At 32.7% G+C, this 72,089-nt stretch overlaps 6 protein-coding genes across 8 annotated transcripts; 2 read left to right on the top strand and 4 right to left on the bottom strand.

Moving 5' to 3' along the window:
* Nucleotides 1-10,391: 10,391 nt before the first annotated feature.
* On the bottom strand, nt 10,392-11,252 carry LOC148563324 (uncharacterized). The gene is made up of 2 exons (XM_088486737.1): nt 11,229-11,252; nt 10,392-10,838 (listed from the first exon to the last, which is right to left on the bottom strand). The coding sequence occupies exons 1-2, from the start codon at nt 11,250-11,252 to the stop codon at nt 10,392-10,394; spliced, it is 471 nt and encodes a 156-aa protein (XP_088342863.1).
* Nucleotides 11,253-11,364: 112 nt separating this feature from the next.
* Nucleotides 11,365-11,967, bottom strand: LOC107640075 (uncharacterized). Its single transcript, XM_016343631.1, has one exon. It carries the CDS (start codon nt 11,965-11,967, stop codon nt 11,365-11,367), a length of 603 nt encoding a protein of 200 aa, XP_016199117.1.
* Nucleotides 11,968-17,286: 5,319 nt separating this feature from the next.
* LOC107642788 (uncharacterized) lies at nt 17,287-20,503 on the bottom strand. Its single transcript, XM_016346262.3, has 6 exons — nt 19,927-20,503; nt 19,224-19,456; nt 18,881-19,139; nt 18,228-18,407; nt 18,003-18,158; nt 17,287-17,735 (listed from the first exon to the last, which is right to left on the bottom strand). The coding sequence occupies exons 1-6, from the start codon at nt 20,002-20,004 to the stop codon at nt 17,568-17,570; spliced, it is 1,074 nt and encodes a 357-aa protein (XP_016201748.1). The 5' UTR covers nt 20,005-20,503; the 3' UTR covers nt 17,287-17,567.
* A 9,849-nt stretch (nt 20,504-30,352) lies between these two features.
* Nucleotides 30,353-33,389, top strand: LOC107641673 (patatin-like protein 1). Of its 2 annotated transcripts, XM_016345148.3 has the most exons (7): nt 30,353-30,816; nt 31,196-31,383; nt 31,480-31,669; nt 31,748-31,912; nt 32,011-32,310; nt 32,686-32,858; nt 33,173-33,389. In XM_016345148.3, exons 1-7 carry the CDS (start codon nt 30,670-30,672, stop codon nt 33,237-33,239), a joined length of 1,230 nt encoding a protein of 409 aa, XP_016200634.1. In that variant the 5' UTR covers nt 30,353-30,669; the 3' UTR covers nt 33,240-33,389. The 2 variants fall into 2 exon arrangements, with proteins under 2 accessions (XP_016200634.1, XP_088343933.1); XM_088487807.1 differs by having other exon boundaries at nt 30,507-30,816; nt 31,480-31,912.
* A 126-nt stretch (nt 33,390-33,515) lies between these two features.
* MAP1D (methionine aminopeptidase 1D) lies at nt 33,516-38,265 on the bottom strand. 2 transcript variants are annotated; one of them, XM_088487809.1, is made up of 11 exons: nt 37,778-38,265; nt 36,801-37,060; nt 36,657-36,726; nt 36,127-36,352; nt 35,727-35,888; nt 35,589-35,630; nt 35,174-35,245; nt 34,806-34,885; nt 34,328-34,425; nt 34,175-34,222; nt 33,516-34,009 (listed from the first exon to the last, which is right to left on the bottom strand). In XM_088487809.1, exons 2-11 carry the CDS (start codon nt 37,045-37,047, stop codon nt 33,864-33,866), a joined length of 1,191 nt encoding a protein of 396 aa, XP_088343935.1. In that variant the 5' UTR covers nt 37,048-37,060; nt 37,778-38,265; the 3' UTR covers nt 33,516-33,863. The 2 variants fall into 2 exon arrangements, with proteins under 2 accessions (XP_088343935.1, XP_088343934.1); XM_088487808.1 differs by lacking the exon at nt 37,778-38,265 and having other exon boundaries at nt 36,801-36,986.
* A 14,050-nt stretch (nt 38,266-52,315) lies between these two features.
* On the top strand, nt 52,316-54,732 carry LOC107642787 (cyclin-dependent kinase inhibitor 7). Its single transcript, XM_016346261.3, has 4 exons — nt 52,316-53,380; nt 53,626-53,681; nt 53,989-54,156; nt 54,281-54,732. The coding sequence occupies exons 1-4, from the start codon at nt 53,045-53,047 to the stop codon at nt 54,348-54,350; spliced, it is 630 nt and encodes a 209-aa protein (XP_016201747.1). The 5' UTR covers nt 52,316-53,044; the 3' UTR covers nt 54,351-54,732.
* The last annotated feature ends 17,357 nt before the right edge of the window (nt 54,733-72,089 follow it).

Raw genomic sequence — 72,089 nt, 5'->3', positions numbered from 1 at the left:
AAAAGCAGTTCTTGTATATTAAAGTGATTCTTTCTTAATAAAGCTAAAGGAGGTTCTTGAAATCATTACAATACAGAGTGATTTATATTTTATAATTCATATTATAAGGAAACAAAATGAAGAAATTAATTGACCAAGTATATTCTTTTTTACTTTTATTAAAAAAAGTAAATTATTAATTATACGTTAGTTCAAACATTATTAACTAATATATATTATATATATGAAAATTTTTCAAATATACCAAAATACCTATGTTTCAATAATCTTAGCAGTCAATTTTAATGACGATTAAAATTATTAAAACACTAATATATCTATTAAATTTGAAATTCTTCCTATAAGTTTATAACATAGAGAGTGTAGGTATGTTGTCAGCTTTACTACAATAGTAGAATAGCAAGTATTTGCTATATTTAACAAAGGAAAAGGGGAAGTGAATTGGAATACAACTGGATTCTAGAACTCATATATATTTTCGTGAAACAAACGAATGTGGACAGCAACATCATGGGTTTAGTATTTAATTTTAAGTTCAAATGCATTTTGTCAGCCTTTGTTATATGGTTTCGGTTTATGAACTGAGTATATTCTCTTCAAAATCTTCTTTTTTTTTTTTTTTTTAAATTAATAGCAGACTTATAAAAAGAAACCTCAGTATATTATTCTTGATGGTTGAAAAGGGTTAACTGATCTTTATATTTTATAGACATTGAAAAGTTAACTGACCTTTAGACTTGGTTTAGAAAAAAATTGAGATTGAGGCTGAGATTGAAATATTAAAATTAAATTAAGTTTTTGTATTATATTTAATATAAAATATATAGAATTTAGTTATGTTTTAGTATCTTATTTGATTCAAGATAAATATAAATATAAATATAAAAAAATATTTATTAAAATATTTTTAATTATTAAAAAAAATATTATTAAATAAAATTTTAGTTTCTATCTTAAATTCTGAATATCGGTCGAAATAATTAATAATCCACATCATTTCAGAGGATTTTATTTTTACATATTTGATAATTGATGATAGAGAAAAAAATAATTTGATTAATGAAAAAACAATCTCTGCAAATTATTTCACTAACAAAACTATAATATCAAAAAATTAAAACCTATTTGACTATATATATATATATATATATATATATATAGTAAACATTAGTTAGTGAGTAGTGACTTAATTAAAAATAACTTAAAAAAAGTTAAATGCTATTATAAACACACACGCAGACACAACACACACACACCCCACACACAGAACACACACGAATACACACACATATATGGATTCAAAACTTACTTTTGCAAGTCTCTTATTATATATAAATTTGTGTGTTAGTATAACCTTTTTGTGGAGGGAGCATGGTTAGTTTAGGATTTTGCTATGGGTCTCGTGAGGATTTTCACTCAGACAGAGTCAACTTTCCAGCTAGATTGCAACTCAGAATTGAAATGCTTAAATACATTTATTTTAACCATAAATTGTGTTTGTTGTACTTGCAGTAACCACATGCAATGCTAAGCAAAATAGAGACTGGAGTGTTTAGGGGCTACAAATTTTAGGTCATACTCAGTAAATTAAATATATCAATCTGCACTTTTAGTCTTACCGTCTTAGCACAAAGTCTAATTAACTTTATCAGTCATATAAATAGTTTCATAAATGTTTTCGTTTCTTTGTTTTAAAAGCATTTTTCAATGAATTGTCAATAGTTTTGTTAGGATGGGTAACTGGAGATTAATAGGTTGGACTTGTAAGGTTAGTCCAAACGTCAGAAAAAAGTGGTATCCGACTTGTTTGCGTCTGGGAGCCACCGTCCGACTTACGTGTATGAAGGAATGGGGGTGGTACCTGCAAAGACATTTCGATGCCTAAGTCAGCAAGGGATTAAGCAGGTTTGGAGAGTATTAGAACTTAGAGATACCTGAGGAGTGTCAGTGTATTTATAGTGGTGAACCAATAACCACCGTTGGAGTAGTTCCATCTTTTAAGGTGGATAACCGTCCCTTTATCTTAGGGAAGTTGAGATATGGCTCCTAAAAGTGGGTTGAGAGATTTTATGGGCAGTTACTTATTTAAATAAGTGTTATCTGCCAGCTATCCTTCGACCCCGACTTCTTTGGAGTAGAGTCTGCATTCAGTCCGACCTCTTTATAAGGAGGTCGGTTGATAGCGAAGGCCAATCTTTGGATTGGGCCTTTTTGGTTTATTTGGACTTGGGCCTTAGTGTTGGGCCAGGGTATGAACAGTGCCCCTACTCGAGTCCAATCTTTTGTTTTATGAGTTGGATTTGAGTATATAAACTCGGGCTTGTAGCCGACGTGTTATAGGAACCGACGTGATTTTTGTAACCGACGTTATTCAAATTCTTCAACAGTCGCATCTAATCAAACGTCACGTCTGTTATGAGTTTTACATTTATACGTGGGAGCAGTTACATTGGTAACGGCGCGTCTCTTTAACGATTGCGCCGATTTTACCATTTTGCCCCTGGAGTGTTTATAAATACTTTTCCCTTTCTTTTCTCTATCTTCTTTCGTTTTCTAAAATCTCTTACCTTCAATCCTTATTTTTTCAAAGAGAAAAGCCTTTTAGCCTTCTTTTTTAAAATACTGCGTTCGCTGTTGCCTGCTTGTCCTTGCTTTAAAGGTTAGTCCTTTCTTTCTCTTCTTTATTCGAATGCTTTATTTTGTGCATTTAGAGGAGTTTGTGTGCATTCGTAGTGAGTCTGTTGATAGGTTTAGTGACTCTATTCTTTTGAGGGACTGCTTTGGCCTTTTAGAGACCCTGTTTTTTATCCTTTTCCGTTTTTCTCTGTAGGTTTTTCGCCTTTTTTCCTATTTCTTTTTTACTGGAAAAGATGACTTCTCACGTTTCTGAGTGGGTAGATGATACTGTTCTTGGGGAGGAACCCTTAGTAGACACAGGCTATATCACCGACCTCCGCACCCACCATAGGATCTGTGGCTCTGATGATGATGAGCCCAAATATGAGTTGATTGCCCCGGGTCTTCAAGACCGAGTCTGTTTTGGGAAGGCTGCCGATGCTGAGCCTCATTTTTTTATGTATGACTGTCTTTTTACCCGTCTGGGGGTTCTTCTGCCTTTTTTAGATTTTGAGATAAGTGTGTTGCACCACTGCCAAGTTGCTCCCACCCAACTTCACCCTAATTCTTGAAGTTTTTTTTATGAGAATTTACCAGCTTATCAGTCAAGAGCTAGATTTCCCGATCTCTTTGAAGATCTTCGTCTATCTTTTTCATATGACCAAGCTCTTTAGTGCGCAGAATAATAAGCAACAGTGAATTTCTTTCTGGGCATTTAAGGTTGGAAAATTTTTTCTATATTTGATGATTCTTTCCACGATTCAAAAATTTATTTTTCAAAGTCCAAGCTGTAGAGGGACACCATCCTTTTTTTTCTTGAGAAGACTCCAGCCTCCGATTTTCTCTCTATTGGTTAGAGGCCTCTCATATAGAGAAATATGGCCTAGAGAATTTGGATGAGGTAGAAGAGGCTGTCGTGGGGTTTTTTCGAGATGCTTGGGGGAGAGCCCCCAATTTGGATACCAAAAAGTTTCTCTTAGGCTCTCCGAGTTTCGTGCGGACCCAACTAGGTAGTTTTGTTGTTGGATTCTGTAGTTTCCGAGTTGCTTGTGATGCTTCTCCGACCTGTAGATTGATTTGTTTGTTTATTCTTTTCAGAGATGGTGAAGAGTGGATCTTCCTACCAAAAAGTTCAGGATGCCAAGAGAAGGTCTCGGGCTCGTGTTGACGCTGCGAGGGCCGCTGGCGCTCCTCCTCCTCCTCCTCCTCCTCCTCCTCCTCCTCCTGATATGGGACCTCCTCTCGTCCTATTATGGTAACCTCCTCTTCCGCTCCTCTTCCTCCCCCTATCCCCCCGGTCCGACCTTCTCTCGAACCCGAGAAGAAGAAGTGTAAGACTTCAGCGTCTGGCTCTTCTTCTTCTGGGGAATCTGATTTTGATGGCCCCAGATTTGTTAGGAATCACCTCTATCCCTATACTCATATTAGTATGGATGATGCTTCCGTCCGAAACCATCTTCAAGTTTTGGTTTGGGGGAATGTTCGGGCCGCTAGGGTATGCACGAAACTTCTTGATATTTTGGAGAAGACTCCCCTTAGCTCTTTGAGTTCCACCTAAAAGGTTGAAGAGTTGGAAGGGAGGATTTTCCTTTATCAAGAGGAAGAGAAGAGGCTCCAGGAGGAAGTTGCCAGGTTGAATGAGGAGAGGTCCCGACTTCAGGAGAGGGAGAAGAAGTTGATGGCCCAGTGTACCATGGCAGAGGGCCTAAAGGAGAAGGTGGAGCAGAATTATGTCAGGGTCTTTTTCGAGAACATTGATATCCAGCGGGAGCTGGAGAAAGGTCGGGAGGCTTATCAGGATTTGGAGGACTCCGTGGTGGAGAGCTCGGAGGAAACCTGGAGAATTTTCAAAGAGCAGATCAGAGTTATTGCTCCTGGCCTGGATCTTTCCCCTCTTGATCCTGATAAGATTGTTGTGGATGGGGCTATTGTTTCTCCTCCCTGACCTGAGATGGATTCTGAGCTGAAGACTCGTGGGCAAAGACTTGTAGAATCTCCTCCTTGTGAGGATCAATTGGAGGGATCTCAGCCGACGTCTTCAGATGTTTCGACCCCTGCTGCCGAAGAGGCTGCTTCGTCCTCCCCTGCCGCTGATCCGACCTATCTTCCTTCTGGTGACTCTTAATTTTTCTTCTTCTAATTGATTTGAGCTATTTGGGGTCCAGCTTGTGGGCCCTTTTTGAACAATTTTATTATTTTTGTTGCTTGAGGTGATGTTTCTTGACTCTTCTAGCCTCTTTAGGTCGTTAACAACAAATGCGCTTTAACTTTTTGCCCTTTTTTAGATAAGGGCTTTATAATATATTTGGTGCGTGCATGCTTTCTACAATTTTTTCTTTTGCTAGATTTCTCGTAGAAAAAACCTCTTTGATCTTTTTACTTTGAAAAAACCTTTCATCTTGGCAGGCTGTGCTTTATCTAAGTTACTTGATTTTTCAAAGACTTGAGACAGCTTCTGCCTTTGATTTTTGATGGGTTTTCTTGTCTTTTTTTGTATTCCTTGTACTCAATTTTTGCTTATTGAGTTTCTGTAACTTAGGTTATTTTTGCGATGCATTTCTATTTTCTCGGTTCCTTCGACTAAGTAGTCATTTTAAGTTTTGGAATTCTGAGTTACTATGATCGACCGTGTAACGTCTTTACACCGACTTGTTCCTCGTCGTTTCATCCTGCCGACCACGTAGATCGGGTACGGGATTTTCACGTTTTATCGAGTTTAAGTCGGTGCGTTTCGTAGAATAATGATAACAACTAATGGAATTTATAAAGAGATGTGGTAAAAATATCTTTATTCATTTGATGAAGGTACTCTTTTGCTACTAGGGGAGTCTTCAAGACTCTTCCCTAGCCTCCACTTTGATTCCTCGTTAAAACCCCCTTCAGGAAAATCCTTTTTTGGAAAAAAAATCATGAAGTCGGGAAAAAGAGTACACCAAGGAGTGGAGTTCGCTTTTAACTATAGTACCTTTTCATATTACAAGCATGCCACGACCTTGGTAGCTCGGTACCGTTCAAGTAGGTTACCTTGTAGTATTCCTTTCCTAAGACTTCACTTATCTTATATGGCCCTTTCTAATTAGCAGCGAGCTTTCCTCCCGACTTGTTGACTCCAATGTCATTTCTAATCAAGACCAAGTCTTCTGGGGTGAAGCTTCTTCGAATGACTTTCTTGTTGTATCTGTTTGTTATTCTTTGTTTTAATGCTGCTTCTCTTATCTGGGCTCGTTCTCGGACATCAGGGAGTAGCTCGAGCTCCTCTTTGTGCCCCTGTATGTTGCCAACCTCATCGTAGAAGCTCACTGATGAGCGGATAATTTATACACTTTTTGGCATTGTTTTTACATAGTTTTCAGTATGATTTAGTTAGTTTTTAATATATTTTTATTAGTTTTTAAATAAAAATTGCATTTCTGGACTTTACTATGAGTTTGTATATTTTTCTGTGATTTCAGGTAATTTTTTGCTGAAATTGAGGGACTTGAGCAAAAATCTGATTCAGAGGCTGAAGAAGGACTGCAGATGCTGTTGGATTCTGACCTCCCTGCACTCGAAGTGGATTTACTGGAGCTACAGAAACCCAAATGACGCGCTCTCAATTGCGTTGGAAAGTAGACATTCAGGGCTTTCCAACAATATATAATAGTTCATACTTTACCCGAGTTTTGATGACACAAACTGGCGTTCAAACGCCAACTTCCTGCCCTATTCTGAAGTTAAACGCCAGAAACAGGTTACAAACCAGAGTTAAACGCCACAAACAGGATGCAACCTGGCGTTTAACTCCAAGAGAAGTCTCTACACGTGTAAAGCTCAATGCTTAGACCAAGCACACGCCAAGTGGGTCCCGGAAGTGGATTTCTGCATCATTTACTTATCTTTGTAAACCCTAGTAGCTAGTTTAGTATAAATAGCACTTGTTACTATTGTATTCGTATGCTAGGAGGCTGGCCACACAGCTATGCCTAGGTCTTGGTTATTCTGGTTCCCCCTCTGGGGCCGAAGCCAATGAACACTATCATCACTTATGTATTTTCAACGGTAGAGTTTCTACACACCATAGATTAAGGTGTGGAGCTCTGCTGTTCCTCATGAATTAATGCAAAGTACTATTGTTTCTTATTCGATTCAAGCTTATTTCTATTCTAAGATATCCGCTAGCACTTCAACATGATGAATATGATGATCCATGACACTCATCACTATTCTCAACCTATGAACGCGTGCCTGACAACCTTAAGTAGTCATTTTATTGGTGGCCATTCCTGAGATCCGGAAAGTCTAAACCTTGTCTGTGGTATTCCGAGTAGGATCTGGGAAGGGATGACTGTGACGAGCTTCAAACTCGCGAGTGTTGGGCGTGTGACAGACGCAAAAGGATCAATGGATCCTATTCCAACATGATCGAGAACTGACAGATGATTAGCCATGCGGTGACAGCGCATTTTGACCATTTTCACTAAGAGGACGGGAAGTAGCCATTGACAACGGTGATGCCCAACATACAGCTTGCCATGGAAATGAATATGAATGATTGGATGAAAGCAGTAGGAAAGCAGAGGTTCAGAAGGAACAAAAGCAACTCCATACGCTTATCTGAAATTCTCACCAATGAATTACATAAGTATTTCTATCCTATTTTATATTTTAGTTATATTTTAATTATCAAATCTCCATAACCATTTGAATCCGCCTGACTGAGATTTACAAGGTGACCATAGCTTGCTTCAAGCTGACAATCTCCGTGGGATCGACCCTTACTCACGTAAGGTTTATTACTTGGATGACCCAGTGCACTTGTTGGTTAGTTGTATCGGAATTGTGAAAAATAATTAAGAGTCAGAATGTGCGTACTGAGTTTTTGGCGCCATTGCTGGGAATGAACAATCACGATTTCGTGCACCACTCACCCTTGGGCTTTGCTCATTGACTTCAACTGGTATCATGGCTTCTATGCCATAAGCAAGTCGGAAGGGTGTTTCTCCTGTGGCAGACTGAGGTATAGTCCGATAAGCCCATAGTACTTGAGGGAGTTCTTCAGCCCATGCTCACTTTGCATCTTGCAACCTTTTCTTCAACCCAGCCAGTATGACTTTGTTAGCTGCTTCAGCTTTCCCGTTTGCTTGCGGGTGCTCTACTGAGGTGAACTGATGCTTGATCTTTATACTGGCTACTAGGTTTCTGAAGGTGGAATCGGTGAACTGAGTCACATTATCAGTAGTAATGGAGTGAGGGAATCCATACCTTGTGATAATGTTCTTATAGAGGAACCTCCGACTTCTTTGGGCTGTGATGGTAACTAATGGCTCTGCTTCGATCCACTTCGTGAAGTAGTCTACTCCCACTATTAGATATTTTACCTATCCAGGCACTTGAAGAAAGGGTCCCAATAGGTCCAATCCCCATTTTGCAAAAGGCCATGGAGAAGTTATGCTAATGAGCTCCTTGGGGGGAGCGACGTGGAAGTTTGCATGCATTTGGCATGGCTGACACTTCTTTACGAATTCGGTGGCATCTTTCTGCAAGTTCGGCTAGTAGAACTCGGCTCGTATGACTTTCCTAGCCAAGGACCTTGCTTTGAGATGGTTCCCACAGATACCATTATGGATCTCTTCTAAGACTTCTGTTGTCATTGAGGTCGGGACGCACTTTAACAATAGTGTGGATATCCCTCTTTTATAGAGGATATTTTTTACCAAAGTGTAGTTTTGTGCTTCCTTCTGGATTTTCTTGGCTTCTTTTTCCTCTTTGGGTAGGATGTCGAATTTCATGTATTTGATTAGTGCGTTCATCCATCCGAGGTCCAATTTGGATACTTCAAGGATGTCTTGTCTGCCCTTTGTTTTTGTAATTGAGGGTTCTTGGAGAGTTTCTTGGATCAGGCTTCTATTATTCTCTCCTGGCTTGGTACTTGCTAGTTTGGAGAGGGCGTCTGCTCAGCTGTTGAGATCCCGAGTTATGTGTTTGACCTCGGTCTCTGCAAAATGCCTAAGATGCTCCAAGGCTTTGTCTAAGTACCTCTTCATATTGGGGTCTTTAGCCTAATACTCTCCATTTATTTGGGAGGTCACCACCTGAGAGTCGCTGAGCATAACTACTTTGGTCGCTCTGACTTCCTCGGCCAGTTTTAACCCTGCGATCAAGGCTTCATATTCTGCCTGATTGTTAGAAGCTGAAAATTCAAACTTGAGGGAGGCTTCCACTTGGGTTCCCTCTTAGTTGACTAATATTATGCCTGCACCGCTTCCGACTTTGTTGGAGGATCCATCCACATATAGCTCCCATGCAGTGGAGGTTTCCCCTTGATCTCCTGCATATTCTGCCACGAAGTCGGTGAGGCATTAGGCTTTAGTTGCTGTCCGAGTTTCGTACTTAAGGTCGAACTTGGATAGCTCCATGGCCCATTGAACCATTCTACCCACAATATCTGTTTTCTGAAGGATTTGCTTCATGGGCTGGTTCGTTCAAACTCTTATTGTGTGGGCTTAAAAATAAGGCCGTAGCCTTCGAGAGGCTACTACTAAGGCATATGAAAACTTCTCTAGTTTTTGATACCTTAACTCAGGGCCTTGTAGGACTTTGCTGGTGAAGTACACAGGATGCTGTCCGACCTCATCTTCCCGTATTAGAGCTGATGCTACAACTTTGTCGGCTACTAACAAGTATAGGACGAGTTCCTCCCCGACTTGTGGTTGGGTAAGAATCGGAGGTTAGCTTAGAAACCTTTTGAACTCCTGAAATGCTTCTTTGCACTCAGAGCCCATTCGAACTGGCATCCTTTTCAAAGTAGGGAGAAGAGCGGTAGGGATCTTAATGCTGATCCTGCCAAGAACCTAGAGAGAGCTGCAAGTCGGCCATTTAGTTGCTGGACCTCCCTAAAGCAAGTTGGGCTTCTCATTTCTAGGACTGCTTTATAGTTGTTGGGGTTGGCTTCAATCCCCCTTTGTGTAAGCATAAATCCCAAAAATTTTTCTGCCTCTACCGCGAAGGTGCATTTTGCAGGATTTAACCTCATCCCATGCATCCTAATGGTGTTGAAGACTTGCGAAAAGTCAGTCATGAGGTCTGTCTCATCCTTGGTTTTTACTAGCATATCATCCACATAGACTTCCATTAGACTCCCAAGGTGAGGTGCAAATACCTTTTTTTCATCAGTCTTTGATATACGACTCCTACATTTTTTAACCCAAAAGGCATGACCACATAGCAATAATTTGCTTTTGGCGTGATGGAAGATGTCTTTTCTTGATCCGGCTTATACATCAAAATTTGATTATATCCCGAGTATGCGTCCATAAACGACAAGTATTGATACCCCGAGCTGGAGTCTACTAAGGTATCAATATTTGGAAGTGGATATGGGTCTTTTAGAACACGCCTTGTTCAGGTCGGTGTAATCGACGCACATCCTCCACTTTCCGTTTTGCTTTTTGACCAGCACCACATTTGCTAGCCATGCCGGATATTTAACCTCTTTGACGAAGCCGGCTTCTAGGAGGGCTTGCACTTGCTCTTCCACCACTTGGGCCCGTTCAGGTCCAAGCTTCCGTCTTCTTTACTGAACAGGTCGCGATCCGGGGTACACTGATAGTTTATGCAATGAGTTTGGGATTTATCCCTGGCATGTCGGAGGCTTTCCAAGTGAAGAGGTCGGAATTCTCTTGTAGGAGCCTTGTAAGCTTCTGTTTCAAATCTTCTTTCAGGTTGGCTCCTATGTTGGTATTTTTTCCTTTCTCTTCTCCAACCTGTACCTCCTCAGCTTTTCCCCCAGGTTGTGGTCACAACTCTTCTTTAGCTCTGGCTCCTCCGAGCTCAATTGTGTGCACCTCCTTGCCCTTTCCTCTCAGGTTCATGCTTTTATTGTAACACTTTCTTGCCAATTTCTGGTCTCCCCTAATGGTTACAATTCCCTCTGGTGTTGGGAATTTCATGCAAAGGTGGAGGGTGGACACCACCGCTCCAAGCCGATTTAGGGTGGTTCTACCTATTAAAGCATTATAGGCTGAGCCCACATCGACGACTATGAAGTCGATGCTCATAGTTTTGGATTTTATCCCCTTTCCAAATGTTCTGTGTAGGGGTATGAACCCTAGTGGTTTTATTGGTGCATTCCCTAGTCCATATAAGGTATCGGGGTAAGTTCTTAACTCCGTTTCATCCAGTCCCAGTTTATCAAATGCTGGTTTGAACAAGATATCGACCGAGCTTCCCTGTCCACCAGGGTTCTGTGTAGATGGGCATTGACAAGGATCATGGTTATCACAACTGGATCGTCATGTCCAGGAATGATGCCTTGCTCATCTTCTTTAGTGAAAGAGATGGTTGGAAGGTCGGGAGCTTCACCCCCGACCTAATAGATTTCTTTCAGGTGTCTTTTGCGAGATGACTTTGTGAGACCACATCCAGCAAACCCTCATGAGATCATGTGTATATGTCTTTCCGGGGTTTGAGGTGGTGGGTCTCTTCGGTCCTCGTCATCTCACTTTCTCTTGCCATGATGGTCTGGCCTTTCCATGAGATATTTGTCAAGCCGGCCTTCTCTGCCAGCTTTTCTATCACATTTTTTAGGTTGTAACAATCATTTTTTGAGTGACCATATAGTTTATGGTACTCACAGTAGTCGCTACGACTTCCCCCATTTTTGTTTTTGATGGGTCTAGGGGGAGGTAGTCTTTTGGTATGACAAATTTTCCTGTAGACATTAACTAGGGAAACTCGTAGAGGAGTATAGGAGTGATATCTCCTGGGCCTTTAGGGGACGATTTCCTCCTTTTTCTTGGGCTCTCTCTCTTTCTCTTTTGATAAGTGAGAGTGCCCAGGTCGCCAGTTCGGCTCTCGCAGTCTAGCATTTTCCACCATGTTGATGTACTTTTCAGCTCTCTCCTGTACATCACTCAGGGAGGTCGGGTGCCTTTTCGAGATGGACTGGGAGAAGGGACCTTCTCGGAGTCCATTTACTAGGCCCATAATCACTGCCTCCGTGGGCAGGTCTTGGATTTCTAAACACGCTTTGTTGAACCTCTCCATGTAGTCCCTCAGAGGTTCTCCGACCTCCTGTTTTACACCTAGGAGGCTCGGCGCGTGCTTTACTTTATCCTTTTGGATAGAGAATCGCATCAGGATCTTCCGCAAGAGGTCATCGAAGCTGGTGACCGACCTTGGGGGGAGGCTATCGAACCACTTCATCACTGCTTTCGTCAGGGTCGTCAGGAAAGCCTTGCAACGAGTAGCATCAGAAGCCTCGGCTAGATACGTCCGACTTTTAAAATTGCTTAAGTGATGCTTTGGGTCAGTAGTTCTATCATAGAGGTCCATATCAGGACTTTTGAAATTCCTTGGAACTTTTGCCTTCATTATGTCCTCACTGAACGAATCCTCTCCTCCCAAGGGAAAATCTTCTCGGTCACTGCGAGAGTTTCGACCTCAGAGAGGGGACTCAAGTCTTAGAGCTTTTCTTCAAGCTCCTTTCATCACTTGATCTCGTTCCTCAAATTTCTCTCTGCCTCTTGCTATCGTTCTAGCTCTTGCTCTAACTGCTCCAGCCGGCCTTGGTGGCCATAGAACAATCCGATGAAATCAGTGGCTTGGAGTTGTCCTCCTTTTCTGGATTTGTGTCCCTCAGAGGAGTTTCTCTTTGGGTCTTTCAACCCTGAGGTGCATTCTATGTGTTGGTTAGTCACCCCTTGGTGAGTGACTATGGCTCTGTCGTCGTTACCAGCATCCTGATTCTCTTGCTCGGAATCAGATGCTGTGTTTCCATCCTCGTTTAGATCGTCCGCCATCATTGGTCGATCTCCAGGTCCCCGCCAACGGTGTCAATGTTACGATGGGTAACCGGAGATTAATGGGCTGGGCTTGTAAGGTTAGCCCAAACGTCAGAAGGAAGTGGTCTCCGACTTATTTGCGTTTGGGAGCCGCCGTCCGACTTACGTGTATGAAGGAATGGGGGGTGGTACCTGCAAAGACACTCCAATGCCTAAGTCAGCAAGGGGTTAAGCAGGTTTTGAGAGTATTGGAACTTAGAGATACCTAAGAGGTGTCAGTGTATTTATAGTGGTGAACCAATAACCACCATTGGAGTAGTTCCACCTTTTAAGGTGGATAATCGTCCCTTTATCTTAGGGAAGTTGACATATGGCTCGTGAAAGTGGGTTCAGAGATTTTAGGGGCAGTTACTTATTTGAATAAGTTCTATCTGCCAACTATCCTTCGTCCCCGACTTCTTTGGAGTGGAGTCTGCATTCAGTTCGACCTCTTTATAAGGAGGTCGGTTGATAGCAAAGGCTAATATTTGAATTGGACTTTTTTGGTTTATTTGGACCTGGGTCTTAGTATTGGATCACAGTATGAACAGTTTTATAATAAGAAAAAGTCTAAGCTATAGATACCAAAAAATATCCACACATATAGATATGAGGTGGCTTGTACAGTAAATTAACATGTGGAATTAGTATCTTTTGAATTTTTTTTCAGAATGTGCACAAACCAAGTCGATATTAAGAGGAGAGGTATATGTAGGTTTTATTTCTCTCTCTTTTAAAAGAGATTATAACAAAGTTAAAATATCTTTTTTTTTCTATGGTATCTTCTAATCCAGTAAACTAAGTACTAATCTGTCGCAAATTTGAACTTTATTTAAAGGTTTGTCGCTGGTCAATAGGTTGTTGCATGCATAAAATGGGATTCAAACTCCCGACATTTACTTAAGCGGACTAATAAGCTAATTACTATACCAATCCAACTTGATTAAAGTTAAAATATTAATGACATTATTTTGGTTTCCTTGGCCCATAAAATAAAATCAGATGATGGAGGTTGTTAAAGTAGTAATTTTTTTATGAATTGGGCCGGTGTTTAGCATATGAAAGCACATAATGGCTTTCTTGTTTTCTTTCTTTTTTTTTTACCTACACCGTTTTTTTCCTTGATGTTCATAGTTTTTTTCATAAACTTACACTAATTGCGAGGCTAAAAAGACGTTATATTAATTTAATTTGCTTTACATAATTTATTTGTACGTGACACATTTTCTTTAATAAAAAAAACAAATTAACCATGCGAGTATAGATTAAAATATTAAATGTGTTGTGATAAGGATCAACGTAGATATCTATTAGAGAGAATAAATTTAATGAGAGTTAAAAACAAAAAATTTTTGCATATATAAATAGAGGATAAATTCTCAGGCAATATACATCAATAACAATAACAAATATTCTCTTCTCTTTCTCTACGATATAAAATTTTCTCCTTTTTCTATTTCTTTCCGTGGGTTTCTAAGTGGCAATATACTAGTATATATATAAATTACTTCTATTATAGTGAGATAATTATATTGGCGAATATTAATACTAGAGTCTTCTATTTATACTTATTTATTTGATATTTATTATATATTTTTTATTTATTTTACAACACGTTATCAGCACAAGACTCTGATCAAATTTTAGGAAGACTCAGGTAATAAATTTTCAGAGTAAACACCTAACGCGGTCCTTTTCCATTTTCACGAAGGACAAAGCGATCCCAATCCAAGAAAAGGGATAATTCGACCATCAACTTTTTTTATTTTGGGACAATATGATCATTCTGTTAAAAAATCCATTAAATAATAACAAAAATTAGTTTTGTGGGGATTTTATTTGTATTTTGTGGGGGTTTTAAACCTCCACAAAATTCTTTTCAACAATTTAACCAAATACTACCACTACTTTTCTCATCCTCATTATTATCACTCCTACCTCTATTATTTTTATTGCTTTATCATCATCATTATCTCCTCTACGGTCATCATCACCAATACCAATATTATCAATATTAAAGGTCTCTTCTTTCATTTCTTATTCGATGTTATTTTTTATCTCTAAAAATTATTTGTACTACAATTACTTTTCTTTTGCGGCATCATTTTTATCAATGGTTTTTCTTTACTTAACCACAATTGGTGAAGGAATTTTTTAAAAACAAACTTATTAATAGTTTGTGGAGGTTTAAAACCCTACAAAATATAAATAAAACCCTCACAAAACTAATTTTTGTTATTATTTAACGGATTTTTTAATAAAGGGATCATATTGTCCCAAAATAAAAAGGTTTAGGGTTGAAGTGTCCCTTTTTTTTGGACAGGGATCGCTTTGTCCTTCGTGAAAATGGACAAGGACCGGATTGGGTGTTTACTCTAAATTTTTATTATGTCGAAACTCTCTCATCTTGAATTTAATGCTCTTGATATATCTGGAAACAACTATTTATCATGGATACTAGATGCTGAAATACATCTTGATTTAATGGATTTTTGAGATACCATTAAAGCTGAAAATAATGTATCCCAGAAGGATAAAGTCGAAGCCATGATATTCCTTCACTGTCATCTTGACGAAGGATTGAAAAATGAATATTTCACATTAAAAGATCTTGCAGATCTGTAGAAAGACCTTGAAGAAAGGTATAATCATCAAAAGACGATGATACTTTCTCAAGCCCGATATGAATGGACGCACTTGCGTCTACAGAATTTTAAATCCATAAATGAATATAATTCAACAATGTTTCAAATCATCTCACGAATGAAATTATGTGGGGGAAAAGATAACTGATAATAACATATTAGAGAAAACTTTCTCGACCTTCCATGCCTTGAATGTGCTCCTGCAGCAGCAGTATCAAGAAAAATAATTTAAAAAATATTATGAGGTAATTTCTTGTCTTCTTGTTGCTGAACGCAATAATAAGTTGCTTTTGAAAAATCATGAAGCGGCTCAACTGGTGTCGCCCCATTTCTTGAAGCAAATGCGGCAAACTATTACCTCCGAAGAGGTAAATGGCAAGGTTTTAGTATTAAGAAAAATTATGAAAGGAAGAAGAATTATGTTCACAAGAAAGGATCTCATCAGAAGTGGGATAAAGAAATAAATAATGGGCAAAATAAATCAACAGAGGATAAGTGTTTCCATTGTGGTGGAAAGGGCCATTGATCGCGTACCTATCGTACCTCAAGACACCTAGTCGATCTTTATCAAGTATTTTTAAAAAATGACGACAAAAAAAAAAAACAAATTTTATTTTAAATGATGTTAAAAATTACACCACTCATTATACTGAAAATACGTCAATATGCACTTTTAGTTTTACTGTCTTAGCACAAAGTCTAATTAACTTTATCAGTCATGTAAATAGTTTCATAAATGTTTTCATTCTTTGTTTTAAACCAAAAGCATTTCTCAATGAATTGTCAATGATTTTATAATAACAAAAGTATAGATACCAAAAAATATCCACACGTATAGATATGAGGTGGCTTATATAGTAAATTAACATGTGAAATTAGGATCTTTTGAACTTTTTTTTCAGAATGTGCACAAACCAAGTCGACATTAAAAGGAAGTAAATGTAGGTTTTATTTTTCTCTCTTTTAAAAGAGATTATTACAAAGTTAAAATATCTTCTTTTTTGTTTATCACGGTATCTTCTAACTCGGTAAACTAAGGACTAATCTGTCGCAAATCTGAATTTTATTTAAGAATTTGTCTTTGGCCAATGAATTGTTGTATGCACAAGATGAGATTCAAACTTTCGACACTTGCTTAAGCGGACTAATAAGCTAACTACTAAAGCAATCTAACTTGATTAAAGTTAAAATATTAATGACATGATTTTCGTTTCCTTGGCCCATAAAATAAAATCAGATGATGGAGGTTGTTAAGTAATATGTTTTTTATGAATTGGGCCTTGCTTTACATAATTTATTTGTACGTGACACATTTTCTTAAAAAAAAAAAATAACCACGCGAGTATGGATTAAATGGTCCCAAAACCATTGAGGTTTTTTTTAGTTGCTTTCGAAAAACTTTAAAAACTCAATAAATTAATACTTGAAATAATTTTTAAAAAAGGTGTTGTAATTTAGAAAATTGAGAGTATTAAATAATTTTTTAAAAGAAAATTTGTTTAATTGTATACAAAATTTTAAAATTTAAATTTAACTGTAAACTCTAAACTCTTACTCTATTTGGTGGAATTGTATTGTATTAGGCACCATTTTCTGTTTATGTGCACTGAGTTTAATGAATTGAAGTGCTTCTAAACTCACTTCCATGTTGTTTTCATATGCATAGTTTCTACGGCAGTCAAACAGATTAGTTCGGCTTATTTAAATCCAGAAGTTAATCAGGTTGAACTAATTATATACCAAATTTTTATAGACCAATAAATAAAAATTTGGCTTAATGGACTATGCTGTTTATTATAATTTTTTACCCTCTTAAACTGTTGAATAAAAATATCTTAAATTTATGGTTCATTTTATTAGAATTCATCATAACCTGATAAAATTCGATTCAACTAGTTATCGAATCAATTGTCAATCAATTTTGATAGCTTTCTTTATATATTATAATCTCTTATGTTTGATCGTGTGCTAAGTTCTATTATAGCAATTAATATTGGATTAATAGTCAAAGTAATCTCATAAAAATTATGTGCGTCAAATTGATCTTGATCTTTCCGTATGTTAAATAATGTGTCACAAAATAATTAAGCCATCTATCATCTTCTAACTGAGAAAAAATCAATTTGATTCATGGTTGTATCAGGATTAATTTGAAGCGTAGGATTCAATGATAAATTGATGCACAAATGATCATTTAAAGATTATTTTCACTATTAGCCCAAAAGTGAGAAAGCAAAGCTCATAAAAGCTGATATTGAGTAAAAGCAAATGCTCTTGTTTAGTTAAAATAATTAAGTGGTAATGGCATATACATTTTTCACTCAGCAACGGGGTTATGAACAATCAACAGTGTTGACTTGATCAGGAGGTAGTGACACAGAAGGCAACAGAACACAGTGGAGTGTTCTAAGCCAAAATCAAAACTCTAGAACAGGATTTTTCTTGGGGGCAAAAAGATCAGTGAAGTTGGTATTTACACCTTTGGAGCAGTTAGAGGAGATTACCACTAGTAGTCAGCTTCGAGGAAACTCTCGTATGCGGTTCCTCGCAGTGTCTTGTTAACCTCATCCCAGTTTTTAATGTGGTCTGACAATGGCCCCTTGTGTATCTTAACCTGACGGCTCGATAACTCCATCGGCGGCAATCCTAGAAACTCTTGCACATCTTTTAGCTTCTGCTAGAAACAGAACCAGTAAATCCTATGTAAGGCATTGTAAAGTAATATCGAAGAAGGAATAAGACAGTTACTCTCTAACTTTACCCTTAACATAGAGACCAGGAAGACTCTGAGAACTTGTTAAAACAATGTGGTACAAAAAGTTCATATTCTTCATGTTTATATTTGACACATTTGCAGCTAAACTCAATTCTAGTAACAGCGATAAATTAATTTACAGTTTTGATAAGCAAAAGTATTAGGAGTTTGTGGTGAGATCCTTACAGTGCGATTTCTCATGAGATCCTCATAGTACAATATCATATGCCGAGTGCTGTTGAAGTATTCTAAAGCGTTTGTGGCTCTCTTCTCCATGTCCTTTAAGTCATCCAGCAATGATGTAGAGTTTATGGTAGGCTTGTACTTTGAAAGAATATCAGCCTAAAATAAATGCGGATATGAGTGTCATTTCATTTATGTAACAGAAATCATGGGAAAGGAAGGAGATACCTCTTCTGGAGAGTGTACATGAGATTTATGAGTTCCATTCAAAAGCTTAGCATAACGGTCATATGAATTGGCATGCATCGATACCATCCTTCGTAGTAAGTTTCTCCGGAAAAGAAATATGACCGAAACACTTCTTCTATTGAAGTATTCCACTACTTCCTTATGGTGCTCCATTACTCCCTGCACAGAACCAGAACGTGTCATGCCGTCAATGGTTTAACTCAAGTCCTCCTCATCCAAATTCCAAAATAAAAGAAAGGGTGATAAATTACAGTGCAGCCTAAGCCTATTGCAGGACTACAGTAAGGTGTAATTTTTTCTTCTTGTTAGATCATATATAATAAGAACGCAATTCTTGCTTGTAATTTAGTTTGCAGCCAATTAGTCAATGATGCAGAATATATTTAATGATTGATATGTCATGTCAGAACAGAATCCAGGCGGCAGTAATGAGTGACTATTGAAATGTTTCGTGAGAAGTATATAGAATCTTCCAGGCCAATATATCTAAGAACCTCACAGTTTACACGACAGCACAAAATTGAAGCAAAGTCTTATAACAGTTGGTTCAGCAAACAAGCCAGAAATTCCATAAGCCATTGACCAACATTAACAACAATCAATGTGTGACTATTTTGGGAACAAACATGTACCTGATTAAGCATCCACTTTAAGCCGGTTGCAGCAGAACATTCATTCTTGGAAGCACTATTGAACCAGTCTAAATTGTAAAGTCTATCCAACGTCTTTATAATAGAAGAAGCATTTTGCCTTCTCTCTTTAGCAGAAAAGATTTCCCCATTTGAGCTTACATTAATGTGACTATTCAAAAGGGTCTCAAACCACCCGCTGCCTGATCTCTGATTCGACAATATGGCAAAGAATAGTACAGGATTATGAGAACACTCATTCCTGGAAACGAACTAGGTGATTAATAAACCATACTCAAAAATCAACTGACAACGATTTAACAGTTTAACAGAAAGTTCCTATTACCTGTTAAATGATACAGGTTTGGGATAATGTAAGTACGAAATGTTGATTAGCCTCATTCTGCTCTGATAAGGCTTCTCAACGACATTGAACTCCACAAAGTTGGTCCTTGCTTGGGAGCTTATCTGCTTTAGACATACCGAGAAGATAAAAATGCCACAAACCATGGAAAACACCAAGACTGCCATCCTTAATAGCGTTGGTGATTTCATTGGAGGCTTTATAACAAGAATGTCCTGCAATGGGGACAAGTTCCACTCCTAGTAAGGGCATCAAATAGGTAAAACGGTGGAACCTTCCCTTTCCCAATCCCCAATCCCCACTCTCCAAATCCCAGAATAAGAAAAAATATAAACATTGGAGATTATCAAATCGGAACTGAATCTAGTACTAAATATCCAGATTTCAAAGGCTTCAGCAGAATATATACAAACTTCCTATATAAACATACATAATGAAGAATTAGGAAGCCCACAATATTCAGATAGAAACACGCAAAGGATTCAACTTTAATCCAATAAAAGTATGACTTAATTCTTCCCCGAACTGAAAAAGGAACCCGCTTTCACTATCTCTTCCCCAAGTTCATGGAGTCGAAAAAGCACCCAAATTTAAGCATAAAGATTCGAAGTTAAATAGCAAAGAAAAAGAGCAGCACATTGTTAGTGAGAGTAAAAATAGAAGGTGGAATTAGTGAAGATTGTACCTTGTGGAAGAAACACACGTCTTCTACCATTTCTGTAGCTGAAGAAGAGAGAAGAGTGAAAGGGTTCAGCTTTGGCATTCAAGGCCCTCAAGCCAAACCCCAATCCAATCCCAATCTTAATCCAATCCTCACCGCCAAGTACCAACACAGCTACAATCCAACACCAACAACAACCACCACCAAGGTACTCTTTTCCCTATGCTGCGCTCTCTCTCTCTCTCAGATTATTATTACTAAGCAAAATGATGATACGAGTGTTATTATTGTTAGTGTTGTTTTAAGTTTTAAAAATGGAAACAAAATTGCCGCGTGTAACGGCGGTGGAGTAATGCAATTAAATGGAGAGAGAAAGTGAACGTGAAGACCCACCAAGCTAAAAAGACCGGAGAGAGAGAGAGAGAGAGAGAGAGAGAGGAAAAAAAGGAGCAAACTTTGGAATTCGTTTCTTTCTTCACTTTGGTTTCATCATCAATAACCATCATGTTGTTGTTCTAAGTAATATTCATTAAACAAAGTTCAATTTGAATTAATTACCAATAAAAGAAAAAAAAAAAAAAAGAAAGAAAAAATCAGAAATGACTAAGGATTAACGAGTCAAACAAGAAATAAGGGATTCGTCTCCGAGTAATGGTACGCAACTAAGAAATTACAAATACTAAATAAAAATATATATTTAATAATATTTTTATTTATAAGAGAATATAAATTACTCTTCTTAATTAATTGATACAATTAATTTTCTTCTGTAACTATCTTTTACAAAAGTCTTTAATCCTTATATAATTAATCCTAAAAAGTTTTTAAATCATCACAGCACATATTTTATATATATAAAAAAAATCAAAATCTCAAATTCAATTAATCTTAATTTATTGATGAAAATCATAAACATAAAAAAATTATTGGTTTATGACCTACAAAATAAAAAATTAAATAATAAATAAAAAATTACAATTTGTTAATTATGGATGTTATCCGTATCAAATTATAAATGTTAAAATAAAAATATTTTAACAATTTCTATTATAAAACTATATTTTTACGTATAGATTATATATTATAAATTAAAAAAATAAAAATAAAATATAAAAAAAAATCATGAAATAAATTTTTAAATATAAATTATTAACTAAATAAATTAAAATCAATAAATAATCATATATATGAATATCAAATAAAAAATATTAAAATAAATTTAAAATTATGATCCATTAATATACATGTAAGATAATTTAAAACATATATATTTTAAAAATAGATAATATTAATTATAAAAATTTGTTAATTATAGACCTTATATAAATAAAATTATGGATATTATTTATGTGAAATTATAGATATTATGTGTGTAAAATTATAGATATTAAATTAATGATATTTTTACAAATTTTATTATATAACTTATATTTTTATATATTAACTGTTATAAAACAAAAAATAAAATATAAAATATAAAAATTTATGAAACAAAATTTTAAATAATACAAAAAAAATGCTAAACTGATTGATACTTGACAAGAGTTGGAATACAAAGTATAAAAATTAAGAATATAAACTAATCAATTGAAAAATTATAACACAAAAAAAGAATAAGTGTTTCTTATCTTTGATAAAAAAAAAATTATTCATGGCTATTATATGATATATGTTAGGGTAAAAAACGTAAATAAGCCAAGGGAGCTCAGAAATTACACAAATCTGCCAAATTAAAAATTGCTTCACGAATGAGCCAAAGTACTTCTCTATGCAATTCTAACCAGCTTAGTTCGATTTGCACTTGTATATAATTCGAACCGAATCAGCTCGAATTGTTTAGCGAAATTAAGAGTAATTCGAACCAGCTTGGTTCGAACTAAAAACATACATAATTCGAACTAGATGAGTTCGAATTATATAGGAGGAAGCTTCCCAAAGTAATTCGAACCAGGTTAGTTCGAATTACACACAGTACGCGTTTTCAAGTAATTTGAATTTGACTGTTAAAAAATTAATAATTTATTAAAAAATTTTATTAAAAAATCTATTAAAAAAATTAATAATTTAAAAATTAAAAAATATATATTTTATTTCATACATAAAAAAAAGCTAACAAAATATTTAATTACGAGACTTCTTTAAAATATTTGTGATCTATCAATTCGAATTCCATACAGTACTCTTTTGTCCATTTTTAATAGCTCATGAATATTTTTTAATAAATTTATTTAAATTATACTACAAAAATATTTTATCCTATGCAAAATAATTTAAAAAGAATGGCTTAAAAAATGTTATGAGTACTATAAAAAATTTGTAATGTTCTAATAACTTAGGTAAATACATGCATGTACTCAAATTTTAAATAAAATACTCTATATAGTCAATCATAATTTAAAAATGAAAGAAAATATTTTATTCCATACAAAATAATTAAAAAATATATTTTGTGAGAATAAAATATATTTCATAATATCTTTTAAGCCATTCTTTTAAAAGATGTTATGAAAATGGCTTAAAAGATATATTTTATTCTAATACAAAATATTTCATAACATCTTTTAAGCCATTTTTTTAAAAAAATAGCTTAAAAGATATTACGAGAATAAAATATATTTCATAACATCTTTTAAACTATTTTTTTTAAAAAATATATTTTATTCTAATACAAAATAATTTTATGCCATTTTTTAAGTCATTTTTTTAAAAAATGGCTTAAAAGATGTTATGAAAATAGCTTAAAAGATATATTTTATTCTAATACAAAATATTTCATAACATCTTTTAAGCCATTTTAAGCCATTTTTTTTAAAAAATGGCTTAAAAGATGTTATAAAATATATTTTATTCTCATAAAATATATTTTTTAATTGTTTTGTATGGAATAAAATATTTTCTTTCATTTCTAAATTATTATTGACTATGTAGAGTATTTTATTTAAAATTTGAGTACATGCATGTATTTACCTAAGTTATTAGAACATTACAAATTTTTATAGTACTCATAACATTTTTTAAGCCATTTTTTAAAAATTATTTTGCATAGGATAAAATATTTTTTGTAGTATAATTTAAATAAATTTATTAAAAAATATTCATGAGCTATTAAAAATGGACAAAAGAGTATTGTATGAAATTCGAATTGATAGATCACAAATATTTTAAAGAAGTCTCGTAATTAAATATTTTGTTAATTTTTTTTAACTTATGAAATAATATATATATATATATATTTTTTAATTTTTAAATTATTAATATTTTTAATAAATTTTTTTTAATAAATTATTAATTTTTTAACCGTCAAATTCGAATTACTTGAAAACGCGTGCTGTGTGTAATTCGAACTAACCTGATTCGAATTACTTTGAGAAGCTTCCTCCTATATAATTCGAACTCATCTAGTTCGAATTATGTATGTTTTTAGTTCGAACCAAGCTGGTTCGAATCTTAATTTCGCTAAACAATTCGCGGTTCGAATTATATACAAGTGCAAATCGAACTAAGTTGGTTCGAATTGCATAGAGAAGTACTTTGGCTCATTCGTGAAGCAATTTTTAATTTGGCGAATTTGCGTAATTTCTGAACTCCCTTGACTTATTTACGTTTTTTACCCTATATATCTTATTAATGCAATTAATGTCAATTATATATGTATGCGCGTGACGTGTATCATTGTGAATATATTATATTGATATAAATAAAACTAAAATTAAAAATATTTGGCAGTTTTGAGCTGAAAATTTTTGTTTTTCAACATTTTTATGAAGGGGAATGTTAGGGGCAGCAATTTTTGTGATTTGTAGTCATCAAATAGTCATTAATGATGGTCTTAATGGTGTGAGATTGGTGTGAGATTTCATCCAATGGCTCACTTTTCTTTGCTGGTTACATGCTGGCAAAATTTAACAAAATTGCTTACCCCTAAACTTTTAGTTTTATGAATATACATAATGAAATGAAATTGGGTTAGGACTTTGGAGAAAGTTTCCTCCAACAAGCATATAGATAGATATTGCAGAATGTCACATTCAAAAGTAATTGGTCTACACTTTAGAACAAATAAAATGTGGCTGAACATTCAAAGCATAAGCCGCATTTTATATATATATGTGTGTATATATATTGCATGCTAGACAAGGACATGATACGTGGTCATACGCGAATTCAATAATGGGATCGTTGACAATACATTTAGAACTTACAAGAGATAGTGTCAACGTTGTAAATGCCACAGGAAACTAGTATTCATTAAATAGATTTAGAGAAGGTTTGGTTAAATTAGTTATAACGATGATCGCGTAAATAGACTAATAGTAATAGTTTGCACAAATTGGTTGCTATTTTTAAAGCTCATAATACTCAATTTAATTTTTGAATTTGCATACGAAATTTAATTTAATCTTTAAAGTTTCAGTTATCTTTATTTAATTCTCAAATTTTATAAATATAATTTATATTAGTCTTTAAAATAATTTTTAATGTATAAACGTTAACAAAATACTACTGTGAATAGTCGGATGTCATGCTAGACTCTATAAAATGATATTATTTTGATTTTAGTACTCAAATAATCCTAAAACAACATTGTAAACGGTGTTTATTGAAATTTTACCTAACAAAATAAGTAATATAACATCATTTTTAAACTATTTAAATATCAAAACTAAAACCGCATCATTTTATAAGTTTCAACGTAGCAAATTGTTTATATATGTTAATGCTCCGTTAACGGTGTACTAAAAATCGTTTCAAATACCAACATGAGACATGTCTATAAAGTTTAGAAATTAAATAAAAACAATTAAAACTTTAAAAATTAAATTGAGACAGGCGTATAAATCCAAACAATAAATTGAATATTAACTTATTTTAAGTATTTTCTCAACACAGTAGATCCAAAAAAAAATTTCTTGAATATGGTGAAGGTCGGACACTCAACTCGCACACTGAAAAGACCCGAGCCCCAAACCCGCCCGACCAAACTATCCTAAATTCAAACTACCTCTCCCTCTCAACATTCTTTTCTTATCTAGCACACTGAACTAGAAGAAGCTAATTTTCCAAAGCTAACAGTCTTGAGAGATGGAAGAGGTTGTCATTGTTGCAATTTGACTATTGACGGTGACCAAGTTTGCGCCTACGTTCCGGCGATGATGGAAGACGGAGATCGCCCTACTGCTTCGATGCTAATGAAAGGTATGTCTCTGTGAAGCGCTACTCCGTTTCACTGTTTCAAGGTTGCTGGAAGCGACTTACGCTGTTATAGCTTCGATATTATTGATGCCCAGACTGACGACTCTACTCCGGCGAAAGTGGATTCAGATGGGATCGCTGCAAGCTTGTATGCCTAAAATAGCTCTGTATTGATGGTATCTTTTTTTCTGTCTGATCCATTCCTCAAGTACCTGAATCCGCCAATTTAATTTTTTTTTTTTAATGTTAATTAGTTATGTTCCATTTCTTTATGTAATACACATATATATATATATATATATATATATATATATATATATATATATATATATATAACAGTGACCAAGCTATGCTAGCGAGGTGAGCTCTAGGCAGTAGATCCAAAATTATAAACTTGTATCAATGTCACTAAAATCTTGAAAGTGAAGCCCTGATCCAAAAGAAAGGCCAAGCCTAATTCTTATTGGACTTTTGGAGCCCAATTATTAAGTACCCACACAAGCTTGTGGGCTACAACAAAGGCTAAGAAGTTTTTATTTTGAACTCATTTTATTCCATGACCAAATAAAAAACTCATTTTATTTTTATTATTGTAATAAAATATACTTTATTAATTATTATTAATAATATTATTCGAGAGGGCATCACATCACATCAGCGTTTTTTTCATACGGTGAAAATTCAGGTGAAATCGACTTAATGTGAAATTGCTATTTGAGAGCCATTAAATAATTTGACTGATTTTGACTAAATTTTCATCTAACGGCTCATAAATATCAACTTCACGTAAAGTTGACTGTACCAGAATTTTCACCTTTCTACAGTCCCGTTTTATAGATTACCTTGGTTTAAGGAACATCTCACCAGGATAAGACAGCATCGAGGGGTTAATTAAGAGTGAATACAGCCATACAGGGTTTAACATTAAATTCTAACAATTAATGACATGTAATAACTATGGCTGTCTTTTGTTGCTATTCATTTCCAGAGACAGAGACTTAGGCTTGGTGAATATCTTCGCTGTTTATTTAATAACAACACAAATTTTAGAAAAATATGATTAACACACGATAATTCATAAAATACATGTATTAGAGTTTTATCGGAAAGTTGGGGCGCAAAACTTAAACATGACACATATATTTTTATTTAAAATTTTAAAAATTTCACTTTCCCTCATCACTTTCCTAACCAACAACAATAGGGTAAAAATTGATTTTTAATGACAAATGTATTTATATTTTTTTATTAATGTCTTAACAATGAGGATATGTTTATATTAGAATCAAGAATTTAAGATTAAATATATCTAACTCAACCTTAAAAGCTAAGTAAACTTAATGGATGAAGGATGTTTTTTTGTTTTACACATATAAACTACTTAGAGGTCATATTTTAAAAAAGATGCGAAAATGATAATAACACAGAGATTTAATTGTCTTGTTCTTTAAAATTATACTTACTGACCATTGACTTCCCTTTACACGTTGAATTATTATAATTAAAACTCATTAATTCGAAACCAGTTTGTCAGTTATCATTTTTTCACTGCAGGGCCACCATTGCTATATTTAGAAAACATAAGCCCTACATACTACACATGTATGTAGTGATATAATTAAACTATGAAATCAGACATGATTTTACACTTTTAGCTGCAACAATTTGTACCACTTTTATGTTCAGAACATTTTTTGGTGGTTGTGATTTTTTTTTTTGTCTAAATTATCTAAAAATAAAAATAAAAACTGATAGAATTCATCCTATTATTTTTAAATTTTATGTGTAAAATTTAGACACAGTAAAAGATACCTTTATGTTATCTTGATATTCATGTATGTCGAAATATATAAAGAATATAATAATAAAAACTGACGATAAGTTTCCAGTCAACATAGCTAGAAACGTTTCAAGATAAACAAAAGGCAAAGGATAGAAATTAAACCCCGAGGTGGCTGCTATTAATTTTTATATATTAAATTAAAGTACGCAATCTCAGTAACATAGAGTTAGACGTACGTGCAAGTTTATAGAAGATAAAGATATTATAAATTAAGGGAACATACTGCAGATATATACAAAGTAAGATCAATGAAAAAAATATATAATCCACCAACTACGACTAATTATTTAACAGTTATATTACACATTTAACTTTTGTTAACAATTAAATTTAATTAAATTAATTTAAATTTAATAAAAATTATTTTCATTAAACGCAGTGTATGTACATACACATTTTATTAACATAAATATATTATTTTTTTTCTTCGCGTTTCTTTCTTTTTTTTGCGTTCTTCTTCCTTTTTCTTCATCGCATTCTTTTTTTTTACGCGTTCTCAACCGTCATTCTTTTTGTTAGAATATAATTAGAATCAATTAGGATCAATTAGCATTATTTAACATATCTCTGAATATTTATTATAAGATATTACGTCTTTATTATTTCGATTCTTTAACACTTTTATTGTTTGTTATATTTTTTTTCTTCCATTTCTTCTTAATAATTTTGCAGCATTGATTTTTCTTCTTTCTTATTTTATTCATCTTAAAAGAGTAAAACAAGAAGAATTTTTTTCATAAGAAGAAGAAAAAGACAAAGAAGAAGCAACAGAATATGAGGAGGAAGAAGAAAAATTTTGAATTATACAAAATTTATCAGAATAAAAATACACCAAATTTTTTAATAAATACACATAAATTTCTTAATTTTTATACCGAAACTTTGCTACAAAAGTACAAAAATTTCTTTTTTAATGTTACATTTTTTCCTTATTTCTTTCTTTCTTTTAGTTGAATGAATGTAGGTTCATCATCTTCCTAGTAATTTTGTAACATTATGTGTTTTTTTGTTTTTTGATTTTTTGATTTTTATTCTTGTTAAGGGAGTAAAATAAGAAGAAATTTGAGAAGGTAAGACAAAAAGAAAAAAAGAATAAGAAAAAAAAGAAGATGATGATAAAAAAGAAGAAGAAGCGACAGCAGAAAGATGAGGAGGAGGAAGAGAAAGAATTTTGAATTATGTAGAACTTATTAGAATAAAAATATACTGAAATTTATTAACAAATACACATAAATTTCTTAGTTTTTATACCGAAACTTTTCTACAAAAGTACAAAAATGTCTTCTTTAATGCTGTATTTTTTCTTATTTATTTCTTTCTTTTAGTTGAATGAATGTAGGTTTATCCTCTTTGTAGTAATTTTACAGTATTATGTGTTTCTTCTTCTTTTTTGTTTGTTTTTTTATTTTGAGTAAAGTATCGTTTTTGTCCCCAACGTTTGGGGTAAATCTTATTTGTGTCCTTAACGTTTAAATCGTCCTATTTGTATCCCTAACGTTTGTAAAAGTGATTCAATGTTATCCTGCCATCAATTACACATCAATGAGCGCTTTAATTTGAGTTTTAAAAATCTCTTCTTGAAGTTAGAATACAAATGTCTGGGATAGAATCGATAATCTACTTCGAAAAATAGCTCATCAAATGTTGAAACTAATTCCTACAACATTTACATAATTCACTTTTTTAGGGACATAATTGAATCTAAACATAAATAGTGGGCCTAATATTAAAATCGACCACATCCAAGTGAGACCTAATTGAGAATGAATACATCCAAGTGAGAATAATTGAAAAAATATAATCTGATTTGTTAGTATAATTGATAGTAGGATAACATTAAATCACTTTTATAAACGTTAATGATACAAATAGGACGATTTAAATGTTAGGGACACAAATAGGACTTACCCCAAATATTGGGGACAAAAACGATACTTTACTCTTTTATTTTTATTCTTGTTAAGAGAGTAAAATAAGAAGAAACTTAAAAGAAGAAGAAGAAGAAGAAGAAGCGTTTTGAATTATACAGAATTTATTAGAATAAAAATACACTGAAATTTCTTAATAAATACACATAAATTTTTTAGTTTTTATACCGAAATTAATTAATGATTGCGATACGCAAACTCAGTTAAAAAATAAGCACACAAACAAGACTGAATCATGAACAAAAATACATCCAAATTAATTTTGAATTAATATGACAAAAATTAACAATAACAATAATAACGATAAAAAAGATGACGATAACGACAACGATGATGATAATGATAGAGAAGGAAGCCGAAGAAAGCAAATAAAAAGAAGAAATCAAATAAAAAAAAAAGAGGAGGAAAAGATAGTAACGATGGTAGTTGACACGATAACAAAAGAAAAAAGAGAAAAAAAAGGAGGAAAAAAAACAGCAACTAAAATATTGGTGAGAAGAAGAAGAAAAAGAGAAGAAAAAGGAGAAAGAAATAGAAAAAAAAAAGAAGAGGAGAAGAAGAAGGAGAGAGAAATAGAGAAGAAGAAAGAAAAAAAAAAAAAAAAAGAAAACGAAAAAAGAGAAGACGCGTGATTTAAAAAGCAGTTATGACAATTTGATTAGACTTGGTTAAATATTTTAGTTGCATATAAAATTTTATTTATTATTTAATAAACCAAATAATAAGCAACATGAATCCCAATAATAATATGTTGGATGTAGCGTGTGTTTAGTGAAAGACGAAGTCTAACTGCAGACTCATACATACATATAGTTCCTTATTCTTCGTTATTGCTGGATTACTTTGAATATAAATAATAGAAAAAAGAATTAGTACACCATTCAACAACGATCTCCTTAGAATAAATATTTAAAACAATCAATTATTTATGTTAAAAAAAGTATTTATTAATATAAAATATTTATTAAAATAATATATATATATATATATATATATATATATAATATAATTTATTTTTAATATATATTTTTATATTTTAACATATAATTTATACAAATAATTAATTTTTAGTATTTACATGTAATTGATATTAGAATATAAAAGATATATATTAAAATATATAAATAATATTTGTAAATACAAATAAATATATAATAATTAATTTTTTTTGCGTCATACTTTTTGTTACGCTGAATCAAATAGATAATAAGATCCAAAGAAGTAAGTAATAATGTTCGTTACACATACAGAGAAAAATAAATAATATGATATATCCTCTTCACATCATTATCAAATTTATTTGAAATTTAAACAAATTACAACATGATAAAAAAAGGTCATGAGGGAAAAAAGAATGTTGAAGTTATTGATTTGTCATTATTTTGGGTGGTATTACAAAATAAATGAATGAATAAAAATAAACTAATATGTATTACAGATCAAGTGTGTGTCTATACATAATATAGAAAAATAATATATTCATTCTAGTTCATTTTTCTATACAAATTAAGTACAATATAAAATAAGTTGTTCATCAAGTATATAGTATATATATGATATAATAATAATTAATCAGTTTCAACTTTCAATATACCCACCCCCACGAAAGTATAAATTTTTTCCTTAATAAATTGCATGATAATATAAAAAAAAGTTGCATGTACAATAATTTTTTTTTTCTTATCACTGTTATACCAGCATTTATATATTAGTCTTGGTAGATGGCTAGATGAGATTAATTCTATACTCCATACTCAACGTTAAATTTTTTGCTTATCCATCTGAATTCGTTTGCTTATAGCAATGGAAAACCACCCAACATTATTATCTTCGTCGGAAAACCTTCCACCAAAATATGGAAATCTTATAACAGTTCTTAGCATTGACGGTGGAGGCATCAGAGGAATCATTCCCGGTGTTATTCTTGATTTCCTTGAGTCCCAACTCCAAGTGCGTAATAATTATTACAAAAACCACTTTTCCAAAAAGTTTAAATTTATTTAAGAAGCAAAATTTAAATAAGTATATTTTTAGTATTTTCTTCTGAAAAGAAGAGTTTTAATTTAGGTTTATAATTTGCATAAATTTTTTTTTCTCTTTTCATTTATCTAATGTTAAAATTTTTGTTTAGAATTAACAAAGGACTAAATTCTAAATTTTTTATCATAAAATTTTTTATACTATATCATAATTTTTTTTTCAAAATTTAAAGAGACATAAATAGTTATATATGTCTAATAGAAACAACTTAGGATATAATTAGTACAATATTATATGCCTAATTAATGTGTATTTTGTTTTTCATGAAAATGAATATTGATATATATAGGAGCTAGATGGTGAAGGTGCAAGAATTGCAGATTACTTTGATATAATAGCAGGAACAAGTACAGGTGGTCTTGTTGCTTCCATGTTAGCAGCTCCAAATCCAAAGGCCACAAATCGCCCTTTATTTGCTGCTAAAGATATAGTACCATTTTACCTTGAACATTCTCCAAAGATTTTCCCACAAACTAGGTAATTAGTTCACAAAAATTATGCATTATTATTTATTACTAACCAAAAAATATATATATGTAAAGATTATGATGATATACTATATTTGGCATGCAGTGGAATATTTGCATGGTTGATAAACACAATTAAGGTTTTGTTAGGATCCAAGTATGATGGAAAGTACCTTCACAAACTAGTTAAGGAGACGGTAGGGGACACAATAATGTTAAGCCAAACAGTCACAAACGTTGCAATTACAACTTTTGATATCAAAAAACTTCAACCTACCATCTTCTCCTCTTATCAGGTTTATTCATTAAAACTATTGAAACACCGATATTCTAAAAATACTCGAAATTTTTTCTATAATATATGTGTTTTGCAGCTGGAAACAGAGGCAGAGTTGGATGTTCCAATTTCAGACATTTGCATAGCCACTACGGCTGCTCCAACTCTTTTGCCAGCTTATTATTTTACAAAAAAAGATGAACATGGAAACATCATCAAAGAATTCAACCTCATCGATGGTGGGGTCGCGGCTAACAATCCGGTAGTAATTAACTGATGATCATAATATACTTAATTATATTTGCTGGTTAATTGTTAATATTGGTGATCATTGATCAAGTAGTATATACTTTTCATCAGACTTTGGTTGGAGTGAGAGAAGTGAGCAAGAAGCTGCTTAGGAACCCAGGTGAAGGGAAGATTAATCCATTGGATTTTGATCGGTTTCTAGTGCTATCGCTGGGGACAGGAACAAACAGGAATGAGCACAAATACGAGGCTAAGAAGGTGGCCAAGTGGGGTATTTTGAATTGGTTATTGGACTCAGGATCAACTCCCATAATAGATTGTTATAGTGAAGCAAGCACTGACATGGTTGATTATCACAACTGTGTCATCTTTACTGCTCTTCATTCTGAAGACAATTACCTCCGAATCCAAGTAAGTAATGCATTTTGTACCCCGTCTTCATCATTACTGACAATTATTGTTTTTATTTTGGTCAAATTAAAGTTCATTTAATTGTAATCAACCATACTATATGCTTACTAAAATCAGCTATCAGTGTAGAATATACATTAAAAATATACTAATACATAGTGATTAATTTTAGCGACTGATTTTACTGGAGAAATAGTATTTACTATAAATGTGTTGTTATTATTTCTCTTCTTTCTTTTAACTTTTATTACCAAATTAACTGATAAATAACTACCGATTCCCGAATAAATTAAAATTTCTTGTGAGTTTATCTCTTTTTTACAAACATTTTTTAATCTAATTAAATAATTTTTTCACTGTAATTTTTTGTAACAGGAAACATTGGATGGGGAATTAGCTTCCGCAGATAAAGCAACAAAAGAGAATTTGGATAATCTCGTCAAAAAGGGTAAGGAGTTGCTCACAAACCCTGTTACACGTGTCAATCTAGATACTGGTCGATACCAACCTGTTCCAAATAAAGGCAGTAATCAGCAAGAGCTCAAAAGGTGAGTTTGTTTATTTATCGGTAAAAATTCGGGTACAGTCGACTTCACGTGAAGTTAATAACCGAGAATTATTAGATAAAAATTTAGTCAAATCATAGATAAAAATTTAGTCAAATCAATCAAATCATCCAACGACTCTCAATTATCAACTTTACGTGAAGTCGACTCTCAATTATCAACTTTACGTGAAGTCGACTGCACCTGAATTTTTACCTATATTTATTTTTATTAATATATTAAGTTAGTTATTGAAACCATGGGATTCAACAAAAACTTCACATACCATATTACTAAATATATATTAATAATTGCAGGTTTGCAAAATTACTCTCGGACGAAAGAAAATTAAGGAACTCCACACGCATGAAAATAGGGAACTGAGAAAGATCACCAGATTGCAAGTGAATCCATTGTTCAACAAATTCGTTTGCCTAGTAACTCATATAATCCCTCTCGGGATTAAATTAACAAAAAAATCCCTCTCTATAACTCTATTAGCTTGAAAAGCAAACATAAGGGTATCTTTCATTTCTTTTGGCTTCTGCTTTTTTTTTTTTCCTTTTGGTTTCTTAATCTGATTAATATCTTTCACAAGAATTTTAATAAGTAGATACATATAAAAAGAATAAAAATTAAATAAAATAAATTCGACCAATATGAGAATGACAATACACTTGAAAAAGATAATACAGCACACGGTTCCTTCTTACTTGCATATAAGGTTACTAAGTATACACAATCTCAAACCCTGAACCCATATTTTTCTCCCCAAAATTTTGAGAAAAACTGTGAAAGAATATGTGTCAACTATAATTGGAAAACCATGATGAACTAACCTGCAGAAAGAATACAAGAAGCAGGGGAGACTATCAACAAAAATTATAAGAGTTCTTTTAATCTTCCAGAATCTACTCCCTTTTAGTCTGGAAGTGATTAAATCAATTTAAGTTTTCAATAATAGTGGTTCTCCAATTGGCTATCCGCAAATATTAACTGTTGTGTCCGTCAGCATCGAGTCATAATCTCGACCCCATCCGAAGTTACAAGAATGGTGTGTTCAAACTGCGCCGAAAGACTTCCATCTTCTGTCACCACCGTCCAGTTATCATCCCACAAAACAGGCTCGATGCTGCCTATAGTTAGCATTGGTTCTGTAAAATTTGTCATGTACAAAAATGTTAAAGTGAAATATCATTGCAACTTAGATCATGGGAAAAAAGGAAAAGCATGTGAAGTTTCCAGTTCCACTAATTAGCAATCACAAGCATAAGAGTTCATAACAATCCATATTATAGTCATAGCAACAAATTTTTTACCGATTGTAAAGGTTTGATTTAGCATCATCCGACCGCGTTCATTGTTTCCTGAAGATAATACATATGTTACAAAATACAAACACAACAGTGATTGAACTTTGACAGATAAGAAATCAAATGGAAGACCGAAGTAGAATGTTATAAGTTAATTACTATAGTGATGAATAACTGGATCAGCATGAAAAACTTTTCCAACTCCATGACCAACAAACTGTCTCACGACCCCATAACCGAATTTATCTGCATGATCACTAAAATAGAATAGATATCAACATTAAGCACTGGACAATCAAGAACCGTCAAAGCATATTAACAGAAGCAGATAACTGCTTTGAAGTAAGAAGATGCGAGGGTAGGGAAGAGAAAATGAATGGAGTTGAATTATACAATTTCTTAGACCAAGAACAACTGCTATGAGAATTGTATAATTGCTCAACAAGACTCTTCAAATAGAAGCCTTAAAATATAATCAATATAAATTGCCTTCATTTTGGTTTTATTCCTCAACAAGCTAGAAAAATTGTTCAATCCTCCTCAAGCGGAGGTGAGGAAAAATTCAACGTATAAGGAGAGACCGGAACAAGAAAAATATGTACAACACATGACAGAGTAAATAAGAGAAGTTTCTTACTGGATTATTTTGCCTATCTTTTTGTACTCCACACCCGGACCGCATATTGATATTGCTTTATCTAAGCATTCTTTAGTTACCTGTATCAATATCAAACAACCCGCATAAGCATGAAACAAATGGAGAGAAGACAAACCACCACTCCACAAAGTCGAAGCCACAACAGAGAATTCTAGAACAGTATCATCTTGAAGCCTTCTGAAATTAATAGAAGCAAAACAAAAAATAAAAGTGACTATAGCTGAGCAAAATATGATTAGTGTTATCAGAACAGGCCCAAAGTACAAATAAGACCTGGACAAAAACTTCCAGAGTAGACAGCTAGGAGCAAATATTTATCTACGGATACTAATGTTCAAAATTGGTACCTGAACTAGTTTTCTTGCCTCATCATCAACATCTCCACAAAAGAAAGTTGCAGATGTGTCACCATGATGGCCCTGCAACTCATCAATATATACACTTAACAAACTAGATGCAACTTTTTCTGATAGGAATTGCAAAAACACGAGAATACGAAACTTTTATGATATCAATGCAACATGCAAAAGTAACAAGATACTAGATGAATTAGAAAACTCAAGGAAAAAGTTTTTGAATCAGAATAATCTATGTTCAGCAAATACCTAATAGCGGACAACCACTTCATGAAAAAAAAATTAATACCGATTATATCAAATAGGCTGGTAGAAGCCCAGCAAAGAAGAAATAACCAAGCAAATTACATAGAAAATGAAATTCGATGGCTATCCCACTAAAAGTACCCCAGCAAACATTACTTACATTTAAATAAACGGTAACATCAATGTTGATTATATCACCATCCTGCAAACATAAATAAACAAATAAATGTATCAAAATATTCTTCACATAGGATGCATGATCTCATTTAAAAGGAAAAGAATGGTCTTGCAGACGGACCTCAAGCACACGGGAATCCGGTATTCCATGGCAAATGCATTCATTCACAGATGTGCAGACACTCTTTGGAAAACCACCATAGCCAAGAGGAGATGGGTATGCACCATTATCAACTATCATTTGGTGAACAGCTTGGTCAATGTCATCAGTTGTTATGCCTGGCTGTCAACAGAAGTTAAAACTAACATAAAATCGATTTTGTTTCCCTCTAAATAAAACATATCAATCGGTGTATTTATATAAGCAAAAGGGACATATAGGGATCAGGGAATTGCAATGTTCATCAATATCACTAGAGTAATAATAAATTGGCTATTTAGTTTCATAATGAGCAGTCAATATTTTATCTAGGGGACATACTACGAGTGATTGATCGGCGAAAAAAGCATAAGCAACTCACCCTGACTAAGGTGCCAGCATATTGAAGAACCTGTGCAGCAAGCCTTCCAGAAGCTCTCATGCATTCTATCCCGTTCTCATCATGCACTTCAGGGCCAGTCACAAGTCCTGCTGGAGTTTTAGACTTTACATATGGAGGCCTAGGAATATCCTTGGGAACTTCTCGACGAGGAGAAACATTTCCCGGCCTCAGACGTTTGCGCTTGCCTGGCAATTCATCTACATTTCTGCGAAGCCATCATCCATGAGCTTAACCAATAGGTATGCATAGGCGCCCCCCAAAAAATCAAGAGTTTTAATATTAAATTGTCAACAGATTACCACTGATTCCCAAATGCTATTGTCTAAGGACTATAACAAATTTTAGTGCTACAGATGCAGAACATAAACCACAGTTCCATAAACCTTTGTTCCTAAAGTATAGCTAGATGACTTAATACTACACGGTCATGGTAGTAGTAGTAACAAAAGAACATTGACAAAAATCGGAAACAATAATTTGGTGTAAAAAGGGAACATTGAGTAGTGTACCTTCTATTGAATAAGAGATTGGTGATGCCAGAAAATGTTCGAGATAACCGCATGGAAACATGCTTGCTTCCTGTCCGAAAATAAATTAAAACAGAAGCTGATAATAAATTTGGAGGGAAAAGAGGTAAGTGAAAAAGAAGGTGCCTGGGTTGTAACGAAATAGTTGAGGAAGGGGTTGTTGCAAGGAGCAACGTCGGAGACGAGTTCCGACGAAAGAAGACATCAACCTCGGATGCACTGACACGCCGCCCGCCATTTTTTCTTTATGGCTTCTCCTCCTCTTCCTTCCGAAGTTCCTTATCCCTTCATCTTTGCTAAGGTGCCACTGCGAGCATGCGATTTTGAAATGGACTTCAGCAAAATGTGGGCCACGTAGTGGATCTTTTTCCATCTAAGGCCGTGGGCTGGCCCAAATATGCATTAAAATATATTCGTTTAATTTTTTGTTGATAATATAAATTACACAATTATACTATTTGATTACATCTTTTATTTTAATTGCATTTGATGTCCGCCAAAATTTTTGTCCATGCATCAAGATTTTTGTATTGTACATCAAACTTTATTATTGAACGTATTTTATTGGTTGAATGTCAATATTTTAGATATATAATTCTTTAAAAATTTTTGTTAAATACTAAATATTTTGTATTGTGCACTAAATTTTCATTGTTGTACATTAAAATTATGTACTCTAATTTTCTAAACACATGTATAAGAAGAAGGCCATGACAATAATGAGAATGATAGTAAAAGAGGATGAAGCTAAAAAAAAAATGAGACAAAATTAAATAAGAGAAGAAGAAGAAGGAGGCGGTGGTAGTTGCAATAATAACGTTAAAGAAAGAAATATGCAAAATAAAATAACCAAGAAGGAGGAAGAGAAAGAACTTAATTGAAGACTTGGTTTAAAAAATAGTTGAATATCTAGTTTTTATTGTTTATATTTGTAGTGTATAAAAATTAAATTATTTTTAATATATTAAATATACTAAAAAAATTCAAAGATTGCTCTATTCAATATCTTTAATAAATGTCGTTAAAGTACTTGTATTAGCTGATTTCATATAAATTAAAAAAAAAAAGTAAAAAAAAAAAAGATAATCAAATTGTAACAGTGCCGTGTTTAGTTGCTTTTTGTCCGAATAAACTGTTGTTTGGTTGTTCATGCCTGCCACTATATATAGTCCCACTACTACTTACTACTATTTTGTATTGAATAAATAGTCTGCTGCAAGATATTATTACCTTAAAAATTAATAGTTAAATATAGCTATAGTACGATGAGTGCAGCTTATTTCATTTTTGAGAAAAATAAATGAATGAGAATCCCCCCAAGAAATTATTAAAATCTCATAAAATTATATTTTCAATGTACTTAAAACTTATTACAATAAAAACAAAGAAAATTAATTGAAGCATAAAAAAGGTACATATACATCACATCATGATGAGAATCGAAGGAGAAGATAAAAGGGATTGAATATGAGAATTAACGGAGGGTTTGTAGAAGTTTGTGAAGACATAAAAAGAACCAGAGCACAGGCTTTTGTTAGGAGATGAAGACAAATTCAAAGAGAAAACGAGAGGGAATGAAAGAGAGCTATAAGTAATTCTCGAGCATAAACTAAAACACAACGCTTCAAACAATGCGTCAAATCAAATATAAGCATTATTGCATGGCAAATAGGGCAATGTGGCAACGCTAAACGACAGCACTACTATAGTAGTACTATAATCCAAGGCAAAAGGGGCTTGTGAGTACTTGCTGCGTTTAGAGAGAGTGAGATTTTTTACTTGTAATAATTGATTAAGGTCCCCCGCCCAAAATGCGGCCAAGGCCATGCCAAGACGACATGTCGTTTTCAATCCCCCTCCCTTCTCCTCAATCCATCCGCGACAAATTTTGGAATCCAATGCCAGTTAACTCTTTCTTCTTGGGCCCATCTATTGGGCCCACATGTACAAACCGGTTTTGGGCTAAGCCCTTAGAACCCATTCGCTAGGTAAATGACGATGGATTCAATTTGGTGCGGGAATACGGAAGAGGTCCATACCACGTGTTGGAACTTGGAAGGGTGAGACGAGTGGCATGACTTGAAATCACGATGCTTCACAATATCTGCATAAATTTACAATAATGGCCATTATTCGCATAAGCATGTCTTTTAGATAAGGATAATAATAATTATTATCTTTATATAAAGGCATAAATAACTGCGTAATTACTAATTTTGAGACATTGTTATTGGAGCAACTTATAGAAACGTAGATGAAGAAAGGGGAGCGGGGACCATGATGGGAGAAGGGAAAGGTGCGTTGGTTTCGGCTTTCAAGTTTGCGTTCGAACCTAATTTGGAATTTTGGACCCAAATCGTATTACATTTAACAATTAACATTAGCATGCACCTCTGCAGCTGATGAATGCACAAAAGTCCACGCATCGTACCTCATTCATTATAAATATTTAAAATGTTGCTGAATTTATCATAAACGAACGAAATTAATGAATAAAAATTATGAGACCTTAAAACATCAAAATTGCTCGTTAACATTTTATTATACTGTTACATAATTCTAGTAGGTATATTATGACGTACAAATTGTCTTAATTGTATATACTTAATCGAAAAAAAAAAGTTTAGAAAGCCAACAACAATATAAATCAATTTAGGTCAATTCTTTTTTATTTATAATTTTAAAATTTAAAAAATTAGAATAATAAAAAATTTATTTTTTAATAATAAAGCTATTTTTTAAATAATTGACTCTAATTGATTGACTATATTCTTAGTTAGTTTCTTAATAAAACTCATATAGAAAATTAAAGTTTGCCACAGCTCCGCATGAGTGATGAAATTGTAGTAGCAATGATATTTCACTCGTGCTTAACAAACAACATGCACATAACAGGAAAATCACTATTGGAGAAGTCAAAAGAGACTAATTAAATATATAATCATGTGAATATATTTCGTTGATAAAGGAATAGACAGTGACAAGTACTAATGAAAAGAGCTTGCCTCTGAATCATCAAAACAAACGATGATCAAATCACGTTCCTTTTGCATACTTTATATATAATAACCTCACCTTTCTTCTTTATTTGTAATCATGTTACTTTGTTGGTTTTCAGAATATTAAAACAATAAAAAATATTATTTATACATTAAAATTAATTATTATATATTTATATATAAATTTATATAAAATTTAACTTATTTTTAATGTGTATTTTATATTAATAATTTTAGTTATTAATTTTAATATATATTTAATATAATTGTTAGAACAATTATAACATGACACAAGTGTTGATTAAAAACAACAAAACTAGGTGGACAATAATATATAGTAATGCAATAACTTATTGCTATAACTATTTATATATTAATTCGCGACAACGTGAACAACTATATGTCAGTTGAATTATAACTCATTAATTTATATGTATACCGTTTGTTATAAACTTGCGCGTAAATTTTCATATTTATACGTATTATTTCATGTTATATAGTATGATAGCGGGTACGAAATTCGATGGAGATAAAAGTTTCTACTTTCAAATCCATATGCAGGATTGTTAAAAAGTAGCACCACCACAACTGAATTGTGATTTGTGCATGCATTCAAAATTTTCCCGTGAATGAAGATAAAAATAATAAAGAAAAAAAAGGGAGAAGCCGAAAAGGCCGTAACTTTATATAAAGTGATGATTTATAATAGAAGGACGATTTATCATGTTGAGAAAATTAAAGAACGATAGGTATTCGTAAAATAAAAATGAAGATACATATTTGAAGGTATGTAAATGGTGATGATAGAAAGTGAAGTATATGCTTTTGGATAATAAAAGGGCCATTGATGTACTTATGGAACAAACATGTCTATGACCTGAATGGAATCCTTCCCCTCAACACATTCACTCTTTCATCTTCTTTCGGACACAACATTACCATCATCATCACATCGATTGAATTTCTGCCACCCATCTTGAGATTCTTCATTTTGCTTTTGCTCCCCACTTTCCATCATTTCTTCATCTTTTCATCTTTTTCACTCTTTCAACTAATTAATAGTTTATCTTTCCACTCTCTACCATCTGAAAGAGATAGCTCAACCTTAAAGTTCTTTGGTCGTTTTAGATTGCGACCATGGTAAAGTAGACTATCAATTATATGCACCATTTTTTGCTCTCCACTACTATCTATATATTATTCTTTTTTCTTTTTCTTTTTTCATTCATCCCTTGCACATTCTTTATCTAGTGTTGGATCCACCACCTTCTGCCTATACATAGTTTTATAGCTTAGACGAGTTGTGAGCCATATATATATTTTCTATAAGAATCTCTTTTTTTAATTTATTAGAGAAATGTTAAGGGTTAATATTTTGTTTTTATAATATTTTTCTTATTTTGTCAATATTTCAACTTTGAACTATAGGAAAGGTGAAAAATAAGAATGGATTGAGCATTATCGTCATATGCATTAGAAGAATGATGTGGTGGAGACAAAAAGTGTGTGTGATAGATCGGATTATTACATCTCTTCTAAATGATTCTACACTTGCGATGTTTCTTAGTTGGTCATCAACCAAGTTTAAAAGTGCACTTATATTTTACATTGAAGCTGTGTTTAGTTGGGAACAAAAAGAAAATAAGAAAAAGCAATCTCTTATAAATAAATTATGTGTAAAAAATATATTACATAGAGTTCACTCATCTTTGCAGAGGAGAAATGAAAGTAGTTGCAAAAATAACACTAAAATTAGGTGATCAAGTGAATTTTAGGCGTTCTTTTTTAATATTGGCATCTTCGTGGTCATTTTACTTCTTTTTGTTTTTTTGTTTTTATGTATTAAACTACTAAAATATATAAATTTTGGTGTATAATATAAATGCTTTTAAAAGATTTATATCTAAAATATTGACACTCAACTATTAAAATACGCACAACTAAAAAATAATAGGACCAAATATAAAAATTTTGATGTACAATACATAAATTTTAATATAAAACATATATTTTTAAAAGATTATATATTTAAAATATTAATATTTAACCAACAAAATATATACAACACAATTTTTAGAACATAAGATAAAAAATTTGGTACACAATATAAAATTTTTAAAAAAATTATATGTCTAAAAAATTAACTTATCTAACTAATAAAATATAATTATAATAAAAAAATTATATATTATGTGTAAAAAATTATGTATTATATATAAAAATTTTATGTTATATTAATATATTTATGTTATGTATAAAAAATTTTGTATTATATAAAAAAGTTATTGTTATATTCATAAGCTTATGCGTTTTTTAACAAAGATTTTTGAAATGCCAAAAAAGAAAAACGGTGACGTATATACATAAATAAGAGGAAATATAAATATTTGTACAATGTGTACAACGAAAAATTTAGGGATAGTTTATTATCCCTAGTATCTAAGATAATTATTTTGAATAATATAAGTGTATTATGTTTGAGAAATTAGTAGTATTTTATCTTCGAAAATATTTGGTAATCAAAGAAAATCAGTCAAAAATATCCATAACTTGCCTTATTTAGCATTCATTAATTGTTACGATAATTAATTAATGCTAAATAAGGCAAGTTTTAGCTATTTTTTTGTCTACTTAGCATTAGATGTTCTTTTTTTAACTCATATTAAACCAAATAAATAAGAAAAAGTATATGAAACCAAAACGTGACCAGCCAAAAAGTAAACAAAATCGTTTAATTAAAATCACTTTTTGAATAATATCTTTAATTAAAATATATTACACACATCATACCAATACTCCATTAGCTCCTAAATAATGAGCGCAGAAATTACAATAGGAGCCAAATTTGTAGCAGGGAATTTGGGTATAAATTAGTTGGGCCCTGGTTGGCCTTATTATAATTGACATTGAATAGCCGCGCTCCGTTTGAATTAATTAAAGTCTAGAAAAAAGCACTTTCCAATTAAAGTTAAATAGGTTAAGTTAATATGTGTCTGTAATGAAATATGATAAATTTATTATTAATAAAAAATTTTAAATATTTTTATTTAATAAAAATAAAATAAATATATTAAAAATTTAATTTTTTTATATTTTTAATAAATTTTTTTATTAATAACAAATTTATCAGATATCTTTAGAATACATATTAGTTAAGGTAAATTATATAATAAAAATATAAGTTTATAGATTTTTTTTTAATAGAATGAAAGAGAGATTAATAAAGATAGGACTCACATTTTGAATAATAATAAAATAATAAAAAATAATTATAAAAGAAATTATATTTTTTTTATATCACTTCAATCTGTACAATAGAGTGCCCCGTAAACACAAATTAAACCTAAGCCATATAATGAGCGCAATAATGAGTGGAGCCAGAAAGGCATGCCTAATTACAATGAAAAATCTATTCTAGTTTTCTGTGCCCACCCTTCAAATTAAGGTTACATGCCATGTGCCCCCCCTGTCCATTCACTTTACTAATCCTCATGGGAATCTTACTTTATATTTATAGTTATCTCGCCTTTGATTTAAAGGGCCTTATGATGTTAGGTAACCTTTATATTGAAGCTGGATGTACTAGTACAAACATTCACTAAAGTTGCAAGTTTAAGTTACTCTAATTATAACTCATCCGAACCCAAAAAAAAAAAAAAAAAAAAAGTTACTCTAGTTGTGTTCCTCTTACTTCTAGACTAATAATCAAAGTGAATCATCTCCCTTTTCAGCATCATAATTCCTCTTTGGATAATCCTTAACTTTCCTCCTGTCTTACTTTAATATGGAATCATAATTATAAATTTCAAATTATTGCATCTTAACACATCTTGTGCCTTAGCTTAATCAGAAGATAAACTTTGAGTCTTTATATATTTCTAGAACAAAATGTTTAGTAACAAATAAAATAACAAAAAAATAGTTAAAATTTATCTTATTTAATATTCATTAATTATTATTAATAAAAGTTAAATACAATAAGTTTTAGTTTTTTTATTATTACTGTTTTTAGAATTAATTGAACCTTTAACTTATAAATACTTGCAAACAATAAAATATTTTAATTTTAATATATTATTATTAATATAAATAATTTTATACATATATTAATTAGAAGAATGCTAGGGGACCAGTAATTTTTGTGATTTGTAGCCATCAAATAACCATCAATGATAATTTTAATGGTGTGAGATTGGTGTGAGAATTTATCCAATAACTCACTTTTCTTTGCTGGTTACATGCTGGCCAAAATTTAAAAAAGTTATTGGTCCCTAGACTTTTCCTATTAATTAAATAACGTCACGTTAACAAAATTCTTTTTTAAATTTGCTAATGCTTAATACAGGTATAATATCTATTCAATTTGATTAAAATACTTATTGATATATCCATTGTAACGTTATATTATGGACCAACATATAGCTCGACAAAGTATATATTATTATAACTCGGTCATAGTAACTGATACGTTTTTAAATCATCTAATTAAACACATTGATTCACATTATTAGTATGTTTGTAACTACCAAATAGTAATAAAACACACTTTACTTATAAAATAATAAAGATTCAAGGAGAATAAGTATGAAAAAGATTCATCATTTATTTATATTTGAAACATTTTACTTTCACACTTATGTATTAGAGTGTCTTATGCAAATACCACTCTTCTTATTTTACAGTGATCGAGATATAACCAAGATTGTAAGAATTGGACCGATCAATAAACTAGTAAAATGATTGGTTTATTGGTTCAAAAGTTTGACCGGAATTCAACCGATATTCAACCGATTTAATTAAATATTAAATAAAATTATTAAAAATTAAACATACAATGAAACATGTAGCATGACCTTTTTTGTTACCATAATATCTGGTAAGTAAACTAAAATCTGATCTCTTCTTATTCTTTTCAAAATTAAAATAAGAAAAATCTAAACCCACGTTTAATTTCCTAAATTTAGGGTAAAAGGAGAAATCAAATAAAGAAATTATTGTAGAATTAACAATGTTGAAATGGAAGGGAATAAAGATGAGGGCATGAGGGTGAAGATTTTATTCTGTTTATGGACATGTCTTTTGCAACCTTTCTGTTGGATCTAACAAATTTGTATAAAGAAGCTGTACCCGTAACACATGTATGTCCTCATATGCAGATCATATGCAGATCAATGTAAAACATCATGACAAAATTAATCATACCACCACCAACTCTAATTCAGAGGTCAGAACTTAGAACACAACAAACAGAAAAAAATTTCAACTCACCCCAATTCAGATTCAGAACATAACAAACAGAAAAAGAAACAGCAACTCAAGAATCAGATCTCAGATTTCAGTAACTCAGTAAAATTAACAAAATACACGACCATAAATTGAAACAAACAAAGTTGAATCTTTAAAAAATAGAACCTCAAAATCATAGAAATTAACAAAAGGGAAAAAACTAAAGTAGAGCTATCGACGACAGAGGAACCAAATTGACGTGACGGAGGAACGAAACAGGCGGCAAGACTACCGACAAGGGAGGAACGGCGAGACAGACGGGGTCGAGCAAACTCACTAACAATGGAGGAATCCAGCTGACCGCACTTCGATCTGCAAGTCCACACGACGAAGATGAAAACGATGTAGAGAAGACGAGGATGGACGGCCAAAGGCGACGACGTGGAGGAGACGAGGATGGATGGCCAAGAGCTCGAAGCACCCTCTATCTGTCACTGCCGGCGGTGAGACACCCTTTGGCTGATGAGAAGAGTTCGGCAACGGTGGAGGCGGTGACTGCTGTTGGCTGAGAGACAGAGGGACTGCTGGATGAGAGAAAGAGAGGAAAGTATCGCCGTAGTGGGTTAGGAATTTTGTGCCATTTTAGTGAGTGAGACTGATGAGAGTGGGGGAGAAAGGAGAAGGGATTTGGGCATTTGGTGTCGGCGATGATGCGGTGGTCAAACCCGTTACTGCTATGGCTGCAGGATGCGGTGGCGGTGCTCGATTGGTGGTGGTGGCTATGCGATGGTTTGCAGAGAAGAGAACAGAGATGAGTTGTTGCTGATGAGTACGATGGGTGATTTAGGGATTAGGGTTCAGCTTAGTTCGTTTAGCCTTTTGCTTCTTTTTTTTTCTTATAGGGACAAAACGACGCCGTTCAGAGTTTTTTTTTTAACCAAAAATTTGCTAAAAAAATCGGATGGTTCTACCGGTTCATCGATTAATCTCCAATTCAATCGATTTTTACCGATTTTTTGTTAGACAGTTTCTAAACTTATCCAAACCGATTAGGTAATTGGTTCTCGATTAATCTAGTTAAACCGGCCGATCCGATTCAATTTTCAAAACCATGGGTATAACTCATTGCATTTAAAAACGAACTGTATCTACTTAATTTTAAAGCTACTCACTCCAAAACACTTATTATTTGTAAATATAATATATGTTATTGATATTCATTAAATCTTAGAAAAATAGTAATGTACATACTCCGAAGAAATAAGTTTGATTCTTTTTATAAGAATTGGGAGATATTCCTATAAAGAGAAGAGTAGATTCTCTCAATTTTTTTAATTATTTGATAAAATATGATATTTTATTAATTAAAATATTTTTTTATCTCACTTAAAAAATATAAAATAAAAGATCATATTTTATTAAATAATTTTTAAAAAATTGAGAAAATTTATTTTTCTCTTATAAATACATCTTTATATAAAAATAGTATTATAAATCGTTAGATGATTTAATTAAATGTATTAAATTATCTAATAATATGTAATGTCATCTTTATGTGAAGATATCATCATATATAAATATGCACCGTATATAAATATTATAAAAATGTTATCGATGAGTATTTAATTATCTTCTCCAAGAGAAGCTATAAGTAGATTTATAAATAAATGGAATGTTTGATTTTAAGTTTTTTACCAATACTTTTATTGTTAACAAGGACCCTTACTTTAATTAGGTTGGTAGTGTTGTAGAGATTGGCTCACATTATCTCTACCAAGAGGAGTAACTAGTTGATGAAGTTCTTGTCTCCCATTTGTCAATTTCTTACAGCTTATTAATTTATGGTGAATTTGTCGCCTTATGCTTTTGTTACAGATCGTGCATGTAAATCATGGTACTTTGTGTCTGTCCACACATGAGAATACGAGATAGTGCATGCAATGGGCCCCTTCAAACTTCAAACTGCTCCTTAAACCTTATATAGCCCACAAGGACAATGGAATTAACAAGAGTTCTCATAAGTCAAATGAAAAGTTTTCAAGAAATTCTGCTGAGAAATCAAAAAAAAAAAAAAAGGAAATGGAAAGCTGGCTTTGATCTATGTAGAAAATGTGGTGAATTTATGGCAAAGGATACGTTACTTTTTTTCTTCCCCTTTGATTTCCGCGGTTTCTTCAACTTTAACATGCGTTCCACATTTGCTCCCAGGTTCTTAGAAGCATTTGGAAGAGTCTATTAAATTAGTTTGGCTAAATGATATATATTGTGTATGTGTATGAAAGAAATTTATTGAAGGTGGCCAAATAATATAGATTACAATCCGATTTGATAAAGCCTTTTGACTTTTAAAAAATTGTAGTTATTATATTTGGCAAATTAGATGCTTTTAACATTTAAATCATTTTAATAGGCTTAAATATAATAAAAGATAAAAAATGTAGATAAATAACATAATGAACATAACATAAATCAATCTAACTCACACACTAAAGATTTACAATACATTCATTACAATAAATAACAGAATTCAAAAGAAAATAATATAAAGTTCCATACATCTCCATTAATGTCATTTCAATTCAATTTCCAAACATTCAATTAATATAAATTAAAAGGCACTTGATAATTTCACATCTTATATGGATTTTGTGGGTGTTTATAAAACGAGTATCTCTTTTAATTTCTGTTTTCGTTTATTCGTAGAAGCCTTTATCTTTTAAAGATTTTGCAGGTAATAGGATTATATATGAATCGGATAATATTCGCATATCCACGATATTTATCTGTATTGGATTCGCATTTTGCGGATGTTATCCGATCCGCATAGTTATTGAATTGAATCATATCTCGATCTGCATAGTTATTAGATCGGATCATATCCGATCCGCACTCTAATAGGATCGAATAGTGGATATTGCATTGAGGATCGGATCCGCATATCTGCACCTATAATATAAATACCATAGTTAAGAAAACACAAATCGTAACCTAGACACCCCCTTTATAAGACGCTGTTCTCCCTCTCAGCTTCTCCTCTCTCACCTAGACAGAGTCTCACTTATTGTCCTAAACTCGCCTCACTTCTGACCTCATATATAACCAGTGGCGGAGTTTGAAACAAAATTTTGGGAGGAAAAAAAATTTAACATAAAAATTAAATAATAATATTTATATTAAAATAAAATTTATAAATATAATTATTCTTTAAATTTGTTACTGATAAGATCATAAATAAATAATTCTACAGATAAAACATATAAAATAGTTTATAATTGTATTCTTCGAGTCTTTAGTGACTTGAAATCTTCAATAATTGAATCAGAACTAAACTTTTCGACAATTTCTTTCTCAATGTAAATAACCAAACTATCCGCGAGAAAGTCGTCATCCATCTTGTTTCTTAACCTTGTCTTCATTATTTTAATTGCTGAAAATGATCGTTTTGTAGCAGCCGTAGAAACTGAAAGAGTTAATATCAAACGAATCAATCTATGAATCAAGTAATACATTTTTGACCTTTTTGTTTCTGCTAAATATCTACACAGTTCATGAATAGTTGACAAATTTTTCATTTCTGGATGCTGACAAGCATCAAGAATAAAATGCTGAAGCTAAAAAAGGCAAATTAATCTTTTCTTGTTCAGTAAAGTCTTCGGGATAGTAACTGTTAACAAGAGTAGAAATCTTAGCAATGCCAAAATTTTTGTAAGCATTCTTAGGCATGAGAGTAGAGCTCAGATTTAGTAGATCCATTGCTTGATCATTAAATCTGCTATTTAACTCCTCTTGTAATTACTTATCAATTGTGTCTAAAAATATATCCACTCTAAAATAATGCTCAACTGTAATATGATTTATTTTTATTTAATTTTATCTTTTAATTTTGATGTGTTATGAATTGTGAAAGCCAACAAAAGTCCACTCATCAGTTCAGTCCAAATCCAACATGTTTTGAATGTTTAAAACTAAAAATTATTGTACAATAAAAACAAGATATGAAGATTGAACCTGGGTACTTTAAGTCATAATAAAATATTTAAGTCAACTAAACTATTTTTTATTTTTTGAATAAGTACTACTATTTTTTTTTTATAAAAAATTTGGGAACCATAACCCCTTGTCTCAACTAAACTTCGCCCATGTATATAACCCCGCGTTCACCTCGATCACCGATGTCTTGTTCATTGTCGCGTCTCCTCATAAAGCGTCTCCTAAGGTCGTCTCCATTATCGCGTCGTCGTCTCCTCTATCGGCGCAATCTTCATCTTACCGCATTTCTGTCACCCGTCTTCGCTGCTGCTTTGCCTCGCTTTCTTTTGTCTGTTTGTTGCTTTGTTCGTCGGTTCAGACGAATCTATTAATTGTCACTGCCATTCTACTTTTAGTCCCCAACTGCTTCTGCAGTTCTCCTATATTTTTGAATTTTTTTTTGAATTGTGCTTTAGTAATTGTTGCTTAGGGTTTGGTTCTGGTAAATTTTTTTCTTGAATTTTTGAATTTTAAAAATATATTTTATGATTGGGTATATTTCATATCCAATCTTATTTACAAATATACGGACCGAATTTAAGCTTAAAAAGTATAGATATTAGATTCGATCTGGCCTGACGATTTTAATGCGGATCCGATCAAATTTTAGGTCATATTCAATTTAATCTATGTGCGAGATAGTAGATAATCTCTGTGAGTATCTAATTCGATTTAATCTGTGTGCAGCATAGTGGCTAATCTCATCTCATATACTTTGCCTCCTATGTTCTCAATTTTCTGGTCATCAAAGTTGACATGGAAGGTTCATTCTAGTGCTTCTACGTTATATATGTAGATATAGTTTTTACTCTAATTATCTACAATCTATCTATAATAATAATAATAATAATAATAATAATAAAACGATAATTATATAAAAAAATAATATACATGCCATAACTTGATTAATAGTGCAACATATTTCGTTTTTTTTTAATAATAATTATGATAAGAAAGTAGATTAAACCAACTTTAGTTAGTTTCATAGTAAGTTTATGAATTTATTTAAATAAGTATTAAAAAAGAAATTTAATGATTAATAACAAATTCTTAAATAAAATTTAAATTTATAATAAATTAATTTTTAATCTGTTAAATTTAAAAATAACGTGAAAAATTAAAAAAAAAAGGACTTATATATACAAAGGAAACATCTATATAAAAAGGAAATGTTGGGCATGTGTTAATTATTTGAAATATATCATATTCAATTGATATCTCTTATTTGAAAAGGAAAAAGAACAAATTGTGAGCCAAGCATGAAATTTTAAAATTAAAATAAAATATTGCATGGAACTAATTAGGAATGAGCGTAAGCAGCAATTGAATGAGTTGATCGAAGTATGTGACCCATGAGTACCTCAATGTACATGTGCCACGCAAGTATCACAAACCATAACCAAATTGGATCTTATTATTATACCTTCAATTAATGCACTTACCTCACAGTTATTATAGCCGTCATGGCCCTAAATTTAATGACCATGTGTGCCATGTCCCCTTTGGCTCCTTTCACCGGTCACCCTTTCAAAATTAACAAGCAATGTTATTTCTGTATCTAGAAAAAACAGCTATCTTTTTAAATAATTATATAATATATGTATTAAAAATCAGGTAATAATTTAATTATTAGTATAAATTATATATTACAAATGACTGATTTTTTATGTATTTTTTTTTTATAAATAATTGTGAATATATAGAACTTAAATTAGATTTAAAAAGTTTAAATTTAGTATTTCGGTTGATGAAAATTTACATGTAATTTTTTTATATAAAATTTATATTTAATAATTATTAAATAATTTAATAAATTTAATTAAATTATTATTTAATAACTAATAATTTTTAATTATTAATTTCACATATGAATCTTTACCATTTCGGTTTAGCAGATACTCGTATTAATTGGAATTCATGAGTTCTAGGAAGTGAAGAAGAGGTAAATCTCAAGGCAATGAGAGAAAATTCGTTGAGAAACGAAACTACATACTTTTTCATTTTATCAATAATGATGAATCACAAGGCTAAGTAATAATGCGTATGCAATCTACACGTTAGTCATAAATACAATTGCATTTGCATATCTATAAGATAGAAATTCAAATACAATTAGAAGTTAATAACTTTAGATAATAATTTAGTTAAATTTATTAATTTAATAATTATCAACTATTAATTTTATATAAAATTAATTATACCTGAATTTTTAATTCCCAACAATTACTCTAACCGCCACTTTCTTTCTATATAACTAACTTGCTAACAAAGCAATTCAACCAATCAACAATTACTCTAACCGCCACTTTCTTTCTATATAACTAACTTGCTAACAAAGCAATTCAACCAATTAACCAAGAATCTAACCGTCAACTCAACTAGTGTTAGCAGTGTAGTTATGGTTAGTTGATGACCTTATTTCTCCAGCCAGTTGGCTAACGTCACATATTAAATGGAAAAGAGAATATAGACCAAAGAAAAAAAAATGTAAGTGGAAAAACAAGAGTTAATAATTTTTATAATTAATTTAATTTGTTTAAGATTAATAATTTTATACTCTAATTAGTTTTTAATATATATATATATATATATAACTAAAACTGAACATTTATTTTTATTTGAGCATGAGGTAACAATAATTTAAATTTTTTAAAATAATAGGTTAGAAATAAACTATGTTTCTAACTCAAAATTAAAATGTATAATTGTAAGAAAGGAGAACCAAATACGAATTTATTTATTTGTATTTCTCTTTCTACTATTTTAATACAGAGAATGTTCGTATTTCGGTTTACAATTAACAATTTTACACGAAGGTAATTATATTAAAATATTTACCTTTTAATAAAATGTTAGAAAATCAAACATTCTTCTCAAAACAACGTAGCAACTAACGGTTTGTACATCATTTTTCATATCAACAACTATTTATATCTCTTTCTACTTTTATTTTCCTTCAGAACTACGGCAGATATTTTAGATTATTTTTTTTATTTTTATTTTTATTTTTAAATTTGGCGACATAGTTGATGATAGGAAAAGAAGCGAAAATAAAGTAAGAAACAATAGAGATTAATTGTGCAAATAAAATAAACGATAATGCTAAAAAATAATAAAAAATAATTTAAACAAATTAAATTTATTTTATTTAATGTTTATTAATTCTATTTAATAAATATTAAATAAAATAAATTTAATTCATTTTTAGTTAATTTTTTATTATTACTGTAAAATATAATGCTGTTTTAGAGGAAAACGTCAAATCAATGCTCGTGTGGATGATGGCGTGACGACAGAGAAAGAGAAAGGCAAAGGCAAAGGGCGTGTGGGTTATCGAAAATGGCATTTTCGCGTTTCATTATTAAGGGGAGGGTCATATCCGTAATTAAGTTTAGAACACAATTATTTTGCTTAAGACCTGTTCTCCACCAAACGGAATTCGCCAACGCAACGCAAATATATGATGATCGTTATTCATCGTAACCGCATGATTCTCTTCTCTAATTCCTTTCTTTCCACACTCAGGATTCAGGCGCTTCGTTTCTTCCATACTGCAGCCTCTGACAAGTCACCAACTCACCTTAATCCTCTTCCAACACCCCCAAAAGCTCCCCATCCCCCGTTCTTAGCCTGTTCCGTCCACCGTCAGTTCCAATGACGTGTCGCTCCTCCATTGGCCAGACCTTCGGCGCAACCCACTCCTACCCCTCATAACGGCGCCGTCAAATCCCTCCGTTTCCAGATTCCCCCGTCACTGTTAAACGGAGTCTGGACCACCACGATACAACGCACCATCACTTAATAAAATTAAACATATAGTGTGCTAATTACCCAATCACAACCGTTGAACCCATTTCGTCATTATCACTATTTTTTTCGTCGTCTCCGTACTACACGCGCCACCAAATTACGCACACACACCCCACACACACACACACACTAACACTTTCCCTTTTCTCTCTCTCTCTCTCTCTCTCTCTCTCTCTCTCTCTCACAATTACATTAACGTAATCAAAATAAATAAGGAAGAAAAAAAAAAGAAACGCAGCATCACCTGAAAAGAGAGAGTGTAAGGAAAGGAATCGCGGGAGCACGTGGTTGCGTTCGAAGCCAGCAATGGAGATTGCTCAGGTCGGTGTGAGGACAAGGGCTCAAGCTGCGTTAGCCATGGGAGCTACCACGTCACCTCCAACACCACCTAAGAGAAGGAAGATAAACAAAGCCAGGAGCAGTAATGAAGAGCGAAAATTATCAACGGCGTCGTCTTCAGCAATCGTTAAGCTCGGGAGAAGGAGGAGAAGCGCTGCTTCCGTCGTTGATGCGGTTCTGCCGGAGGCGGCGACGGAGGAAAGGTGCTCTAGCCCTAACTCCGGTGAATTCCTGGTGTCTTGTTGTTGCAGCAATGGATCTGTTGGGGATGACGAGGAGAGGATCGAGTTGTCAGATCTGGAGGTATGAGAAATTGACTAAGAGCTATAGCTAATAGCTCCTTTCGTTTTCTATATAAATTCTCTGAACTGAACAAAAAATAAATGTTGTTAGTGGAGCTTACAGATTTTTATTGAACTTTCGTTTTGTTCGCTCCTTACTTAATTGTTTCTCATTGTCTTCAGTATTTTTATTTATTTCTCCAAATTTAATGCACCGCATTCAACTTTTTTTATTATTTTAATTTTGATTTATTTTGTGTCTTTCAGGTGGAGAGCGCGCAAGTTGAAACATCTACGTGCAATTGTGGAGACGAAACTGAAAGGTTTTGAATTGAACGGATCTCTAACCATTAATTTTTAAATTTGAAATTTCCTCATCAGACTTCATTGGATTCTCTTTTTGAAACTCTTCAATAATAATCCAACTGCATTGAGTAGTTTTTGAAAATTATATTTAAAAAAAAAAAGCATGAAATAAATGGGTCTCAACAGCCATAATTCCTTCCGTTCAAAATTTGCATCTCACTATATCTATTGAATGTGCTGTATTAACTTGTAACTCAGTAACGGAACATACGCATAGCTGCACATAACGTTTGGTTGCATTTCCGCCATTATTGGTGAGTGCAGGAGAGAGATGAACCATGGAGGGCGAGACAATTCACAAGAGCTGGAGTCAGTGGAAACCGATTCTCGCCGTCGTCCTTCGTCAACGGTGCAAAACATGCCAACGGAGTTGGAGCTCGAAGAATTCTTCGCCGCAGCTGAGAAAGACATCCAGAAAAGGTTTCAAGAAAAGTAAGTTCAGAATTAGTATCTTCACATTTCTCTTCTTACTCTTACTTTTATAAATTTTGCTATCACATTCTAGACGTCATCATCAGCATCATGGTTTTCATTCCTATTGAAAAATTCTTTGCAGGTATAACTATGATATTGGGAATGACGTGCCGTTGGAAGGACGATACGAGTGGGTTGAATTGAAGCCATAGAAGAGGCCGGTAAATGCATCACAGCATTTTTAGCTTATTGCTCGCGCCATTTCCAACACGCTATCAATTAAGCCAACCTCATGAAGAAAGAAGACACACTATTACTATTACTACTGGTGAATATGATCCCGTCTCAACATGCCACTTTGCTGACTCTATTCTTACGTTTAGTTTAGGTATTTTAATTTCACATCTTATCTTCTTCTTCTTCTTTACGCTAGCCAACCAGGACTCTCTTGTTCTGGAGTACAGCTTTAATTTATATATGTTCGTCGTGCTTAAGAGTGAAAAAAGAAAATTCCGAAATTCAGCTTCGTTTGTTCTTTGTACTACGGGTTATATTTTATATTAATGTGCATAAATTATGTTAATTCCCAGTTAATGTTCTCTGTCGTCTCGTTCTTTTTTTCTTTTCCCCCCGAAACTTTCGTTTGTTTATTTGCTGGCGTCAAGTCAATGATTGTATGATTAATTATATCTTTTTTCACTTTTTGATTTTGGACATTTCTTTTCATATAGATACATGTATGAAAAAGTTTTGTTAAAGGGGGAAAAGGATAAAAGAGAGAAATGAGGAGGAAGAAGATTAATAAGCAGCAGACAGTGAAAATGGAGAAATTAGCGAGTGATAAAGAGCAGGTGGAGGTGTGATGTGGGTTGTGTTTAATTGTTGGGAGTGGGAGGGGCAGGTACACGCTCCATGCCGTGTAAGCTACGGGCACGTGTTTGCGAGGGTGGGAAAGCTGATCCGTTTTATATCCACCCATGTGAGAGTCTTCCAATCTTTGGAACCAAATCAACTCCACTTTCACAAGTACAACAAAATTGGTACCGGAGAGTAAAAATGTAGAATATACGTTCATAATATTCTTTACTCACAGTCCCACACCTACCTCTTCTCCCTTCACTTCTCTATTAAATTAACCAATACATACACCCCCCGGCACCAAACTACGCACACACATACTCCAATTGCATTTGTTATAGATAGAAAATAAAAGGATGAGGAGCTAGGAATACAATGAGATGATGATCATGATGAGAGGAAATTTAAGGGTGGAGAAGCAAGGAGTGGTGATGAATTGATGTGGCAAACATATTTGTGGTCCAACTATTCCAACATAGCAATATGTATAGGTTGAGGTTAGGCGCCTAATGGGACATGGTGAAGTTATTCGGCCGTCGTTTTAATTAGTTTAGCCAAATTTTAATTAATTTTTTTTGCATTGTAGTGAGAGAGAGAGAGATAGAGAGAGGGAGAGAGAGGAACGTGTCTACCACGTACTATCGTAGTAATAATAGGCAGCATATTAAGGAGAGGCTATATAGAGTGCAAGGTAGCTAGCACATGGGTTTGAGGATTGAGTAAGATTCCCTGCAGCATCAGCGTGTGGATTTCATGATTTGCTGTGTGGGTTGTTTGGGGGAAAATGAAGGGAGAGAGAGTATGAGAGGGTCAGAGACGATATCTCTCGACCAGCTGCTTCCTGCTTTTTTCGTTATGCCATAATCATTGCACTGCGGATCACGGCAGATCAGAGTATACATATATGATTCTACTGCTGGAATATCAGATACGACCCATCACCCACATTCTTATTATTCTTCATACCACCAAACCTACCTTTTCAATTTCAAGCACTCCTCTTTCTGAAAAATATATTTTTTTCAATTCAATGATTTGTCTATCTATGTCTAATTTACAAGGGAATGTATGTATCTAGATAAGGCACTCATGCTCAAGTTTTAGTTCCTTTCAAACATTATTCGCCATTATTAATTTCGATTGTTTTGGGGTCAATAATTTTTTTTCGATTATTCTATTTTATCATTTGGTTAATTATTATATCACAAGTTGTGCCTGTACGTATCTATATCCATGACAAGATAATTTTTTCATCCTATAACCATTTATCACTTGCAGCTTGAAATAGGAAGGACAAGAAAACAAAAAACAAATTCAAATTAATGGGATAAGATTGTTCTTTCTCCTAATTGGGACGTAGGGCCCTCCGGGATATTTTTTTATTATTTTACAGTATACACGTCATGACAAGGTGATGATGCAAGATGTAATTCACAGATGGAATAGTATTCCATATCCACACAAGCTATACCCAACTCCTTATTTTGTCCTTCCCCATCATCCAGTGCCAACAGCCACCAATTAAGAGCACAATTTGTTAGCTACGAGTACATGTACGTGAAACCAAGATCCCTGACATCCAATAAATAAATAAATAGTATTATTGATGATTTTTCTTTCTAAAGGCTTCATTCATCCCCACTTCTAATTATTTACATTTTGTCTTGGTGTCTTCAATTTATTGTGGCTAAGAGAGTAGTCTTCTATATCATATTCGTTAGTTGATAATAATATAATATTTGGTGCAAGCTAGTGGTCAACAATTTGGACGAGAGTGAGATATTGGTATTAAAGTAATTAATAAAGGTAACTAATATAGGAGGGTTCTTAATTAGGATCCTATACATACATAAAAAAGACACATTATATATGGGAGACAAAGCCATATGGGTTAACCTTAAGTTGGCGTTAAATTAATAAAACCTAAGAGAGAGTACAATATACATAGGTAGAGGCAAGTACGATGTATAATTTGATTTGAAATGGTAATCCGCAGCTACAATGAAGATTGAAGAGTACAGAGGGGGCATGTGGAAAAATTAAAAACATGAAGTGAGAGTAGTAGTGGCGGATGATTATTAATAAGAGAGAAGAGAGATAGCTGGGGTGGTAGGGAGTAGGGGCCAATGCATGCCATGTCATATTGAAAGAGGGGGTTGGTTGATAGTGAAAAGTTCTAAAATTGGTGAAATTGGTGTCAGTGAGAAAGGTGAGGGTAATGTATTTAGAAGAGGAAGTTGAATAGTGTTGATGATTGAAAGATGGAATATTAAAGAAGGAAGTGCCAAATGGGCACAAACATTAACACTAATATTTAGAATGGCGTCACGCTATACCATTCTTCTTGGATCTTGTGCCCTCTGCCTATTCTCTTCTTTTCATGCTAGTTTTGGCCCCCTTCATACCCACGTGGAACATTATTCACTTCCCAACTGCCTCCTTCCAAACTTTACATGCATATGCTTACATCCCATGCACCCCAAACCTTTCAATTTCAAATCTCTCTTCCCTCCTTATTTTTCATTTATTCTTCCATTTCTGCTTAATTAATAATTAGCTTATGAGAAATAATAGATACCATCGTAAGAATAGATTTTTAATAACATATCTAAATAGTACATATATTCTTAACACTCATTCAAATACATTTACACTTTATTTGAATGAGATAAATTTAGAGAGAAAAAAATTGAAGGAGGAAAAAATAAATTAAAAAAGCGATTTTTCTTTGTTTAGATTAATGGTGAAATTGGATAAAAAATACAAAAATGTATGTGGGACTCAGGTTAAAGTTTTCTCCTCAAAGTAGCGAAGAAAATTGATATTAAAATGGGAGCAGAAGTAAAAATATAATTTTTTTCTTTCAATACAATTAAAAATACATTAAAAAAGTTATCCTTTAAAAGACAACAAAAAAAGATAAATTAAAAAATATCTTTATCGTTAACAAAGATAACACATTAAAATTCTGAAATATAATTGGGATCACTATTTTTTTTGTTAGAAAAATAATTTAAATATATTAGTATATTATAATTTATATATAAAATAGGTAAGAGTGTTAATGTAATTTCACTTGATTATGATTTTTTTTTCTCCTTACTTTTCCTTCCATCCAAACAAAAGAAAAATTTCCACTAATTTTTTTTCATTCATTTTCTCTTCTTCCAAACAACATAAAAAAAATCAACTTTTTCTTTCACTTTCTTTCCTCTCATTTTCTTTCCTTTCATTTTCCATCTTCCATCCAAACAAAGTGTTAAAAAGTGTAACAAAAAATAAAAAAAAATAATACTTTAGAAAAAGGCTACGCTTTTTAGGTTTCGGAGATACTTTTGTGGGGATGCCTATACTAACATTGCCTATTCACAAAGACTACACTTTTGAGAATAGGATGCGTTTTTCAAGTGATCCTATTAATGACCAAAGACTATGCTTTTCAACACCAATAGTTATCAGAATTTAAAAAAAATAGGCTACATTTTTTAAGATTACTGCATCACTTTATAAACATAACAAATAATATACCTATAGCTACTTTATATAAGTGTAGTCTTTTGTCCCTCATTCTAAAACTAATATTTAAGAATATAATTATATATATAATTCTGTATTTTTAATTAAATTAGCTCATTATTATAAAATAAAAATAAATACATAATAATATCATACAATAATCTTTAAATAATAAAAATTATTCTTAGACCAAATACATTTATATAATGAACCAGAAATATTAGAATGATCATAATTTTAGGTATTCATACATCTCATACTAAATTAAGCATATCCATGTAAAAATATGTATGAGATCAGACCACTTAGAATTTACTATTAATAAACTACAGAAAACCAAAATATGATCGTATGAATAATATAGAACAATTTCATATATTTATTCAATCAGTGGCAGAGCTTGAAACAAAATTTTACGGAGCCAAAAATTTAACATAAAATTTAATAATAATAGTTATATCAAAATAAAATTTATAAATATAATTATTCTTTCAGTTTATCACTAATAAGATAATAAATAAATAATTCTACAGCTAAAAAATATAAAATAGTTTATAATAATATTCTTCGAGTCTTTAGTGACTTAAAATTTTCAATAATTGAATTAGAACTAAACTTTTCAACAATTTCTTTTTCAATGTAAATAACCAAACAATCTGCGAAAAAGTTGTCCTCCATTTTATTTCTCAACCTTATCTTCATTATTTTCATTGCTAAAAATGATCATTCTGTAGTAGCTGTAGAAACTGAAAGAGTTAATATCAGAAGAATCAATCTATCAATCAAGTAATACACTTTTAACTTTTTTGTTTCTACTAAACATCTACACAGTTTATGAATAGTTGACAAATTCTTCATTTCTAGATGTTGATGAGTATCAAGAATAAAATGTTGAAGTTGAAAAGACAAATTAATTTTCTCTTATTTAGTAAAGTCTTCGAGATAATAGCTGTCAATAAGAGAAAAAATCTTAGCAATGTCAAAATTTTTGTAAGTATCTTTAGGCATGAGAATAGAGCTCAAACTTAGTAGAACCATTGCTTGATCATTAAATCTATTATTTAACTCTTGTAATTGTTTATCAATTGTGACTAAAAATTTCTCCACTCTAAAATAATGCTCAACTGTAATATGATCTTTTTGGTGATGCGAGCGTCCTTGCCTTGTAACATAAGAAGCAGTTAAATCAGTAATTAGAATACCATGTTGCTCACAAAATAATTTCACATTTTTTAATAATTCCTCCCATCTGTCATTGCTCATGTTTTGAATAAGTCTTTTTGTAAAATTAACTAGTTGCACAACATTAATTATGTCTTGAGACTGCTTTTATAAAACTTGACAAAGAATATCAGTTCTTCCCATAATATCTTTCATCAAATGCAAGATCAATATAAACTCAAATGAGGTCAGTGTATTATAAGCACTATCTGCATCACCACGTTGAGAATAAGTTGATCCATCAACAATTATTTTTTGTAAAACAGTCAACATTACACCATACATATTTATCAAACTGCAAACAGAAGAGAAATGAGAACTCCATCGAGTATCTCCTACTCGTTTCAAAGTACCAATTTGACTTGCCCCTTTACTAGTTTTAAGTTCATCAATCTCTAATAAATGGACAATTTCATCTGTCTTGGCAGCATGTAACTCATCATATCACTTACTAGAAGAACAAATGATGTTGACGATGAAAGTCAATTTAAAAAAAATTGATGCACATGAATAACTTCTCTTGATACAATACCTAATGCAAGTTGTAATCGATGAGTAAAATAGTGGATATAGTATGTATAAAGACAATCTTTTAAGAATAATACTTGTAACGCATTCCATTTTCTTCTCATGTTGTTGGCACCATCATATCATTGACCACGAATATTAGAGACATCAAGACCATGTCGAGAAAGAATACCACACAATTTTTGTTTCAGAGTTAATGATGTAGTATCTTTGACATGTACAAGATTAACAAAACGCTCTTGAATTAAACTATGTATATCAACAAATCTCAAAATAAGTGCCATTTATTTTTTTTTTTTTTGGATTTATCACGAGCTTCAGCTACTACAATGCAAAACTTAAAATTTTTAATTTTCTTACAAATATGCTTTCTCACTTTGTTTGAGAGAATATGCAAGATTTTTTTTTCAATTTGATGTGAAGTATATTTAGCATTATATAGATCATTTTCTAACATATTTTTGCAATTTCATCATTGTAACATACTATGAGTTTTATCATTTTTAAAAAAATTATCTTGATTTTTTTATTCTGAAGTCTCATAATGACCTCTGAAAGCACAAGCTTGAAATGTCAAAAAGAAGTTAGAAAGATAAATATCAAAATTTATAATATTTATTAAATTTTTTTACCAATTTATATAAATACAATAATATCAATACTTATTGAATATTCTAATATTTTTTATCATATAAAAAATTAAATTAAATAAATAAAAAATACCTAATTTTTTATATTTGAAATTAAAGGCAAAGTGTTGCTTGTTGAATAAAGAGTTGTATTAGCTTTGTGTGTTGAATAGAGAAGCAAAGCAGCGTGTTTTTATAATAATGATTTTTATCTGAAAACCTATATGGCTGGAATATGCACAGTGGGTTAGCCTGTCCTACGTGTAACTTGGACGCTAAGCCACATCGGCTGAAAGACAGTCAAAAATGGTGTTTCATGGGCCATCGACGCTTTTTGAATCAGGGACACAAATACAGACTAGACCGGAATAGATTTGACGGGCAGGTCGAAGGTAGAGATCCACCAAAGAAGTTATCCGGAACAGATGTATTGAGTCAATAGTCTAATGTGCACGTTTCATTTGGGAAGAGTTCAATTGTGACATCCAAAAAAAGACGCAATGGTCAGGATGTGGATGAAGATGACTCGCATTGAAAAAAGAAGAGTGTTTTCTTTGACCTCCCGTACTGGGAGAGTCAGATGTTGTATCATAACCTTGATGTGATGCATATAGAAAAAAATGTGTGTGACAATGTGGTCTTCACTATCTTAAACGATAGCGACAAATCAAAAGACAATCTTAAAGCTCGCAGAGATTTACAATGTATGGGCATAAGGCCTAAATTATGGCCGGGGAAAGGTGGTAAATATCCTTCTGTAATATTTACGATGTTGAATTCACAGAAGGATGTATTTCCTGAAGACTTTGCAGAATGTGGTCTTTCCAGATGGTTACTCTAGCAATGTTGCTCGTTGTATTGATTTGCGACAGCGCAAGTTATCTGGGTTGAAAAGTCATGACTCCATATTTTGATGGAACAATTACTCCCAATTTTGGTGAAGAATGCACTTCCGAGTCCGGTGTCCAATGTGATTGCAAATTTGTCATCATTTTTCTGAGAACTTTGTGGGAAAGCCGTAAATCCTATGCAACTTACTGAGCTTCAGAATCATGTTGTACAAACCCTGTGTCAGATGAAAATGATTTTTCCTCCATCCTTCTTCACCGTCATGGTTCACCTCACGGTGCATCTCATTGATGAGGTTACTCTTGATGGACCAGTACATTATTGGTGGATGTATCCAATAGAAAGGTTAGCTTGATGATAGACCCCTTTAGTACACTCAATTGAATTAATTGTGTATATACTGAGCGTTTTATTGTATTTATATAAAAGGTATTTAGGACGTCTGAAGCAATATGTTCGTAATAGGGCACAACTAGAAGGCTTAATTGCAGAAGGCTATTTCTGAGAAAATCCTGACTTTTTGTTCTAGATATTTGGATAATATTGAGACTAGAATCAACTGACTAGGCGAGATGATGATGAGCCTATTGATGTTCTTCATAATTCAGGGGAAAGTATGTTCCCATCTATTGGAAAGGCATTAGGGGCTATTTCGCATTTCGAACTCACTCCAATGGAAAAACATCAAGCTCATCGTCATGTGCTAGTCAACTGCGATGCCGTAGTTCTGTTTGTTGAGTAAGTATACACATGTATTTCTAAAATACCAATATAACTCTTTTCTCCCAGTGACTAGTTGGACTAATTTTCTGTTCTCCCATAAAGTACATTTAGGAAAAAGATAAAGCGAAGCTTGCATCATCAGACAAGGTCGCAAGCTAAGAGAGATAGTGTCGTCGATGCAGAATTTTCTCGGTGGTTCAAGCATGAGGTTGGCAGAATACTAACCTGACCAATGTGTTTTTAGCCTGGAATTAGTAATATGTGAAAACCGATCTTAATATAAAGCATGAATGTTATGTGGTTCCAAGTTCCTATGGAAAGTACGCTTCATTCGAAAGACTTGAAGTTGCTTGCGCGGTCCCATGATTCAGGCAAGACATTTTGAGGCGTACAATATTAACGGGTACAAGGTTAGAACTATCACAAAGGAAAACGGGCTGAAAACACAAAATAGTGGAGTATACGTATCATCTAATACAAGAAGTTATGCAAGCATGCATGATAATAGAGTGGCTGTTGGTGGTGTTCCGCATTACGAAAAAATTGTAGACATAATTGAATTGAATTATAGCTGTTCCTTCATAGTGGTATTGTTCCAATGTGTTCGGGCTGATACCACTACCAGTAGAGACATCAAACAAGACCATTTGAGGCTTACCAGCATTAATTTCTCTCGTTCGATACACACTGGTAATCGAAAAGAAGATGAACCGTACATATTGGTATCGGAAGTTCAGCTTGTATACTATGTGGATGATGAAGTAGCTAAGAAATGGAGTCTTGTGGTTCATGTGAAACCATGAGATTTGTATGATATGGGAGAATAGAATGAAGAAGCTGAAGTTGGTTTTTCTCCACAACTAGGGTTGAACATGTTAGCGGAAGGTGACATTGGAGATTTACTGTTGACAAGGGAGGATGATATAGAAGACCTCATAGAAAATGCTTCAGAGAATTTCGATGATGTCGCGTAATGCTTATATGAAGTATTTTAATGTAATTTAAAAAGGATCTTTGTGTCATAAACTAAGTTAAATAAACTCAATGTTGTACGTTGTTTTCTTTGGTTACTTTATACTTGTGTAGTTTTTTTTTGCAGTTAAATATTTATGTTATTATGAATTTTCATGAGTAAAAGTAGATTTTTCGTTTCTTTCAACGATTTTAATACGAAAAAGTTAGTTTACGTTAAATCTTTAATGCTGTTTCAGTTGTTGTTTTTCTTAGGGTTGCATTTTTGATAAACTTGCTAGCTATTATTCAATATAATTTCACTAGTGTTACGTTTTGAAAATACTAGTGAACATAACATGACGGTGGAAAAGGACCAATGAAAACTGAGAACTTTTCGTCATCCTCTGCAAGCACAACAATTGCTGCAGAGCTTCTGCTTAAGAAATTTTTCCAAACTACTAACAAGGGAGATGGTAATTGTCGAAAATTTGCGTTTAGTTTTAAAATTATCTTAGCATATTGTCGTTTAGTTTTTTTTCTAAGTCAGTATTTAATAACTTTGGAGTTCTCAGTTTCTTCTATGTATACTCATTTTGTTATGTGCATGTTGATATTTTCAGTCTTACCTGAGTATTCCGGAGAAATAGTTCCTGACAGTCTAGATGGAGAAGAGTCTGATTCAGAAGACAATTTAGATAATATCTCCTCTGTTGCAGTTGACAAATCCATGTAGTTTGATCTCAATAAGGTTCCGGAAGAAGACAATGAAACTTTAGAAGACCAACAAAGACAATATGATATACATGTTAAGAAAAAGTGCTTTGATATGAACAAAATGCCATGGTATGGAGATGAAATATCAGATCCTGTAAAACGTGAAGCCCATAGATTGTTGACAGAGTATTTTTTGCCAAATCAATACGATGTTGGAGACAAATTTTGATCTTTTATTATAAGAGTGACGTTGATTCCCTTAATTTAATAATATGGGTCGCAGTTGTACATGTTTATCTACTTTTATAGTTTATTGATTTAGGTTTAGTAAAGCATAACTTCAAAGAGGAGTAACTTTGATTTATGCTCTGTAGAACTTTATTTTAACTTTATAAATTCAGAGTATGATATTATTTTTTTTCTTTTACATCCATGTTTGAATGCAAATTTAAATTCCAATAAAGTAAACAAGAAAATCTTATTGGTAAATTTGTTCACATGAGTTAACATATATAGCTTATTTAACTTGTGAATTTTTTTTACGTAAAACGAATGTAGAAAGTGTTACGAGTTTAAGTAACAATGATTTAAACATATGTAGCTTAAGATAGTAGTCTTTACTTAACTAGATTATATCCAGATGGTTATTACTAAAGAAAACATTGCAATATGTGGTAATATGCATTTTGCGGCAATACATATAGCGGCGGTTCGAGAAAAACCGCTGCTAAATGTAGTCCTGATTGCAGCCCCAACCCCTAACTGCCGCTATATGCGCCGCAGGTTGTCGTTTCGCGGCGGTTTTATAAAACTGTCGCAAAATTTCTGCCACTATCTGCCGAACTTGTTGTAGTGATAGTATAGTATTTGAGCTGAACTATTCTTTATTTTTTGAAAAAGTATTACTAATTTGTTTATAAGAAATTTTGGGCCTGTGTCACTTAAATTCTGCCATTGGATTCAATTGTGTATTGTCAAATTAGTAAAAAAAAAAAAACTGATTTTTTAATTTATTATTTAAAAAATTATTTTAACGCATAAATTTAGTTGTTGTTAGATAATTATGTAAATTTTTTAATATTATCAATACATCAAATTAATTATTAATATTTTTAAATAAAAAATTTCTAATATATTACTCTTTTATTATTAATTATACATAGTTTTAACATGAATAACTTTATTTAAGATCTACAAGGTTGCGTAATTATAACAAAAAAGTTTTTTGGTAAATTAAATTACGAATATGATAATAAATTATTTATATTTCTAAAAGATATTGTAATTCATGATAATTTTTTCTTGAGTTTTTTATATGTGTATTCAGAAACTTTAAACTAAATAAAGATTAATTATGAGTATATTTATAAAAATATTATTATTTAATAAAAAATTATTATGTTAATATACTAATGTTATATTTTATGCTTATAATTAACTACTATGTGTGTGAATAGTACGATATTTATAAACATTATAATGACTTTTAATTTTCTTTAAAGAAATACGAGATTGATATATGTAAGTTGAATAATAAAACACTGACTGATTGACCAGAAGTAACTACCCTAACTTATATTATGAATGAATAATAAGAATATTAAAAATCTCTATCATTTATTTACCATTTTCGTTAATCATGAATATGATTTACTTAATTATATATTTAGATTTCATTATTAAATCAAAAGAATTTAAACGAGAGAACGCTAGCGGTCAATACTTTTAAGTTAAAAAAAAAAAAGTTGAGAGTTGACTAATGTTAACTAAAAAAAAATACATATACAATAAAAAGATATTGGTCGCCTAATACATATGAACATAATTTAATGTGTGGTTTTCTTGTTATTTAGATGAAGTACATTTTATAATTATTATTTTACGTGAGACTGATTAGATACTATATTAACTAGCAAATCCTATGACTAGGTACTGGTATTCTTTCAAAATATTTAAACTCAAAAAATTGTTTAACTCAAGTCATGTTATATGACTAAAAGTTTTTAACCATACTACATTTGCTCAAAGTCAAAACATCATCCACCATGAGTCTTGATATTATCACTCTAAGTTATTTTACATGTATAAAATATACGGTGAAATACAAAGTATACGATAAAAAGATGTATAACAATAATATATATATATATATATATATATATATATATATATATATATATATATAAATACAAAAAAAAATCTATGTATATTCTAAAAAATTAAAAATCAGTCACATCCATCATAATATACATAAATACAAGTTTATCGATTTGGTTAATTTTTAATGCATTTTAAACACATGATGGACGATTTAATGATTATTTTTTGTGTGTATATAATATTTTAAAAGATTTTATGATCAATATATAGTTAAAATAAGAAAAGAAAAATAAAGAAACATACTAACTGTTTTTAGAGTTACCTGAAACTAGGTCGAATTTGAGTTTGAACGTGAGGTCCAGATTTTTGGGATAGGTGATTTTCGATTTAGCCTGGGTGGTACGGTCGTCGTCTGAGTTGTTGAAAGGAGATGGAGAGTGATACCTACAAAATATTCTGATATTTAAATCAGCAAGGGTCTTTGCAGGTTTAAGGGGTATTAAAACTTATGTATACCTGAGAGTGTCAGTGTATTTATAGGTGATGAGTAAATAACAATGTTCTGAAAATCGGACCGGACCGGCTGGTTCAATCGGATTAACCGGGAACCGGTTATCTGGCCGGTCCAGTTGACTCCTAAAATCGTTATGCAAAAAACCGGTAAAAAACCGGTCAAACCGGTAGTTAACCGGAGAACCGGACGAACCGAACGAACCGGACGGGTTTTTCAGAAGTCCGGTTTTGCCACCCTTATAGAAAACGGCGTCGTTTTTTGACGCTTAAAAAAAAAAAGAACTTTCAATAACCCACACACACCCAATCCTTCGAGCCTAACGCCTCTCTCTCCCCTTCCAACCCTAATTTCCTCAATGAGCTGAAGGTTGAAGCCAGCAGGAACGCCTTCACTCCAGCGTCCTTACCACTATCGGCACCGGCAGCGGCCACCAGTCGTTGCCACCATCACCACTCGAAGCTTCTGTCGCCATCGTCGTCGTCGGGTGGTCCATTTGAAGCTTCTGTCGCCCTCGTCGTCGGAAGGTCGGGGCATAGAGCTTCTGTCGTTAGCCGCCTCTATCCTGCCGAGCATCTCTATGCCACTTTAGGCTGTCTGCTTTCTCTGCCTCAGTGAGTTTCTTGGTGTTTTAATTATTTTTTTTGATAAACTCATAATGATATGAATTGCTGGCTTGCTGGAGTTGCCAGTTTTTCAATTAATATTTTTATTCTATTAATTATATGAATCACTGGCTTGTTGGAGTTGCTGCAGAGTTCTTTAGTTTTTCAATTAATTTTTTTATTCTGTTAATTCTGCTACAGAGTTGCTGTAATACTGAATACTGAATAGAATTTCAAAACCGTTTTTTCAGAACATTACTTCTGCTCCATGATGTGCCGAATATTTGGTACATACCCTTCTATTGAAAGTAATTCTAACATTATTTTCTGTTTCGTTCTTTGGTTTTTGAACGAACTTGAATTTTTCTTTTGAATTTATTTTCTGTTAATGGCTGAAAACTAGTGATCACATTATGGAATTCTATATTCTGTAATGTATTCTTCTAATAATCCTCCTAATTTTGATATAATATCAGATCCTGGATTTTGAATGTTGAATTAAATTTTGGTATAATTTTATAACGCTTGCTGTAATTGCTGTAATGACTGAGGTTTTATTTTACTGTGATTGCTGTAATGGCTGAAACATGAAGTTTGGTTTTAAGGGGGCAGGGGATAGTTTGTTTTGCACATCTTGAAAAAATGTTGCTGTTGAGATTGGTTCATAACTATTTCTAATTAGTAATTTGACATTAACTGAGTGAGTTTTGTCTAATTAAGTAATTATTGATATTATTATTGATTGTTGGTGATTGTTGATTGAATATGGATATAGTATTTATGCCATGATTTCTTTTAGTTATAAATTATGATTTTTGAAGGTAGAATTTTAATGATGATATGAGATATAGTTTAGTTAGTGGGGAGGTTATGAAATTTTAAATTTTATTATCATATGAATGATTGAATTTAAATTTTAAAAAATTTATATTATACTTTTAATAATTTTATTTTATATATAATGAAACCGGTTCTACCACGGTTCAACTACGGTTCAACCACAGTTGGACCATTGAACCATTAAACCAGTAACTTGACCGGTTCAATGACCGGTTCGGTTCTCGCAACCTTGGTAAATAACCACCGTTAGAATGGATCCACTAATGATGGATAACCGTCCCTTTACGTAGAGTTTGTTGGGATCTCCCTTCTAGAAATGGGTGAGAGATAGTAGGGATCAGTTATAACTCTCTCAGGGGAAAGTTATTCCTTTATGGCGCCCTGTCCGACCTCTTAGGAGGTCGGTTGTTTGGTGACCGTCCTTTGGGCTTTTTTCTATTGGGCCTGGCTCATGTTTTAGGCCAGGTATGAACAGTGCCCCTACTTGAGTCTGATCTTTCGCTTAAGTCGGATTCAAGTATGAATGAAGTCGGGCTGATGTCAGGAGGTAGAGCTCTCACGCTGGGTTTTTCAAGTCGGTTTATGTTTACAAGTCAGAAATCCAACGTGATTTCAGAATGCCAACCGTTGCGTCTTTTGGCTTTTCTCTTTGACACGTGGGGTGCAATTACATTGGTAAATGTGCACTCTTTAAATGAGGGAGGATTTTTACAGTTTTACCCATTTGGTCTTATAAATACCTCTTCTTCTTTCTCTTTCTTCTTTTTTTTCTCTTTTCCTTCTTTGCCAAATTCGCGCTCTTTCCTCTTCTTCAAGCCCTTTCATTTTCTTCAACCTTCTTTCCTCATTCTTTTTCTAAAGAAGTTTAAAGAATCGTGGGACTTTTCTTTGAGGGAAATCGTTCACTGGTCCTGTCATGCTGTCATCCTCCTTTGGCTTTTTCGAAGGAGTATAGATTAGTCTTACTTTTCTATCGTGTAGTGTTTAGAAATTATTGTTTGGATGTGGAATCATTGCTAGTGAATTTGTGTTTGTTGATAACATCATGGAGGTTAGGTTAGCTTCATTAGAAATTATTGTTTGGATGAGGAATCATTGCTAGTGAATTTGTGTTTGTTGATAACATCATGGAGGTTAGGTTAGATTCATTATATGCTTGTTGTTGTGTTGTTGTCGTGGTCCTCTGTGTGTGCTAAAATGGAACTGTTGTGGTTTTTCAGAAACAAGGTTATTTTTCTTTTCAAAGATTGCTCCTTTGTGGTTGTTGGTTATTCTGTTTGTGAAAGAAAGTTCCCTTTGATTCAGACTTGTAGTAATAATTTATTTTATGTAATGTAGGTATTTCCTTCTATATGTCTTGTTCAACTCCCCCGAAAATGTCTTCCAAGGTTCTTGAGGATTTTTTGAAATGGATAGATTCTTCAGTTCTTTGTTAGTTCTTGTGGTTGATAACGTCTTTGTAGAGGAACTTTGTAAACATCATAGGATTTGTAGTTCTAGAGAGGATGAAGTAAACTATGAAATAATAGCCACTGATCCTTAAGACCGAGTTTGTTTTAGGCGAGCTGTTAAATCGGAACCACATTTTCTTTTCATGTATGATTGTTTTTTTACTAGACTTGGGGTTACTTTCCCTTTTTCTGACTTTGAAATAGAAGTCTTGTCCCATTGCAAAGTGGCTCCTTCCCAGCTTCATCCGAACTCGTGGGGGTTCCTAAAAATCTATCAACTCGTTAGTCGTGAGCTTTACTTCTCGATTTCTTTGAAGACCTTTTTCTTATTTTTTCACCTTACCAAACCCTTCAACGCTTCGAATAAACAACAATGGGTTTCCTTTCGAGCTATCCAAGGTCGGAAGGTATTCTCTATTTTTTATGAATCATTTCATGATTTTAAGAATTTCTTTTTTAAAGTCCGTGTTGCTGAGGGTCACCGCCCCTTCTTTTTAAATGAGAACGATGAACCTCACTTCCAATTATATTGAGTAGATGCAGCCCTATTGAGAACTATAATTTGATGGATTTGGATGAAGTTGAGAAGGCTGTAGTCGAGTTCTTTCGAGAGGCTTGGGGACGGGCTCCAAACCTTGACACTAAGAAGTTCTTTCTCGGAATGCCGAGTTATGTCCGTACCGAATTAGGTAGTTTTCGTTATCATTTATAAATAATTGCTCATTGTCCTAACTTGTTTGTTGATATTTCTTCCTCTTATGCAGAAAAAATGTAAAGTGGTTCCAAGGCTTATCAGAAAGTCCAGGAGGGCAAGAGGAACGCCCGAGCTCGAACTGCTCAACTGTAAGAATCTGGGAAGCCGGATACTCCCTCCCCAACAAATTCTGACTCGGGTACTTCCTCTCAAACTAAGCCGGTGAACCCTCTTCCTCATCCTTCTCCCCCTCTTCCTCTCTTTGTTTCTACCCCTCCTGTTCCTCCTTTTTCAGAACTGAGTTCAAAGAAAAGAAAGACTTCGAAATTTGGTGGTGCCAATATTTATGACACCGAATTTGATGGGATGAGGTTTTGTAAGAAGCACATCCTTCCTCATAGCTTCATTGCTATGGATGATGTTTCTATAAAAAACCACCTCCAAGTCTTGATCCGACAAGGGATTCGGACAACTGGGATGTGCTCCACCTTATTGAAAGAGTTAGAGAGGACTCCTTTGAATGCTACTTAGCATTCTTTTGAGGCCCTTCAAGCTGAGGTGGCTTCTCTTTAGAAGGCAAAGAAGGAATTGGAGGGGGAGAAACTGAAGGTGGAGATTGATCTCCTCAAAGCTCGGGAGAAAGAGAAAAAATCTAAGGCCTTTTATACTATGGCTGAAGGGTTAATGAAGAAGGCCAAAGAGAACTATGTCCGAGTTTACGGGGAGAACTTGGATCTGAAGGAGGAGGTAAAGTGACTAAAAGATGAGTATGCTGACTTAGAGGAGTCGGTCGCTGAGGGTACAGAGGAGGTGTTTGAGAATTTGAGGAATCAAGTTCGGGTTATTACTCCCGACTTGGACTTAACCCTTTTCAACCCGGACATGGTCGTGGTCGATGGGAAGATTGTTCCTCCTCCCTAATAAAGTGATGTTAGCAAATCCGACCTGAAGACTGCGGGACAGCATTTGGTGGAGTCTCCTCCGCGAGAGGTCGTTTCTGCCGAGGAGGCAGTGATGAGTTCTTCTCTTAAGCCAGAAGCCGTTCTAACCGAGGAGACTCTTCCGACCTCTTCCACTGAACCCGAATTTTCTGCGGCTGATGACCAGAACTCTTCCTTCGGTCTAGTTTAATGTTTTATCAAGGCTTGACTTGTGGGACCTTTTATGAATATTTCTGTATATTATTATTTACACCTTTGCGTACTTTTATTAACTCTGGTCCTTCTGAAGGATCTTAACTACCTTTTGGTTTTTGCATTTTGCTATTATTCGATGATATTGGTCCTTTTGATAGGACTTAACAACTTTTTCTTTTGATGTGGATTTGTTATAACTACCTTAAAAAAGGTTGTTTTAAATTTCCTTTTGTGTTATAACTACCTTAGGTTATTTTTGCGATTCATTTTATGTTGCCCGAATGCTTTCCGACTTGTAAGTCGTTAGTCGTATTGACATAGCTTATATGATCGGCATTTACAATTTCTTTACACCGACTTGTACCTCGTCACTTTATCTTGCCGACCATATAGGTCGGGCAACCGATTTACGTGCTTTTTCGAGCTTAAGTCGGTATGTATCGTAGAAACAACAATGGAATTAAAAAAATATTTTTATTAATGAAGAGTAAGGTAAACAATGCTTGGCTACTAAGGGTGATAATTTTCTTGCCTCTAGCCCCCGCTTTGATGCCTCGTTAAAACCCCTTTCAGGAAAAACCCTTTTCGAAAAAAAGCATGAATTCGAGAAAAAGAGTACATC

This window comes from Arachis ipaensis, chromosome B5 (genome assembly GCF_059453495.1).
Source record: "Arachis ipaensis isolate K30076 ecotype BB chromosome B5, ASM5945349v1, whole genome shotgun sequence".
Classification (NCBI taxonomy): domain Eukaryota; kingdom Viridiplantae; phylum Streptophyta; class Magnoliopsida; order Fabales; family Fabaceae; genus Arachis; species Arachis ipaensis.
This window is presented reverse-complemented; position numbering and strand designations above follow the sequence as displayed.

Excerpts from the sequence above, each read along its gene's own strand:
- LOC148563324 (XM_088486737.1), bottom strand. The coding sequence starts at position 11,252 with ATGGGGGAAGTCGTAGCGACTACT. Across the intron at positions 10,839-11,228 it reads GGGAAGTCGTAGCGACTACT|AACCCTGGTGGACAGGGAAG; the intron begins GTGAGTACCATA and ends CCATCTACACAG.
- LOC107640075 (XM_016343631.1), bottom strand. The coding sequence starts at position 11,967 with ATGAAGGCAAAAGTTCCAAGGAATTTCAAAAGTCCTGATATGGACCTC.
- LOC107642788 (XM_016346262.3), bottom strand. The coding sequence starts at position 20,004 with ATGCCAAAGCTGAACCCTTTCACTCTTCTCTCTTCTTCAGCTACAGAA. Across the intron at positions 18,408-18,880 it reads TAAAGTGGATGCTTAATCAG|GGAGTAATGGAGCACCATAA; the intron begins GTACATGTTTGT and ends GGTTCTGTGCAG. Across the intron at positions 17,736-18,002 it reads ATCTCATGAGAAATCGCACT|AAGCTAAAAGATGTGCAAGA; the intron begins GTAAGGATCTCA and ends TGTTTCTAGCAG.
- LOC107641673 (XM_088487807.1), top strand. The coding sequence starts at position 30,670 with ATGGAAAACCACCCAACATTATTATCTTCGTCGGAAAACCTTCCACCA. Across the intron at positions 31,384-31,479 it reads AAGATTTTCCCACAAACTAG|TGGAATATTTGCATGGTTGA; the intron begins GTAATTAGTTCA and ends TTTGGCATGCAG. Across the intron at positions 31,913-32,010 it reads GGGTCGCGGCTAACAATCCG|ACTTTGGTTGGAGTGAGAGA; the intron begins GTAGTAATTAAC and ends ACTTTTCATCAG.
- MAP1D (XM_088487809.1), bottom strand. The coding sequence starts at position 37,047 with ATGGAAAAAGATCCACTACGTGGCCCACATTTTGCTGAAGTCCATTTC. Across the intron at positions 35,889-36,126 it reads ATGCTGGCACCTTAGTCAGG|CCAGGCATAACAACTGATGA; the intron begins GTGAGTTGCTTA and ends TTCTGTTGACAG. Across the intron at positions 35,246-35,588 it reads ATGTTACCGTTTATTTAAAT|GGCCATCATGGTGACACATC; the intron begins GTAAGTAATGTT and ends GATGAGTTGCAG.
- LOC107642787 (XM_016346261.3), top strand. The coding sequence starts at position 53,045 with ATGGAGATTGCTCAGGTCGGTGTGAGGACAAGGGCTCAAGCTGCGTTA. Across the intron at positions 53,682-53,988 it reads TGTGGAGACGAAACTGAAAG|GAGAGAGATGAACCATGGAG; the intron begins GTTTTGAATTGA and ends TGGTGAGTGCAG. Across the intron at positions 54,157-54,280 it reads CAGAAAAGGTTTCAAGAAAA|GTATAACTATGATATTGGGA; the intron begins GTAAGTTCAGAA and ends AATTCTTTGCAG.